Below are 72,089 nucleotides of genomic sequence, written 5' to 3' on the forward strand. Positions count from 1 at the left end.
ATCATGTTCTACTTCAGTCTACTAAATCAAATATCACCCCCTCCCTCTTATACTCTGTGTCTCTCTCTCGATCAAATCCACACCAAACAACCAAAATCATTATCATGAGCTTCTGATATGATGAGCCAACATATTATCATAATTCTCACACCCACTACTAACACACTTTTAAACACCCTCCACATGCACCCTGTTCTCAGCTCCCACCCCTCACCTACTCATCCCTACCTGGATCACTCCTTTACATAATAACAAAAGCAGAAAAACATATCACTACTTTTCCTAAAACTCCAAAGTCTACCTTCATGCTAATGTACATAATCTTCATACTGCAGCTAAAAGGAAGTATTTAACCTAACCCTGTGCCCTCTACAATATTCATTCAACTCAACAGCTACACCCATACAGCCTTAGCCTGCTCCCTCCTCAATGTCCATAACATCAAGAACAAACTAAACCACATACGTGCATTTATCACACAGCACAACATTGGCTTTTGAGCAATCACAGAATCCTGGATAAAATGACTCCCCAATCTTTCAACACTTTAAACTATTTTACAGCTATGTCCATTACACCAAACTTGTCAGGTGGGCAGGAGAAGGCTCTTTAATGCATTCCAAAAAATATCTAGACCCAATAGTAATTGCAAAAGCAAGTTCCATCTCTGACACAAACTGACATTGCATTGTCCTAAAGTTTCAACGCACACAGGAACAAAACACTATTAACTGCAATTGTCTGCATGCCTTTCCCATTATACCTGATAAAATTCAAATCACTTATAAGCCACATCCTGGCCAGCTTCCTGAAAAATAATAAGATCATCATTTTAGGAGACTTTAATCTTAGCTGCCATGTCCCTTGGTCATCAGATATTTGCAAATTCCTAGTTTATCTTGGTCTCCTAAAATCTTACAAGTTCACCGCCTGTGACCTCATAATTACTAATAATCCAAACTCCATTTCCAAAAATAATTATCCTCCATCCATCCTTTACCAATCAGTGCTCATCACATTTACAGCCGACAACAAATTAATCAAATTGGTACCAATTGTAAGACCTTTTAGACCTTAATCAAAATCTAATACTGACAAATGTAAAAACTTTCTTGCATCTCACAACCAGGGCCACATATTCTCATTAGATGACCCCAACACTGTAGCCTCAAACCTACGAGACCTCCTTCTCTCACTGCAAAATAAATTCTGTCCACATCCAAAGGCTAAATAAGCCTGCCAAACCAGATCAGCTATATAAAGAAATGAAACAGCTCTTCAGATTAAAGTTGAAATGTGGCAGAAATTGAAACAAGCATCCACAGCTCCTAATGGGTCAGCATATATAGCCCTATGGAATTCAGTCAAACAATCTTTTCAAAGGCATAAATCAAAGTTACATTCAGCAAAAGCAGGCTCAAAACCCATTCGCCTGAAATTTTATTCCGGGTGGTAAAAAACTCTGCCATTGACTTTCTCAAAAAAATTAAAAGTCTTCCCACATTGCACTTTTCCATGGCAGGGCCAGCTAACTGGAAGTGTGAACATTGGGTCTAGTAATGGTTACTGTGGATGTGAGACCCCAACATCATATACAAAGTAGGAAGAAGAGTGTTGATGCTGATGGCCCATTGGACTCCTCAATTCTCCCTCTCAGCACCAGCACCAGCATCTCCTCCCCAGCATCCCTCACTCTGCTCTACTCTATGCTCGACAATATATCCCACCAAAAGTCCTTCCAGAACAGACAACATAAATGACCAGTGCATATACCATTGCAGAGATCAGCTCGACTTCCACTCATTCTTATACACAACCCTTGCTTCACTAAAGATGGCATGTCACACATTTGGAAAAATCAAAGCACCTCCCAAAAACAATCCATACCAAGAAATATTCCGCAATTCTGTTCTATTGGTATGCTCCCTGTCCACAGCAAATGTCTAGAAAAAAATCATCTACACTTAGCTTTCTCAATACATTCAGTAATATAGCCTGCTTTTATTCAACAGCCTGACCAGTGGCATCATTCTAAACACAGATGATTTCTTCCAGATGACCTTTTTATTGCTGGTTATTTATACAGAATAAGAAAACACTAATATCTATAACAATAACAATACACCCATTATGTTGCTCTCTAAAGGAAAATATATAGGTATTTGGCTGGATTTTCTACTAAATTTTCACTCCCACATAGACAAAGTCCAGGACAAATTATAACTCCCTACTGCTCTGGCTGCATATAATCTCTTATTTTCTGTCTCACCTCGGCAGAGCAGCCATTGGTATGGGAGTCTAAATCTTCCAGCTGGAATATGACAATAACAGAAAAATGAAATAAATACGCAATGTACATTAGAACAAGTTACTGGTTGTTATAGCATGTTCGAATACCATAGTAGAGGTAGATTTGTGAGCTGGATGTATATGTGCGCATGCTGGTCATACCTCTCAACAGTCCAGATTTTTGCAGAGTATCCAAATTTGAGTGGCATTCGAAAGACATGCGTGAATGGGCGTGCCTTCGTTGAAGGCTGGGAGTTGGGCTGGCACCTCGGTACCGTAAAAATCTATTGCCAATCATTAGCAGACCGGAGTTCCGCTGTGGCGACCCCTAACCGGGAAAAGCCAGAAGAAGAAGAAGAAGAAGTTTTGGTCTATTCCTGAAAAGATTGTGGTTTTCTCACAAGTCATTGAAGATTAAAGTCACTAAATAATGACAGAAACTTGACTTTCAGACTTCATATCCTTCAGAAAAATGCATGTGAATACAAATCCTGTTATTCTTCCAACTTTGTATGTTTATAAAAGCAATAGTGAGGATCTTATCCCACCACACCATTATTGCAGGTCAGAGATCTTGCGTTAAGAGGTTGAGAGGCACGAGATGGTGGTCTAAGTTTAATTTTACTTTATCAAAATATGTACCCTCATATTCATCATTTTCCACTGCATTAGCTTCTCTGTGATTTCTTGAAATCAGAATTTTTAGGATTTTCAATGTTATGAGATCTTATATGTAAAGACATGGAAAGAATTATCATGGAGATAACAAATACAGATATAGTAAACCTGAAGACACTGTACCCAACCCAGTTTGGTTTCAACAAGGGCAGATCATGCCTACTCAACCTGATGGGCTTCTTTGAAAAGGTCACCCAAGCAATGGATGAGGGCAAAATCATTCACACTGCCTACCTTGAACTGGCCAAGGCATTTGACATAGTACCACACTCAGACATTGTTGACAAACTCAAGAGGTTAGGTACAAACCCGTATGTCACCCAGTGGATAGTCAACTGGACCAATCAAGTTAGAAATGGAGAGTCCACCTCTACAAAGAGACCATTCACAAGTGGAATCCCTCAGGGATCAGTCCTTTGACCTCTCCTTTTTGGAATTTACTTCTCAGAAGTCAAGGCCAATGTCAGTGGTCTCTGGCTGACTAAATTTGTAGATGATTGCAAATTAGGAGCTGCCATTGAATCTCACACTGACACAAATGTTCTACAGGAGGGCCTGACACAGACCAACAATTGGTGTCAGAGCCATGGACTAAAACTAAATGCCAAGAAATGCATAATAGTATCCTTTGGGAAGTTTTCCATCCCTAGTAACTATCATATTGACAACATACCCATTAGAGTTGACCCAGTAGTCAGGGACTTACGGACATACATAGATAGTAATCTAGCCTTTGATCATCATGTGTCTACAGTGGTGAGGAAGTCATTCTATGTTGCACAATTTATAAACAAAGGTATGACATCTAAGTCCATGGAAGTCATTTTTCCACTGTATCTGACATTCATCAGACCTATCACTGAGTACAATGCCCCCTTTGGTATGTACCTAACCAGGCAAATCCAACAATTGGAGCATCCGCAGAGGTTTCTCACTTAAAGAATATAGTGCATAAGTAAAATGTCCTATGCAGACCTCCTCAAGGCTGATTCCCTGTATTCTGTCTCCTACAGGCTTTTTAGGGGACATCTATGCCTGGCATACAGGGCATTGTCAGATCCCACTCCGGTGGACCTCCTACATATCCGCAAAGCAAACAGCACCAGAGTTACCCATTCTAAAGACTTAAACTTTGCCTGTGATATAAATAGGACCTACTGGAGAGATAGGTATGTATCCCAGAGACTACCATGTCCATGGAACAGGCTTCCCATCCATGTAAAGCAGAGATCCTCCCTAATGCAATTTAAGTGCAACTTGGACAATTAAATGGGAAACTGGAAATTCATCCCTGGTTTGGCACCTATGTTTCTAATGGGCACAGGTAACCTGTAAATGGCTCATCTCCCAGACCCATGCTTCACTTATCAAGGGTATCAGAACTTGTCAGAGATTTGTGATGCATGGCTAGGTTTAAAAAAGGCCCTTGTAGTTGTTAGCCCAGTAAACACCTATGAACCTATAAGAAGGAGAAACAAGCTTGGAGAAAACCTTTTCACCTATATTTTTGGTGAGTGCAATGCTTTCAAGCATTGTGAATTTATCCGTGTTAGAACTGAGCTAGTAACTGGTATCCCGTGCCTCAGTTTACAGGCTATTAGAGGTCAGAAAGAACAGTACAACACCATGGTTACTGTCCAGTTCAATAAAACAATAAAACTCACAGTTATCGATAACCAGTTTCCTCTATGGAGTGGAAAGAAGTGATGTTCTTTGGGTTAGATAGGGTTATTAATCAACAAATACTGTTAACTGCTGTCCATAGTGTGCACATGTGGTCTGTAGTGAGTTCACAGAATACATTGGTAAGAGGTATTCAGTCAGAGGCAACAGCATTGGATTGTCATGAACCATCTTACTTCTGGGGGTAACTAGGTTGGAGTTCTTACAGGCCTACTAGAGGTGTAATAGTAATTGATAGTTTATGTAGTCAGTATGTGATAAGAACATAAAATGCTGATCAGATAAGATACTGAGGAATCTCTGCTCTGTAACTGTTGGGTCAGGTGAGTCTAGAATTTTCAAAGTGCACAAATGATGGATACTGACTATAATCGTGGTTGTTTTACAGTGGTCAGTGACTATGTTTGCTCTAACTAGTAAATTCCATCAGCTACTGCAGTCCTTTTCTAAGTTCTATTGTACTTAAGTTAGAGAGATTTCAAACTTGAGAATGATATCATCTGAATACAATGGGTAACTGATGGTGGGTAAGTCAAATGGTAAATTACTAATGAAGACTCAGAATAGCAGGAAGCCTAAGTGGGATCCTTGGTAGATCCCCAGCAGAAAATGTCCTGTTACCTGAACTAGTACTACCATACAGCATTGTAAAGGTTCTTTTTATAAGGTAAGAATAAAATCATGTTAGAGGGACCTGAATTAAGCAAAATTTATTTAAGAAGTTAGTTAGGAGGGAGTGGTATGCAGGTTTAAAGCGTGATTTAGATCTAGGAGGAAGGATCTGGTAAGGTTTGTTTCCTTTACTGCCTCCTACATGTGGTTAGTTATTATATGTATTGCTGTCTGGATGTTCTAAATTTTTTCTGAATCAGAATTTCTTGTTTGAGGGTTGCTCATATTTGGATATGTAGAAAAGTTTGTTTTACGGAAATTTTTCAATGATGTTGAGCAGCATTATAAGTACGGTAATATTCCTATGCCTCTTGAAGGTTACTGGTTTTAGGGATGGATATTATGACATCATGTTTCAAACAGTCAGGGATAATTCTTGAGGTTAGTTTTAGGCTGTGTGTGTGTGTGTGTGTGTGTGTGTGTAGATATATATATATATATATATATATATATATATATATATATATATATACATATATATATATATATATATATATATATATATATATATATGGCACTGTGGCTTTGCTATTTAATTGGATGGTATAATCAGAAAACTGGAGTGATTTTGTCGGATATGTGCATGCCTATATTATATAGTGCTTCTCTCACATGTTTGATCATTATATGTCTGAGGTAGAAAGGGGCAGTTCCAATAATTAGTGCACTATGCTTTGTCTAGGGCAGGATGTGGTTAAATTTGTTTGGATTAAATATGTATCTAGTCAACTGGATGTGTTTGTATCAGGTGTAAGATGGCATTCAGATAGTCTCTTTTCAGTTTGTCGTTTGTTGACTGAGACTTTAAGGTTGTTTATTTGCATTTTGATTGATTTTTTAAATGCTTTTGGAGATACCATGCAACACATATACTTGTTTTTGTATAGATTGCTTTAGCTGCATTTCTTGTGATGTGTGCCAATTTTCTTGAGGTCTTGAATCTTGAGTTTCTTTCTACTGTTGATAGAAGTAGCTCTGCCCTGCTGCCAAGCCTTATCCATTTGTTTCAGTAGGTGTTTGATTTCATGGGACATCTAGGGACATGATGCATGACTTAACCGTATTTGTCTTAAGGTAAATCATCTGTTTTGGTAGAGTTCTACCTGTGCGTGTGTGTGTGTGTATGTGTGTGTGTGTGTGTGTGTGTGTGTGTGTGTGTGTGTGTGTTTGTGTGCACGTGTGTGTCTGTGTGTGTGCATGTGTGTGTGTGTGTGTGTGTGTGTGTGTGTGTGTGTGTGTGTGTGTGTGCACGTGTGTGTCTCTGTGTGTGTGTGTGTGTGTGTGTGTGTGTGTGTGTCTGTTTGTGTGTGTGTGTGTGTGTGTGTGTGTGTGTGTGTGTGTGTGTGTGTGTGTTTGTGAGAGCACCTACCCGATGCAATGCTTTGCCCCAATGCAGTGTATAAGGAATAATTTATAATATTTTGTCTTATTTGCTTTTTTTCTCTACTTAATTTCTCAAAGGGAACTGGTTGAATCATTTCATTTGCCTTGTTAACAGTAACAACAACAAAAAAAGGAATAAATACATGTTTGCTTACAGGCTGATGACTGAGGCAGTTAAATTTAACAAGATGTTGCTCTTCTTCAGCCAACTGGAGTACTTCAAATACGTACAAAAATAAATAAATAAATATATATATATATATATATATATATATATATATATATATATATATATATGTATACTCACACATACATGCATATATTTATAAATCGATAGATTTACATGCATTGTATACGTGTGTGTTTTACCTAAAAAATTTTTTTTTTCAAAACAAGTTTATTGTTTTAACATATAAGAGAAATATCATAACAATTTTATACAAATAATTAAAAATAGGTATTATTATAATATTCAACAAAACAACTAAAGTATTTACAAAGACATCCACTACAATCAGATCAATTAATTAAACTAAAATACTGTGCTATTGAAATTAGAATTTTTTTAACAAATTTTGTAAATTATCCCATACAATAAAATGTGATGTTTTTCTAGTTGTTCTCATTCTAATTGTGCTTATTTCCATATGACACATTATATTCATAACATTTTTAAATTCATTGAACGAAGGAGGTGTATCTGAAATCCAATTTCTAGTTATTATTTTCCTAGCCACTGCTAGGATAGACCATAACAAGGGAAGCTTAATCTTTTAACACATTGAGGTACAGGTGTGTTGAATAATATAAGAGACTTAGAAATAATGAAATTATCTGTAAAAAGAGCCTGCAAAAATTCATTAATTGACTTCCAGTATTCTTTCAACTTCATACAGTCATAAAACATATGAGCCCAGTCAGCATTAATTTCTACATTACATCTCTTACATAGATTATCTTTATTATTAATTTTATTCATCATCAAAGGTGTATAAAAGATCTATGTAAAAATTTCCATGTATAAAGTCTCCAGACAATGGAAGATGTAGTTCTATAAGCAGATTCCAATATATATTGTTTATCTTGTTGAGTTGGTGGGTCCCCATTAATAGAGGTGAAATAATTCCAGTATGAATCTACATTGTAAAAAGTTTCTTGTCTGATAATTTTATGTATATATGAAAGTTTACCTTTATCAGAAACTTTATGCTGTAAATTTATTATCAAGTAATCAATCAGTTTTGGAATAGATTCTTTAACTGTTATAGACATTAGATCTATTCTATCAATGAGATGTTGTCTAAAGATCTGAACCTCTAACCAGCAAGTTTCTCTTAGATCAAATTCTTGTTTTAAGAAATCTAGATTTTTAACTTTATTATCAGATATCAGCTGATACCAGTACTTTAGATTATTATCTATAGCTAAATGAGCTCCTTCAGAATTAGATGACATAAGCATACCCTGAGTATAAATTATAGGGAATACAATAAAATTCCATTCCCTATACTTAGGGTGCATGAATATAAAGTTACGATAACTAATAATAATATTTAATGGGTAACAGACCATATGTTTAGGTGTAATAGGCGAAGTACAAAATTCCTTTAGCAACCACAACATGGAGTTATTTATAATCATATTTTTATGTGTTAAGGAGATTTTCATGAAGTGCATACTAATTAGTTCCCAATAATCTTTCCATTTTGCGACATATGACCGATCTATTAATAAAGTAATAACTTTTATAATAGAAGAGATAATATATAAATTAAAGTCTGGAAAAGAAATACCCCCTTGAGACCAGCTATTAGTATGTTTCTTTAATGCAATCCTAGGTCTATTAGGTGCCCATAAGAAATTTAACATTAGTGTATTCAGTTTCTTGATAGTTATTTTTGTAGGTGAAAGTATTATTGATTGTATTAAGTATAAAATCTTGGGGAATATTATCATTTTAATATAAGTCTCTCCTCCATAGTAAAAAACATATTATTCCAGGTATTAAAAAGATTTTGTATATTAAGAAAACAGGTATTATAGTTATTATATATAATAGATTTAATATCTTTAGATAGTATTATACCTAAATAAGTTATCTGACCTGAGTTGGGTACATATTTAGTAAAATCACTAATGAGAGTATTTTTCGTGTATATATAGGTAGTATTTTAGTTTTTCTTCATTGAATATTAAACCAGAAATACTTTTAAAATTCATCATTTTATCAAATAAAGACTGCATAGAAGAATTAGATCCTGCTGATGTAATTAGAACATCATCTGCAAAAGTTGAATTTTTGATGTTGTATTTTCTTCTATTTCAAAACCCTCTATGTCAGTACTGTTTCTAATCAAATTAGCCCAAGGCTCCATTACTAAAGTGAATAATAGTGGAGAAAGTGGACATCCTTGCTTTGTACCTTTAAGAATGGGTATTTTTTGTGAAACATATGTTCCTACCTTAATATAAGCCAGCGTTCCTTTGTATAAATGCTCAATTAAATTTACAAATGCATCAGAGAAATTTGTGCATTTCAGTAAGGTAAACAGACAGTCCCAACTTACTGAATCAAATGCTGAACCTATATCAAGACTAATAAGTGTTAAATCTTTCTTTTTCCTATTTGCAAAATCAATTAATGTTAAAGTTCTTCTTATATTATCAAAAGTATTTCTATTTACAATGAAGCCCGTCTGATCTATGTCTATAATGCTTACCTAAAAATTTTGAATTAAACAATTAAACATATACACTTTTCTACTTTTCTGTAGTTTCTAGGACTGAAGCATAATAATATGTCATGATAAAAGAACACTGAAATGCAAAAGAATAAGTTGTCCTTATTGCTGTAAATATGTGTGGAATAAACACACATCTTTATGCAGCCAACTCTGTTAACAAACTCAGAATAAATGTGGACCAGGGTACATTCCCCACTTACCCTATGAAATTCTGTTATAATGATTGGCTCTTACTGTCTAGTATTTGACAACCATTTTATTTGATTAGCTCCATGGTGTGTGAGAGCTCATGGGTAAAACAAAGATAAGTGTAAACATGTCACTACTAGGATCCCTTTTTGTCTTACTTATATCTATGCAGTGCATATAATGCATTCATTTTAATTTTTTTGTGTAATTTATATTTGTTTCCAGCAACTCATCATTTAAGTAACTGCAGTGTAAAAACTAAATAATACGTTATTAATTTTACATTACCTTTATTATATATTGTATGTATTGTTTTCATTAATCCTTCCTTTTTATGCCATTGCAGGTGTGCAGTGTGACATTGTGTTGACCCGGGTCTATATCAGCATTTCGAAAATGTAATAGGTCGAATCATTAAATGTCGAACTGAAATGATCGACCTATTACATTTTCGAATGCCGATAATAAAAAAATACCCCCCCCAAAAAACTAAAGGCTGTAGACAAGCCCCCCCTGCACCCCCACACCCCCCACTACTTAAATATACAAACTCCGAGACCACACTACATTGAGGTAAATGGAAATCTCCCCTTACAAAGATTTCAGTTTACCCTTTCGACGTTCTGCCCTTTCGGCATTCTCGATGTGACAATATCAAATTCGATATTGTCAGCATTCGAGATGCTGATAGGGACCAGTGTTGACCCAGTCTGTTCCAAAACTCAAAAAATCTGAATCAGTCTGTGAACCTGGGCTGCATAGTGAGAGGGTTTGATGTGACCAGCTACTACATGGAATGGATGAGGCATTTACCTGGAGGGGAGAGTTGAGTGGCTGGTGCTGTACCACAAACCAGGTGCCATGTACAATAATGTTAACCTGATAGTACAGGGTTGGTTTTCAGGGTCCATGGACAGCTACCAATTCTACATACAGATCAACAACCTACAAGTGACAGATGCAGCTGTGCATTACTGTGCTAGAGATTCACAGTGACAGGAACATGTACTTAGTCCAAGCAATACCTACAGCATGTATAGGCTAGCTACCCTGAGAGCAGGCACCCAGTGATAGTAGAGTGCACATTCACCTGTCATGGTCAACACATTTCTTCACACGATGCCTATACACCAAGTATATTAGATGAAGATGTTATATCACCCCTGTTTTGTTTCTTTACCCAGTGAAGAGATCTTCAGCCCACCCCCCCATCTTATTATTCATGATGAATTCCCTTCAGGGTGTACATATCAACCTATCTTCTCTAAAATGTGGAACAGTAAATCTCATAATCTGGAACTTATAAGCAAAATTTGGAACACAAAGACAAATTCAGGTAGGAAGCTCACAGCATGGTTCTTATGTATAAGTTTATAGTTAAAGGTCTAATAAGTTAATATGATTCAATATTTTTACTATGGATATTTATTAAAAATATTCTTAACAGAGAATGTGTGAAAGACCCTTTCAATACGGAACAGCATGGAATTTATTTTTTAAGTCTCAGAATGATGAAAGTCCCTCATGAAGGTACATTTGAAAAGTATAGGGAGAGGTACAGATGAAAGGTATGGCAGGGGCACATGTTCTTAGGTGAACGCTTGCAATTTACCCATTTCAAAAATATGACAGGTGGTACCATGACAAATACCATCAGAAGGAAGGACAACATTAAAGGGTCAGACAGAGGCTCTTGTCTTGCTAACCCTATCAAAACATGTGCAATCTGTACAATCCCAGGCATTACAAGAAAAAGAAAAAGAAAAAAGTTGCTCCTGCAGGTCTAAATATTTCAATATGTTCATGGTGTTGATGAATAGACAACAAAATATGATATTCTTTAAAAAAAAAGTCAGTGTATTAATACAGCAATAATCTATGGATTTACTCACAACTAGGTATATTTGATGATAAGCAGAAACCCAAAGGCTCAATCACTAAGGAAAAGAGCAAATTCCATCGTAACGCACTGAATTTATGACATGGATTACTGCTATAACACAAAGCATCTTTTATTAACTCTATTTTATCAACTCCCAAGTAAAAATAATTGTGTAACAATGTGACATCATGAATGCTCTTGAGTTATGCTTGCATACTTTTTTGGTTCTAGTATTTACTTCACTGCATTTTAAAAATAAGGAAACAAAAAGAAAACATGTAACAACCATTTTATAACAACACTTTGTTTCATATTGTGAATTCCAGAATTTAGGTATGAGATTTTTTAATAGAAGAAGAGGGTCAGTGTAATGTTGTGATGTGTGCTTAGAGGAATAGACGTCAGGACTAGATAGTTTACTTGACCCCTCTACAGATCAACGGTCAGGACTCAAGTGAAGCAGTGTGATTGCTTCTGATGCCAGCAAATAGGTATGAATAATAATGTATCCAAGAATCTGTCATTTTATTTTACGTAAGTGGAGCTATCTGATGTACAGTTTGCCTGTGGCTGTAGGAACCCACACATCCATGCCTCCTACCTTGTGTAGAATCTGGAAGTTGTGTAACTGCACTTTACGGATCAGATACATCTGTAAAAAAAAAAAAAAAAGAAAAAGAAAAAACAAGATTATAATAGGAACCAACACACAGTTTCAAAGTCTTGTGTCTTTAACAGTAACTGTTCTGTAATGCATGACAGTGAGAAGTACTAGTAATATAAAAACAAAATGAATATTTTTACTTTATTTTACATAAATGCTAATATCACCTTTCAAACTGTTGGAACTCTCATGTTTTTGTTTCGTAGTTCATCATTTTTACGTTGATTAATATAAATGATGGAACACTTACAATACATCTGGTGAAGGCTGTAAAAACATACGTTGGAAATAAACTTGTAAGAATGAGCTCAGAGAAGAGAGATCCAGCATTTTCTTTGACAAGTTATTTTCAGAATACAATATCTGGAGGCTTTATTAGTCCTCCCACATAAGTCAACTCGTAAAACAGACTTCTGAAAATCATTCAGGGTCTTGATTCTTATAACCAAGAGGAATGTCTCACTTTATTTTGCACAGTGCAGGTATCACTTGATTGCTGTGTGTCACATCTTGTTGCTACATACTTCATGTAGCATCTGAAGGCTGCATCAGCTCGGCAATGCAAACTGCACTTGTAAAAGTGACAACAGGGAAGCAGCACACATTATTATTGTCTTCATTTTCTGACAAAGTGGCATTGTGTGACACCCCCATAGTATGAAATACTTGCCAAATATAATAAAAATGAATATTTCATTTTACTTGACAAGCTTGATATATCATTTGGTGCAATCTTTGCACACAGATTTAAGAGGTCACATATTGTTGCTTTGCCCTTCACTTTTATAACTGACACAAAATGTTATCCTGCACTGAAGGAGACAATCAAAGAGAAGTAACATACAGCATCCTGGTCTTGATTCTTTCGCAACTGCTGCTCTGAGACATCAGACTTTGAAAAATAATAACCAAATAAAGGCAAGAGAAATATTACCATTTCATTTACGATATTATTTGGTGCACTGTTTACACAGAGGTGTAGGAGCTCAAAAATTCTTGCTTTACAGTTCATACATCTGATGACTATTGATTATATAATACAAACGGGTTGTAAAAAATAATCATTGTGAAGTAACACTGGGCAAAATGGTCTTTTTTGACTAGAGGTATTCCATGATATCCAGTAACAAGAAGTAATAGGCAGACAAAAGGAAAATAATATTTCACTTTATTTTACAGAGGAATCATCTGTTGCACTGATGTAACATGCATGCAGCAGGTCATATGTTCTAGCAATATATGACCTGCTGCATGCATGTTAGAACAGTGCAACAGATGATACCTCTGTGTAATCCTAGAATATATGACCTGCTGCATGCATGTATATATTCTAGCATTACACAGAGGAATCATCTGTTGCACTGTTCTAACATGCATGCAGCAGGTCATATATTCTAGCATTACACAGAGGTATCATCTGTTGCACTGTTCTAACCTGCATGCAGCAGGTCATATATTCTAGCATTACAAAGAGGTATCATCTGTTGCACTGTTCAAACCTGCATGCAGCAGGTCATATATTCTAGCATTACACAGAGGTATCATCTGTTGCACTGTTCTAACCTGCATGCAGCAGGTCATATATTCTAGCATTACACAGAGGTATCATCTGTTGCACTGTTCTAACCTGCATGCAGCAGGTCATATATTCTAGCATTACACAGAGGTATCATCGGTTACACTGTTCTAACCTGCATGGAGCAGGTCATATATTCTAGCATTAAACAGAGGTATCATTGGTTGCACTGTTCTAACCTGCATGCAGCAGGTCATATATTCTAGCATTGCACAGAGGTATCATCGGTTGCACTGTTCTAACGTGCATGCAGCAGGTCATATATTCTAGCATTGCACAGAGGTATCATCTGTTGCACTGTTCAAACATGCATGCAGCAGGTCATATATTCTAGCATTACACAGAGGTATCATCTGTTGCACTGTTCTAACATGCATGCAGCAGGTCATATATTCTAGCATTACACAGAGGTATCATCTGTTGCACTGTTCTAACATGCATGCAGCAGGTCATACATTCTAGCATTACACAGAGGTATCATCTGTTGCACTGTTCTAACATGCATGCAGCAGGTCATATATTCTAGCATTGCACAGAGGTATCATCTGTTGCACTGTTCAAACATGCATGCAGCAGGTGATATATTCTAGCATTGCACAGAGGTATCATCTGTTGCACTGTTCTAACATGCATGCAGCAGGTGATATATTCTAGCATTGCACAGAGTTATCATCTGTTGCACTGTTCTAACATGCATGCAGCAGGTGATATATTCTAGCATTGCACAGAGGTATCATCTGTTGCACTGTTCTTACATGCATGCAGCAGGTGATATATTCTAGCATTGCACAGAGGTATCATCTGTTGCACTGTTCTTACATGCATGCAGCAGGTCATATATTTTAGCATTGCACAGAGGTATAATCTATTGCACTGTTCTAACATGCATGCAGCAGGTCATATATTCTAGCATTGCACAGAGGTATCATCTGTTGCACTGTTCTAACATGCATGCAGCAGGTCATATATTCTAGCATTGCACAGCGGTATCATCTGTTGCACTGTTCTATCATGCATGCAGCAGGTCATATATTCTAGCATTGCACAGAGGTATCATCTGTTGCACTGTTCTAACATGCATGCAGCAGGTCATATATTCTAGCATTGCACAGAGGTATCATCTGTTGCACTGTTCTAACATGCATGCAGCAGGTCATATATTCTATTATTGCACATAGGTATCATCTGTTGCACTGTTCAAACATGCATGCAGCAGGTCATATATTTTAGCATTGCACAGAGGTATCATCTGTTGCACTGTTCTAACATGCATGCAGCAGGTCATATATTCCAGCATTGCACAGAGGTATCATCTGTTGCACTGTTCTAACATGCATGCAGCAGGTCATATATTCTAGCATTGCACAGAGGTATCATCTGTTGCACTGTTCTAACATGCATGCAGCAGGTCATATATTCTAGCATTACACAGAGGTATCATCTGTTGCACTGTTCTAACATGCATACAGCAGGTCATATATTCTAGCATTACACAGAGGTATCATCTGTTGCACTGTTCTAACATGCATGCAGCAGGTTATATATTCTAGCATTGCACAGAGGTATCATCTGTTGCACTGTTCTAACATGCATGCAGCAGGTCATATATTCTAGCATTGCACAGAGGTATCATCTGTTGCACTGCTGTAACATGCATGCAGCAGGTCATATATTCTAGCATTACACAGAGGAATTATCTGTTGCACTGTTGTAACATGCATGCAGCAGGTGATATATTCTAGCATTGCACAGAGGTATCATCTGTTGCACTGTTGTAACATGCATGCAGCAGGTGATATATTCTAGCATTGCACAGAGGTATCATCTGTTGCACTGTTGTAACATGCATGCAGCAGGTCATATGTTCTAGCATTGCACAGAGGTATCATCTGTTGCACTGTTCTAAAATGCATGCAGCAGGTCATATTTTCTAGCATTGCACAGAAGTATCATCTTTTGCACTGTTCTAACATGCATGCAGCAGGTCATATATTCTAGCATTGCACAGAGGTATCATCTGTTGCACTGTTCTAATATGCATGCAGCAGGTCATATATTCTAGCATTGCACAGTGGTATCATCTGTTGCACTGTTCTAACATGCATGCAGCAGGTCATATATTCTAGCATTACACAAAGGCATCATCTATTGCACTGTTCTAACATGCATGCAGCAGGTCATATATTCTAGCATTACACAGAGGTATCATCTGTTGCACTGTTCTAACATGCATGCAGCAGTTCATATATTCTAGCATTACACAGAGGTATCATCTGTTGCACTGTTCTAACATGCATGCAGCAGTTCATATATTCTAGCATTACACATAGGTATCATCTGTTGCACTGTTCTAACATGAATGCAGCAGTTCATATATTTTAGCATTACACAGAGGTATCATCTGTTGCACTGTTCTAACATGCATGCAGCAGGTCATATATTCTAGCATTACACAGAGGTATAATCTGTTGCACTGTTCTAACATGCATGCAGCAGGTCATATATTCTAGCATTACACAGAGGCATAATCTGTTGCACTGTTCTAACATGCATGCAGCAGGTCATATATTCTAGCATTACACAGAGGTATCATCTGTTGCACTGTTCTGACATGCATGCAACAGGACATATATTCTAGCCTTACACAGAGGTATCATCTGTTGCACTGTTCTAACATGCATGCAGCAGGTCATATATTCTAGCATTGCACAGAGGTATCATCTGTTGCACTGTTCTAACATGCATGCAGCAGGTCATATATTCTAGCATTGCACAGAGGTATCATCTGTTGCACTGTTCTAACATGCATGCAGCAGGTCATGTATTCTAGCATTGCACAGAGGTATTATTTGTTGCACTGTTCTAACATGCATGCAGCAGGTCATATATTCTAGCATTGCACAGAGGTATCATCTGTTGCACTGTTCTAACATGCATGCAGCAGGTCATATATTCTAGCATTGCACAGAGGTATCATCTGTTGCACTGTTCTAACATGCATGCAGCAGGTCATATATTCTAGCATTGCACAGAGGTATCATCTGTTGTACTGTTCTAACATGCATGCAGCAGGTCATATATTCTAGCATTGCACAGAGGTATCATCTGTTGCACTGTTCTAACATGCATGCAGCAGGTCATATATTCTAGCATTACACAGAGGTATCATCTGTTGCACTGTTCTAATATGCATGCAGCAGGTCATATATTCTAGCATTACACAGAGGTATCATCTGTTGCACTGTTCTAACATGCATGCAGCAGGTCATATATTCTAGCATTACACAGATGTATCATCTCTTGCACTGTTCTAACATGCATGCAGCAGGTCATATATTCTAGCATTACACAGAGGTATCATCTGTTGCACTGTTCTAACATGCATGCAGCAGGTCATATATTCTAGCATTACAGTGAGGTATCATCTGTTGCACTGTTCTAACATGCATGCAGCAGGTCATATATTCTAGCATTACACAGAGGTATCATCTGTTGCACTGTTCTAACATGCATGCAGCAGGTCATATATTGCTAGCATTACACAGAGGTATTATCTGTTGCACTGTTCTAACATGCATGAAGCAGGTCATATATTCTAGCATTACACAGAGGTATCATCTGTTGCACTGTTCTAACATGCATGCAGCAGGACATATATTCTAGCATTACACAGAGGTATCATCTGTTGCACTGTTCTAACATGCATGCAGCAGGTCATATATTCTAACATTACACTTCATGCTTTTAAGTCTGGAATATTATTATTTCCATGCAAATGCACTTGTAGAAAATAGGTCATAGGAACCAAAATACAATACTGGTTATTTGATAAGAGCAGTTTTGTGACAGCCATCGGTAAGAAGTAATAGACACATGCAGGCAAGAAGAACATTTTAATTTTCCATAATTGCAACTCCACTATGCATGCTGTGTGTCAGGTTTCTGTCCATCTTCTTCCAGTCACTGCCATCCTATAACTCAACTACCACCAAATGCAGCACCGTCAGTGCTCTGTCAGCCAACAATCAGTGCTGACAAATGATTGTTGTTATTCTAACAAAAAGACAAGAACATTGCATAAGAAAGGGCTTAGGTGACAAGCTAAAAGCCAGAAAATACAGCTCAAAAGCATTCAGTTAATGTAAAGTCTTAAGATATAAAAGTATGTCAAGAATATAAAACACAAAACACGCAAGTACTCCTTAGATATAGAATTTCAATATACAAATCTCTCATTCTCTATATATATATATATATATATATGTATGTGTGTGTGTGTGTGTGTGTGTGTGTGTGTGTGTGTATATAAATATATATATATATATATATATATATATATATATATATATATATATATACTGTATACATATATATACTACACATACAGACATCTAGGCATGTATGTCTGTAGAAAAACACTATGAAAGCAAAACAACTGGTTGTATAAATTTTATTATAGCAAGGGTTTAAATATGGTTTCTTGTGTCTGACAACAGTTTCTTTGCTGGAAAGCATTTTAACTTGAGTTACAAAGATGGAAAATTTGATTCAAATAAATTACTTTCAGAGGTAAAAATTCTACTTAGCCTTGGTAATACCAGTAAACCCTCCCCCCTGCCAGTGTGACGTCTCAAGTCATACTGTCCTACCATGGTCTTTATTAGTAATACAAGAAAATCTATCAGGAAACATAACAAACTTGAAACTCTAGCACAGTTGAATCAATATCCAACATTGTGATTACAGCCATAGCATTCATCTGAGGTCTTTCTCACAGATTGCACCAATTATAAGGGTCTATATCCTGATTCCTCTGGACATGGCTTAGCAATTTTCTGCACAGATCTATTAACAGAAAATCAATGTCCACAAATCAAGCAACTGTTACTATGTGTATATGAATTACTGACTGTTGTAATATTCCTCCTAATAGAATCTTTGCCTGTTATTGAAGCTCAAGTATAAATGTAGAATAAGATTTTTTTTTAAAATATGTCTAAATTATATTGTAACATGTCCTCTATTTTGCTTCAGAACTGCATTTCTCTAATATTAACAGGGACAATTTTATCTGGAGGATCATTTTCTGAGGGAGAAATTATTAATTTTATTTCCTCATATGACTATATGTGACTCACTTGCTTTCCTATATGTGATAATAACAAATGTTTTATATCTGGTCATAACACACTTGATATGGTATTTTCTAACTGTCCTGAATTAATTATTAATACTCAAGCTCCTGACACTCTGGGAAATTCTGATCATAGGACCACTGAATTTATAACGCATAATTTGAGAGCATTTCTGTTAGTATTTTCTGTGTATGATTACAATAACACAAATTATGCAAATTTAAGCACAGTATTACCTCCATAGATCTAAAGGAGGTACATTCGTTTAGAGGTTTTGAAGGTTCATATAGAATAAATATATATATAATGAGACATCACAAACCAAATCAAGAACAAAAAGGACTATAAAAGCATTATACAATAATTACAGTCTGTGTATTTACACTATTATTTTATATTATTTGCATAACACTAGTTCTGTAGCTTATCTGTATGACACCATTTTTACTGCCTTGAAAGCCTTCCTTTTAGAGGTGCAGATAATAATTACTTTTGTCCTATCAGTCATCTATATCACCTCCACCTTAACCTCCACTCTACTTCCTCTCTTCCACACTGCAACCCCCTCCTAATCATCATATTTTTTGTTTTTTTATTTCGGCCTTTGGTAAAGCGATCCCAATGAGTCATCCCTTATATTGTTAACAACTGGGACTGAAAAAACACCCGCTGAAAGCTCGACCTAAAAAAAACACAGTCATAACGTATTTTAATATGTTTGTTGCCTTCTCTGATACCTGTTAACCTGGCTTAGTGTCTTACTGTGAGTGCACACTACTGGAGCCCACCCCCTTCATACCACTTAACGCTATCGGTTCTTCTCTCAGCCGCTTCCCCGCCCTGTTCTCCCCTTGGTAATTCCCCCACTCCTACACTCTCCCCTCACACCTAGCATATAATAAGTCTCCACTCTCCCCTCATACCTAGCATATAATAAGTCTCCACTCTCCCCTCACACCTAGCATATAATAAGTCTCCACTCTCCCCTCATACCTAGCATATAATAAGTCTCCACTCTCCCCTCACACCTAGCATATAATAAGTCTCCACTCTCCCCTCACACCTAGCATATAATAAGTCTCCACTCTCCCCTCATACCTAGCATATAATAAGTCTCCACTCTCCCCTCACACCTAGCATATAATAAGTCTCCACTCACCCTCACACCTAGCATATAATAAGTCTCCACTCTCCCCTCATACCTAGCATATAATAAGTCTCCACTCTCCCCTCACACCTAGCATATAATAAGTCTCCACTCTTCCCTCACACCTAGCATATAATAAGTCTCCACTCTCCCCTCATACCTAGCATATAATAAGTCTCCACTCTTCCCTCACACCTAGCATATAATAAGTCTCCACTCTCCCCTCATACCTAGCATATAATAAGTCTCCACTCCCCTCACACCTAGCATATAATAAGTCTCCACTCTCCCCTCATACCTAGCATATAATAAGTCTCCACTCTCCCCTCACACCTAGCATATAATAAGTCTCCACTCTCCCCTCACACCTAGCATATAATAAGTCTCCACTCTCCCCTCATACCTAGCATATAATAAGTCTCCACTCTCCCCTCACACCTAGCATATAATAAGTCTCCACTCTCCGCTCACACCTAGCATATAATAAGTCTCCACCTCCCTCATACCTAGCATATAATAAGTCTCCACTCTCCCCTCACACCTAGCATATAATAAGTCTCCACTCTTCCCTCACACCTAGCATATAATAAGTCTCCACTCTCCCCTCATACCTAGCATATAATAAGTCTCCACTCTTCCCTCACACCTAGCATATAATAAGTCTCCACTCTCCCCTCATACCTAGCATATAATAAGTCTCCACTCTCCTCACACCTAGCATATAATAAGTCTCCACTCTCCCTCACACCTAGCATATAATAAGTCTCCACTCTCCCTCATACCTAGCATATAATAAGTCTCCACTCTCCCTCATACCTAGCATATAATAAGTCTCCACTCTCCCTCACACCTAGCATATAATAAGTCTCCACTCTCCCCTCATACCTAGCATATAATAAGTCTCCACTCTTCCCTCACACCTAGCATATAATAAGTCTCCACTCTCCCCTCATACCTAGCATATAATAAGTCTCCACTCTCCCCTCACACCTAGCATATAATAAGTCTCCACTCTTCCCTCACACCTAGCATATAATAAGTCTCCACTCTCCCTCACACCTAGCATATAATAAGTCTCCACTCTCCCCTCATACCCAGCATATAATAAGTCTCCACTCTCCCTCACACCTAGCATATAATAAGTCTCCACTCTCCCTCACACCTAGCATATAATAAGTCTCCACTCTCCCTCACACCTAGCATATAATAAGTCTCCACTCTTCCCTCACACCTAGCATATAATAAGTCTCCACTCTCCCCTCATACCTAGCATATAATAAGTCTCCACTCTCCCCTCACACCTAGCATATAATAAGTCTCCACTCTCCCCTCATACCTAGCATATAATAAGTCTCCACTCTCCCCTCATACCTAGCATATAATAAGTCTCCACTCTTTTACTCTCCCCTCACTATTAGCATAGAGACACATAGGTAGAATCTCCCAATAGCATAGACATACGATAACCTATGTTAAGCGTTATTGCTAAGCCTGTAATATTAGCTCCATACCTGCACATATTAAACTGACTGATTACTTTTCTCGCAGAACTATTGACCATGGCTTAATTAATCCATGATATCACTAGATCAGGTTAAGAAAGCAAAGAAAACCTCAATTCTAGACTGGATCCTTACAAACCATCCACATCTATCACACTACTCTGGTTCCCTACCTGACACATTTAGTAGTCACCTTCCTACATTTGTACTTAGACAACAAATAAAACCCACAAAAACTATCTCTGTCACAACAAATTCACTACACAAAAAATTTCAGACCCCAAGATCTGCACTAACTCACTGTAACTGGACACCTCTTTCACACCACCCCCTTGATAATGCCGTAGAGTTCTTTAACACCCACTATCCCGAATATACTTGGTCACCTTCCCCCTACTAGAATAGTCAGAACAAAATCCAACTGTGCCCCCTGGCTCACCAAAAACACCTGAGCTCTCCTAAAAATAGAGACAAGGCATGGGAAACACGACTTTACAGCAAGATAGATACAAACAGACAAAAGTTCTTAGAGGTGATGAACAAGGCCAAAAAACAAATATGAATAGTAAAGAAAAAAACACTACTCAGATATACAAACAAAGCACAAATATAACCCACAAAAGTTCTGGGCAGCAATTAATAAAATGTTACGACCAGAGAAAACCAGTACTCCACCCCCAAATATCGATACCACCACAGACATTGCCGCCACTCAATTTAACCAATACTTCACCAAGTCCATTCTACAGCTCACAAATACAGGTTCTCCTACAGCTCATCCTGACCCCACTAAGTTACTAACAGGTCAGAATGGTTACTCCTTATAAACAGTACCAACCAAAACAATTTAGAAATACTTGTCCAAACTTAAACCCACTAGCTTAGTAGCCAATAAACTCCCCGTAGAATACCTCAAAATCGCAGCCAAAGCCATCTCATACCCCGTCTCCTTACTAATAAACTGGCCAGTCTCAGAACAACCCATCCAAACCTTCGGGAAAATCTCACACATAATACCTCTCCATAAAGGTGGCAACTCAACTGGACTATCCAATTACCAGCCTATCACTATACTATTCCCACTGTCAAAAATTATAGAGTAATGCATTCATTCCCAAATCCTTAATGATCTCCTTACTAATAATCTCCTGGCCAACAGAAAACACAGTTTGCGACCCAATCATAGCACCACCACAACCCTTATCGGTTTTTCTAACACTGTAAATCAATTCAGAAACCATGGTAACCTGGTCTCATCCGGTTTTCTTGATCTCTCCAAAGCATTCAATATCATTTCCCATCCAAAGCTCCTAACTGCTCTGTCTAAACTCAGTCTAAGTAACTCTACTTTGCTTCAATAACTATCTGACTGACAACAAGCTGTAAAATGGAAAAACTCCATATTTCCACTCCTGCCAGTAACTTTAGGTGTCCCTCAAGGTTCCATCCTTGGGCCTCTTCTCTTCACAATATTTACCAATGACCTCCACAAAGACACACTCCATGCTGATATGATCCACTATGCTGATGACTCCACTCTAATGTGCTCTGTCCCCTCTCTCCAACTACTGCAGAAAATTACCCAAGAATCCTTTTCTGCAATAGAAACATGGTTAGCCAACTCACAACTAATACTCAACCCCCAAAAAACCCACAACTAATGCTATTTCATCCCCTAAAGTCACTGACCCCATTCCCCCATTTAAAATAATCTCATCTGACTATATTACCATCTCTCCAGTTTCTCAAACCAAGCTATTAGGCATTATTATAGATAACATGAAATTTGACAAACATATAGCACAAACCATAACTAAAGTCCATAAAAAGCTCAGCACCATCTACAGATGTAAAAACTACTTCACCAATAACAGTAGAGCCACCATTGCAAAAACCCACCTAATCTCCACACTACTCTATGTCTCTCCCATACTGATTAACCTAAACAAAGGAGATATAAACAAACTAACTAACTGTTACAACAAACTAACCACCACCTGTTACAACAAACTAACCGACTGTTACAACAAACTAACCACCTGTTACAACAAACCAACCACCTGTTACAACAAACAAACCGACTGTTACAACAAACTAACCACCTGTTACAACAAAATAGCCAAGTTTGCTACTGACTCTGCTTTTAGGTCCCTCCACTGTTTAGCCCTAAGACAATTGGCTGGAACTACCAAACTTACTCACTTATAATCAGCCTGCATTAGCCCACCAGATACTGTACTACCCCAACAAAACTCCAGCCCTGCAAGGCCTACTAAACCACTACACTAATAACTGTCCCTTAAGGTCCACCAACAAAACATGAGTAGAAATATCCAAAAGCAAAAATAGTTCAGGTGACTCCCTCTACTCCAATGTCATCACAAAGTATAGAACACCCTTCCTTCAGAAATCTGGATCCCAGATAATAAACACAACTTTAAATTCCACCTCCACTCCTACCTAACTAGCTCAAAGAAGTGTACTTGCTCAGATCCAGGTTAACCCCGCTATTAACCGGTATCATACTGTACCCTAGGAACCCCATAAAAACACCTTAATATTCATACCCCTACCCTCTTACAGAAGGCTACAGATTCCAAATTCACCATTTGTCAAGTGCTCCATTTATCTAAGGCATACCCAAATAAATATGGGTCGATGCCCCTCCTAATTACCGTAATCCCCTAAAAACTACAGACTTTTCTCTTAAAGATTTGTAGTGTATTTTTCTTAGAAATAATTGTATCTGTATGATTTTTTTGCCCATCTTAGACTGTATGTTTCTCTATTCTACTGTCACTCATTTGTATAATTTTTTTTGCAAATTTATGTTACTAGTTAAGTATTGTTTCTATTGCTTATATTGTACTGTTCTGGAGCTTCCCGGTAAACACATGTAAAATAAATAAATAAATCACTGAAAAAGTGGTTTAAGTTATTCTAGGCACAAAAAGACACAAGTATAGGATTTGAATAATGCACAGAACAGTTGTAAATAAAAACAAATATCTTTTTCTTCAAAGACCTTGGAAAAAGAACTATTGACCTTCCAAATAAATTATGAAGAACACTTAGCTTCTATAAAAGCCAAAAAGAAAAGTTTTTAGAACTGTGTCAGCAATCACAGTAAGAAGTACTTTTGGGTGGTGCTCTAGGTATTAATAACTCTGTTTTATCTTTTAAGGGAATCAACAAATAAGGCTTTTAGGGAAAAAACTAAAGAATCACTTACTCTCTCTTAATGACTACCTCTGCTTCAGTGACACAGTTGGAGGAATCCAAATCTCTAATAAATATCACACTCAGCACAGTATACTGTATAGCTCTAATCGACAGAAATGTAAAAATACTCTGTAAATAGTTGCATACCGATTTGCATACTGTATTTTCCACCTACTAAACAAGTTTACCTATCCTCTCTCCACTTCTCCTCTCCTTCAGAATCTTTCTGTTCCTCCTCCTTTGTTTGTATACAACAACCTTTCTCCTTTACATCTCACTCCATTTGACCTTCTCCCAATTTGACCGTGTTAGGTTTGGTCCGTTTCCGTTACCGTTTCCGTTACCGTTTCCGTTACCGTTTCCGTTACCGTTACCGTTACCGTTTCCGTTTCCGTTACCGTTTCCGTTACCGTTTCCGTTACTGTTTCCGTTACTGTTTCCGTTACTGTTACTGTTACTGTTATTGCTATTATTATTATTATTATTGTTACTGTTGCTTTTATTGTTATTGTTATTGTTATTGTTGTTGTTATTGTCCAGAAATATCAAGAGCAACTGTGAAAAACACCAACACAGTAGGAAAAACAGTTTATTTACTGCTTTCATCCTCCAAATGGCTGGACTTCCTCAGAATACAAACCAGACACTGAACAAGCATATAAATACCTGCCCAATTAAAGTCAATAGCACCAAGTAATGAATTAATTGAATAATTCATGCTTAATAACTTAAAGTGAAATGCCTAATGCTTATAAAACAAATACAAAAATGAAAACATACACAATATATGACCTATACATGTCAAATATTTATTGTAAACCATAAAAAAAAATATGTATAAATATATATATATATATATATATATATATATATATATAATAAATTAAATATATAAATCTCCTAAGTACATATAAAAACAGACATAAGCAGTACACATAAAATACAAATGTATAAAAAAGTGTGTTTACAATTTTTAAATGGCAAACAGATTTAAGCTTGAGGAGACTAGCAATGGAAATGACATCATTAAGACCTGGAGAACGTGCAGCATTACACCTAAGCTGGCATCTAAGCTCCAGGAATTCAAGAAAAATATCACGGGGACCACCTCTAGGGTCAACATCAACATTATCTAAAAGAGAAAATTTAAATGAATGCAAAGGGAAACCCTTTATATGTCTATAAAGGGCATTTCGCTCATCCTTTTTACTAATGTCATAATAATGCTGATAAATCCTGTACCTAAACGGTCTGATGGTTTTGCCAATGTAAAATCAAGTACACTGTTGGCACAAAGCAACATAAACAATGCCCTTACTATCACAATTAAATCTCTTCTTGTGCTTGATTTTACCATAACCATGTACAAAGCATTCAGTACCCTCAAGAATAAATTTACACTGAGAACAGTGTCCACATTTATTTACTCTACCTGTATATGAATTGGACATGATTCTTTCAATCATAGTTTTAAAACAGGTATCTTTTTGATAAACCACCAATGGTCTTTCACCAAGTTTGTTGAAAATATTCCCATCACATCTGAAAATCTCCCAAAATCTATTAATGATGCAGTTGATTTCTCTGTATTGTAAAATAAAAGGCAAAATCAAGGCCTTACCGTGAGACAGCTGTACCTGCCCTTCCATACCCCCTGCCAGGACTAGCTGTACCTGCCCTTCCATATCCCCAGCCAGTACTAGCTGTACCTGCCCTTCCATATCCCCAGCCAGTACTAGCTGTACCTGCCCTTCCATATCCCCAGCCAGTACTAGCTGTACCTGCCCTTCCATATCCCCAGCCAGTACTAGCTGTACCTGCCCTTCCATATCCCCAGCCAGTACTAGCTGTACCTGCCCTTCCATATCCCCAGCCAGTACTAGCTGTACCTGCCCTTCCATATCCCATGCCAGTACTAGCTGTACCTGCCCTTCCATACCCCCTGCCAGTACTAGCTGTACCTGCCCTTCCATATCCCCAGCCAGTACTAGCTGTACCTGCCCTTCCATACCCCCTGCCAGTACTAGCTGTACCTGCCCTTCCATATCTCCTGCCAGTACTAGCTGTACCTGCCCTTCCATATCCCCAGCCAGTACTAGCTGTACCTGCCCTTCCATATCCCATGCCAGTACTAGCTGTACCTGCCCTTCCATATCCCCAGCCAGTACTAGCTGTACCTGCCCTTCCATATCCCCAGCCAGTACTAGCTGTACCTGCCCTTCCATATCCCCAGCCAGTACTAGCTGTACCTGCCCTTCCATATCCCATGCCAGTACTAGCTGTACCTGCCCTTCCATATCCCCAGCCAGTACTAGCTGTACCTGCCCTTCCATACCCCCAGCCAGTACTAGCTGTACCTGCCCTTCCATACCCCCAGCTAGTACTAGCTGTACCTGCCCTTCCAACCCCCCCAGCCAGTACTAGCTGTACCTGCCCTTTCATATCCCCAGCCAGTACTAGCTGTACCTGCCCTTCCATACCCCCAGCCAGTACTAGCTGTACCTGCCCTTCCATATCCCCAGCCAGTACTAGCTGTACCTGCCCTTCCATATCCCCAGCCAGTACTAGCTGTACCTGCCCTTCCATATCCCATGCCAGTACTAGCTGTACCTGCTGTGCCGTCCATATCCCCTGCCAGTACTAGCTGTACCTGCCCTTCCATATCCCCAGCCAGTACTAGCTGTACCTGCCCTTCCATATCCCATGCCAGTACTAGCTGTACCTGCCCTTCCATATCCCCAGCCAGTACTAGCTGTACCTGCCCTTCCATATCCCCAGCCAGTACTAGCTGTACCTGCCCTTCCATATCCCCAGCCAGTACTAGCTGTACCTGCCCTTCCATATCCCCAGCCAGTACTAGCTGTACCTGCCCTTCCATATCCCCAGCCAGTACTAGCTGTACCTGCCCTTCCATATCCCCAGCCAGTACTAGCTGTACCTGCCCTTCCATATCCCCAGCCAGTACTAGCTGTACCTGCCCTTCCATATCTCCTGCCAGTACTAGCTGTACCTGCCCTTCCATATCCCATGCCAGTACTAGCTGTACCTGCCCTTCCATATCCCATGCCAGTACTAGCTGTACCTGCCCTTCCATATCTCCTGCCAGTACTAGCTGTACCTGCCCTTCCATATCCCATGCCAGTACTAGCTGTACCTGCCCTTCCATATCTCCTGCCAGTACTAGCTGTACCTGCCCTTCCATATCTCCTGCCAGTACTAGCTGTACCTGCCCTTTCATATCCCATGCCAGTACTAGCTGTACCTGCCCTTCCATATCCCCAGCCAGTACTAGCTGTACCTGCCCTTCCATATCTCCTGCCAGTACTAGCTGTACCTGCCCTTCCATATCCCCAGCCAGTACTAGCTGTACCTGCCCTTCCATATCCCCAGCCAGTACTAGCTGTACCTGCCCTTCCATATCCCCAGCCAGTACTAGCTGTACCTGCCCTTCCATATCCCCAGCCAGTACTAGCTGTACCTGCCCTTCCATATCCCATGCCAGTACTAGCTGTACCTGCCCTTCCATATCCCATGCCAGTACTAGCTGTACCTGCCCTTCCATATCCCCTGCCAGTACTAGCTGTACCTGCCCTTCCATATCCCCAGCCAGTACTAGCTGTACCTGCCCTTCCATATCTCCCGCCAGTACTAGCTGTACCTGCCCTTCCATATCCCCAGCCAGTACTAGCTGTACCTGCCCTTCCATATCCCCAGCCAGTACTAGCTGTACCTGCCCTTCCATATCCCCAGCCAGTACTAGCTGTACCTGCCCTTCCATATCCCCAGCCAGTACTAGCTGTACCTGCCCTTCCATATCCCATGCCAGTAATAGCTGTACCTGCCCTTCCATATCCCCAGCCAGTACTAGCTGTACCTGCCCTTCCATACCCCCAGCCAGTACTAGCTGTACCTGCCCTTCCATACCCCCAGCCAGTACTAGCTGTACCTGCCCTTCCATACCCCGAGCCAGTACTAGCTGTACCTGCCCTTCCATATCCCCAGCCAGTACTAGCTGTACCTGCCCTTCCATACCCCCTGCCAGTACTAGCTGTACCTGCCCTTCCATATCCCCAGCCAGTACTAGCTGTACCTGCCCTTCCATATCCCCAGCCAGTACTAGCTGTACCTGCCCTTCCATATCCCCAGCCAGTACTAGCTGTACCTGCCCTTCCATATCCCCAGCCAGTACTAGCTGTACCTGCCCTTCCATATCCCATGCCAGTACTAGCTGTACCTGCCCTTCCATATCCCCAGCCAGTACTAGCTGTACCTGCCCTTCCATACCCCCAGCCAGTACTAGCTGTACCTGCCCTTCCATACCCCCAGCCAGTACTAGCTGTACCTGCCCTTTCATACCCCGAGCCAGTATTAGCTGTACCTGCCCTTCCATATCCCCAGCCAGTACTAGCTGTACCTGCCCTTCCATACCCCCTGCCAGTACTAGCTGTACCTGCCCTTCCATACCCCCAGCCAGTACTAGCTGTACCTGCCCTTCCATATCCCCAGCCAGTACTAGCTGTACCTGCCCTTCCATACCCCCTGCCAGTACTAGCTGTACCTGCCCTTCCATATCCCCAGCCAGTACTAGCTGTACCTGCCCTTCCATATCCCCAGCCAGTACTAGCTGTACATGCCCTTCCATATCCCCAGCCAGTACTAGCTGTACCTGCCCTTCCATATCCCCAGCTAGTACTAGCTGTACCTGCCCTTCCATATCCCCAGCCAGTACTAGCTGTACCTGCCCTTCCATATCGCCAGCCAGTACTAGCTGTACCTGCCCTTCCATATCTCCTGCCAGTACTAGCTGTACCTGCCCTTCCATATCCCCAGCCAGTACTAGCTGTACCTGCCCTTCCATACCCCGAGCCAGTACTAGCTGTACCTGCCCTTCCATATCCCCAGCCAGTACTAGCTGTACCTGCCCTTCCATACCCCCTGCCAGTACTAGCTGTACCTGCCCTTCCATACCCCCAGCCAGTACTAGCTGTACCTGCCCTTCCATATCCCCAGCCAGTACTAGCTGTACCTGCCCTTCCATACCCCCTGCCAGTACTAGCTGTACCTGCCCTTCCATATCCCCAGCCAGTACTAGCTGTACCTGCCCTTCCATATCCCCAGCCAGTACTAGCTGTACATGCCCTTCCATATCCCCAGCCAGTACTAGCTGTACCTGCCCTTCCATATCCCCAGCTAGTACTAGCTGTACCTGCCCTTCCATATCCCCAGCCAGTACTAGCTGTACCTGCCCTTCCATATCCCCAGCCAGTACTAGCTGTACCTGCCCTTCCATATCTCCTGCCAGTACTAGCTGTACCTGCCCTTCCATATCCCATGCCAGTACTAGCTGTACCTGCCCTTCCATATCCCATGCCAGTACTAGCTGTACCTGCCCTTCCATATCCCATGCCAGTACTAGCTGTACCTGCCCTTCTATATCTCCCGCCAGTACTAGCTGTACCTGCCCTTCCATATCTCCTGCCAGTACTAGCTGTACCTGCCCTTCCATATCCCATGCCAGTACTAGCTGTAACTGCCCTTCCATATCTCCTGCCAGTACTAGCTGTACCTGCCCTTCCATATCTCCTGCCAGTACTAGCTGTACCTGCCCTTTCATATCCCATGCCAGTACTAGCTGTACCTGCCCTTCCATATCCCCAGCCAGTACTAGCTGTACCTGCCCTTCCATATCTCCTGCCAGTACTAGCTGTACCTGCCCTTCCATATCCCATGCCAGTACAAGCTGTACCTGCCCTTCCATATCCCCAGCCAGTACTAGCTGTACCTGCCCTTCCATATCCCATGCCAGTACTAGCTGTACCTGCCCTTCCATATCCCATGCCAGTACTAGCTGTACCTGCCCTTCCATATCCCCAGCCAGTACTAGCTGTACCTGCCCTTCCATATCCCCAGCCAGTACTAGCTGTACCTGCCCTTCCATATCCCATGCCAGTACTAGCTGTACCTGCCCTTCCATATCCCCTGCCAGTACTAGCTGTACCTGCCCTTCCATATCTCCTGCCAGTACTAGCTGTACCTGCCCTTCCATATCCCATGCCAGTACTAGCTGTACCTGCCCTTCCATATCCCCAGCCAGTACTAGCTGTACCTGCCCTTCCATATCCCATGCCAGTACTAGCTGTACCTGCCCTTCCATATCCCATGCCAGTACTAGCTGTACCTGCCCTTCCATATCCCCAGCCAGTACTAGCTGTACCTGCCCTTCCATATCCCCAGCCAGTACTAGCTGTACCTGCCCTTCCATATCCCATGCCAGTACTAGCTGTACCTGCCCTTCCATATCCCATGCCAGTACTAGCTGTATCTGCCCTTCCATATCCCCAGCCAGTACTAGCTGTACCTGCCCTTCCATATCCCAAGCCAGTACTAGCTGTACCTGCCCTTCCATATCTCCTGCCAGTACTAGTTGTACCTGCCCTTCCATATCCCATGCCAGTACTAGCTGTACCTGCCCTTCCATATCCCATGCCAGTACTAGCTGTACCTGCCCTTCCATACCCCATGCCAGTACTAGCTGTACCTGCCCTTCCATATCCCATGCCAGTACTAGCTGTACCTGCCCTTCCATATCTCCCGCCAGTACTAGCTGTACCTGCCCTTCCATATCTCCTGCCAGTACTAGCTGTACCTGCCCTTCCATATCCCATGCCAGTACTAGCTGTAACTGCCCTTCCATATCTCCTGCCAGTACTAGCTGTACCTGCCCTTCCATATCTCCTGCCAGTACTAGCTGTACCTGCCCTTTCATATCCCATGCCAGTACTAGCTGTACCTGCCCTTCCATATCCCCAGCCAGTACTAGCTGTACCTGCCCTTCCATATCTCCTGCCAGTACTAGCTGTACCTGCCCTTCCATATCCCATGCCAGTACTAGCTGTACCTGCCCTTCCATATCCCCAGCCAGTACTAGCTGTACCTGCCCTTCCATATCCCATGCCAGTACTAGCTGTACCTGCCCTTCCATATCCCATGCCAGTACTAGCTGTACCTGCCCTTCCATATCCCCAGCCAGTACTAGCTGTACCTGCCCTTCCATATCCCCAGCCAGTACTAGCTGTACCTGCCCTTCCATATCCCATGCCAGTACTAGCTGTACCTGCCCTTCCATATCCCCTGCCAGTACTAGCTGTACCTGCCCTTCCATATCTCCTGCCAGTACTAGCTGTACCTGCCCTTCCATATCCCATGCCAGTACTAGCTGTACCTGCCCTTCCATATCCCCAGCCAGTACTAGCTGTACCTGCCCTTCCATATCCCATGCCAGTACTAGCTGTACCTGCCCTTCCATATCCCATGCCAGTACTAGCTGTACCTGCCCTTCCATATCCCCAGCCAGTACTAGCTGTTCCTGCCCTTCCATATCCCCAGCCAGTACTAGCTGTACCTGCCCTTCCATATCCCATGCCAGTACTAGCTGTACCTGCGCTTCCATATCCCATGCCAGTACTAGCTGTATCTGCCCTTCCATATCCCCAGCCAGTACTAGCTGTACCTGCCCTTCCATATCCCCAGCCAGTACTAGCTGTACCTGCCCTTCCATATCCCATGCCAGTACTAGCTGTACCTGCCCTTCCATATCCCCAGCCAGTACTAGCTGTACCTGCCCTTCCATATCCCATGCCAGTAGTAGCTGTACCTGCCCTTCCATATCCCATGCCAGTACTAGCTGTACCTGCCCTTCCATATCCCCAGCCAGTACTAGCTGTACCTGCCCTTCCATATCCCCAGCCAGTACTAGCTGTACCTGCCCTTCCATATCCCATGCCAGTACTAGCTGTACCTGCCCTTCCATATCCCCTGCCAGTACTAGCTGTACCTGCCCTTCCATATCTCCTGCCAGTACTAGCTGTACCTGCCCTTCCATATCCCATGCCAGTACTAGATGTACCTGCCCTTCCATATCCCCAGCCAGTACTAGCTGTACCTGCCCTTCCATATCCCATGCCAGTACTAGCTGTACCTGCCCTTCCATATCCCATGCCAGTACTAGCTGTACCTGCCCTTCCATATCCCCAGCCAGTACTAGCTGTTCCTGCCCTTCCATATCCCCAGCCAGTACTAGCTGTACCTGCCCTTCCATATCCCATGCCAGTACTAGCTGTACCTGCGCTTCCATATCCCATGCCAGTACTAGCTGTATCTGCCCTTCCATATCCCCAGCCAGTACTAGCTGTACCTGCCCTTCCATATCCCCAGCCAGTACTAGCTGTACCTGCCCTTCCATATCCCATGCCAGTACTAGCTGTACCTGCCCTTCCATATCCCCAGCCAGTACTAGCTGTACCTGCCCTTCCATATCCCCTGCCAGTACTAGCTGTACCTGCCCTTCCATATCTCCTGCCAGTACTAGCTGTATCTGCCCTTCCATATCCCCTGCCAGTAGTAGCAGTACCTGCTTTTACATATCCCTTATCAGTACTAGCTGTACCTGCCCTTCCATATCCACTGCCAGTACTAACTGTACCATCCCTTCCATATCCCCTGCCAGTACTCGCTATACCTGCCCTTTCATATCCCCTGCCAGTACTAGTTGTAACTGCCTTTACATATCCCCTGCCAGTGCTAGCTGTACCTGCTCTTCCATACCCCCTGCCAATACTAGCTGTACCTGCCCTTCCATATCCCCTGCCAGTAGTCACTGTACCTGCCCTTCCATATCATACCAGTAATAGCTGTACCTGCCCTCCAATATCCTCTGCCAGCACTAGCTGTACCTGCCCTTCCATATCCCCTGACAGTACTAGCTGTACCTGTCTTTCCATATACTCTACCAGTGCTAGCTGTACCTGCCCTTCCATTTCCCCTACCAGTACTAGCTGTACCTGTCCCTCCATATCCCCTGTCAGTACTAGCTGTACCTGCCCTTCCATATCCCCTGACAGTACTAGCTCTATCTGCCCTTCCATATCCCCTGCCAGTACTAGCTGTACCTGCCTTTACATATCCCCTGCCAGTTCTAGCTGCACCTGCCCTTCCATATCCCCTCCCAGTACTAGCTGTACCCGCCCTTCCATATCCCCTGCCAGTACTAGCTATACCTGCCTTTACATATCCCCTGCCAGTACCAACTGTACCTGTCTTTCCATATCTCCTGACAGTACTAGCTATACCTGCCCTTCCATATGCACTACCAATACTAGCTGTACCTGCCCTTCCATACCCCCCTGCCAGTATTAGCTGTACCTGCCCTTCCATATCCCTCTGCCAGTACTAGCTATACCTGCCCTTCCATATCCCCTGCCAGTATTAGCTGTACCTGCCTTTACATATCCCCTGCCAGTACAAACTGTATCTGCCCTTACATATCCCCTGCCAGTACTAGTTATACCTGGCATGCCATGGACATGCCTTAAACAGAGTGCACTAAGTCGTTTACTGGTGGTTGGCATATGTTGTATTATGTGTCTGTCTCCAGCTGTGCTTATACCAATGGTTTGTAACATGTAACTATGGCTGTGGCCTAGTGGTAAGGTCCACATGTTGCCCTGCATGCCACTGTCCTGTAGGCCAGGTCTGACACCTCCTTGCATGTTCCTTGGGCACACAATATGGCACCAGAAGCATTACAGTCTAGAATCCTTGGCCCCTGTATTCACTCATTGCACCACTTGCACATGTTGTTATGGCACACACTAGGGGGATGCTTAGGCAAATTATCATCCTGGACCTTGTGGTGAACTACTTGCAATAGTATTCTTTGGTCTTGCTGATATATCATATTTATTGGTACTGCATATCTAACAATGGTATACAGTATTACATTCCCCCTGTGGTGTCACTCCCCTTTGAATGCCCTTTGTTATATTTCACTGTTCTTTTTGTTATTATTTCTCTCCATTTATATTTCTATTTTATGCAGAGTCAGACACAACTGTGGGTATGGTGTGGCAGCAGTCAGCTCACTGCTGACCTGTTCTGCCATCTCCTTCTGGGTCTCTAGTTGTCTCCAGGCCTGACTGCCCCTTTGTATGGTGATGTAGATTATCCACTGATTAGTGACCTGGATGGTTCAGTGGTGGCTTCTGGTAATCTGCCATTGGTAGAGGGTGCAGGTAGTCTACATGGGGGACACCATCAGTGGGGCAAAGCATGTTACTTGGCAGGGGATGAAAGATGTAATGACAGTGATGGTGGATATACGACAATGCTTGAGAACATCCATCTGTAACTGGCAGAGTCACACCACTGCCTCGTCCTACCCATTGGTCTACCAGTAGCTGGTCCCAGTAAGGAAGGCAGTCATGGACATCATTGACATCAGGCTGAATGCAGCATTGAGCAGGGTGAAAGTCACCTGTCATCCCACCATATCACCAGGCATGGTGTCCCCATTCCTTGTGTTTCAGTTACCTCCCTAGTTTGCATTCTAATCTTTCTCATCATTGATTGCCCTCCATCTGAATGTCCATGTCTCTCTTTTGTGTCCCACTTATTTGTGTCAGCATCTTAACTGTTTGTGTTTTCTGTTTGTCTGCTCTTGCTGCCATCCATCACCCAGAAAAAGATACCCTGGCGTCCCCATCCCAATCTCAGTCTTCTCTTCCTCTTGTCATCTTATTTGTTCCTGTGCTTGCTCTTCCTTCTTTTTAACTTTTCTATAAACCCATTTCCTCCCATTTATAGCAATAAACTTTTAGGGCCTTTGCTGTGAAGTCCTTATTAGGGCACTCACCTGTACTCATAGCTGCGTGTTGTTGTATGTTTGCACACACAACATTGCAGGCATGCTATATGCATTCTACTGGGATAATTAGGTCACGTGACTGTCATTGTGTAAGGACAGTATTTATACAACTTGTGTGTTTTTTGTCAGCACCATCTAATTAGTTTCTCTCTGTCATGCAACATGGTTCTTATTACATTGCCAACCATTGCATACCTCTCAACCTTTTATAGGTTCATAGGTTCATAGGATATTAGACTATTGACCCAAGGGTCTTTACAAGCCTAGCTGTTAGATCCCAATATAATACTAGATGAGAGACATCGTCTTTGCCCAAGGTTTTTCTAACAAGGACTACCCATGTCCAGGAGAGAAGCCGGGGCAATCCCTGGCAGAAATTTACGTTTTTCCATCCAGTCATCCAGGTTGCGCTAAACAGGGTCATTGAGCTGCTCATCTTGATATAGCCTAGAAGCCTATTCCAGAGAACTGGTAACCTCCGAGAGATGTATCTGTCTCTCCAGCAGGTCCTGTTTATGTACACAGAACAGGATACGCCAACTTCTCAAGGATGGTTTGCACCGAAATGTACAAAAAATTGTTTATTTTAAACCAAGATTAAAACGTATTACACAACCAATACTGTGAAACACTACACAGTGTTTTTCGTTCCAAAAATGCTAGAACTTCATCAGACAACAACCAGCATTGTTACAGGCTTATTTAAAGAGGCAGGTGAATAATAAATTAATTGCCATCAATTAAGTCAGTAATTAGAAGCAGAAATTAAAACTTCTTAGTTACAGTCTAGCTTAAATATTCTATTGTTCAATTTCTAAGCGGTTGAATATGTGTTTATACTTTCTAAAAGCAGCAGTTGTTTGTAACCTAATCATCCATAAAAACTAAAATGCTAAAAATACTAAAAAGACAGTGACTATATTAACTAACCACTTCCTTGTAAATTTTAATTGTGTCAAGTTAATAACCATGTAAATACTTCTATCTAATATTCCTAATGGTATTACAAGTTGTCCTCGTCACAAAAACAATAAAATATTACTACCACAATATTAATTTAGAACCCTAACCAGTTTAAAATGTGTGTGTATGTACATGTATATTTTAGACCATATAGCTAGTTTATCCTAAAGCATGCGGGTTACAAATATTTTATAAATGCATTTGGGTTCCCAATGCCATTTTACTATTATTCTTAATGATTACCTCAAAAGGTTCTTTAATTTTAAAATGCAAGCAATTGTACAAGCTTCATTAATTCCTGGCTCCCTACATGCTGCTAGCCTTAATTGCCATGCTAGTTCTTTTTTCTCTAATTCCAATTTTAGATAAAGTTCATTGACAAATTTATTTGCTTCGCTGTGTTTAGCAATACCATCAATGGCCATGAATGTGAAGGAATGCCCAATGTTAGTATCACAATGTCTAGCCAATGCATTCACATCTTTTTTCTTTTTTGCTATTGCATAGACATGTTCATAGATTCTGTCCTTCAAACGTCTGTCCGTTTTTCCTACATAAAATGACGGACATTGTTTGCATTGAGCTAGGTAAACCACTCCCTTAGACATGCATGAAAAGCATCCCCTCACATCATACCTCACTGACCTAATGGTGAATGAATTTGATGTATCTAGTACTTTGCAGTACTTGCAAGCACCACATTTCTTTGTCCCTCTATTTGCTTTCTCTTTCATATTGTGTGATTTTGTTTCAAGTAGTTGCTTCAAATTTGTGCCCCTTCTGTATGTTATTACTGGGTCAAAGTTTAGAATACTGGAGATATTTTTGTCTATTGATAAATAACTCCAGTACTTCCTCACTATCCTACCTATAGTTTGCGCTTCTGGGCAATATGTAAAGGTAAATGCTATTCTAAAGGCGTTTTGATTGTTAGTTTCAATAGTTGTACTAACCGGTTGCTGACTAATATTTAAGTTAGTCTGCGCACTTACATTTACAATTTCTATATCAATGTTTAGTCCACTATCCAGGTTGTCATTCTGTGAAGTCAGTAGTGGGTTATAAATACCTTTATTCCTTTTCTCCTTAACTTCCTGAAAGATGTTGTTTAAGAATGTCTCAGGGTACTCTCTCCTTAGAAACATGTAATATAATAGATTACATTCATCTTCAAAATCTTTTTGTAAAGTTGTCATTCTTGCCACCCTCACCAGTTGGCCTTTAACCACTGCCTTTTTCTGGTGAAGGGGATGCATACTAGTGAAATGCAAAAAATTGTTTGAATAAGTTGCTTTCCTAAAGATTTTGGATATGTATGATGACCTGTGCTTCTTTAAATCAACGTCTAAAAAATTAATCCTGCTTGCCTGGAAGTTAAAGGTAAAGGCTAAAAATAATGTAGTTGTATTTAAAAACTCCACAAAATGTTCAGCTTCATTTTTGTTCCCTTTAAATAAAATAAAGATGTCGTCAAGAAACCTTCTGAACAAATGTATTTGTTTAAACCATTCACTCTTAAAAATAAAGTTGGTCTCCCAGTGGGCCAAGACCAAATTTGCAAAGCTTGACCCCACAGGTGACCCCATGGCCACTCCAATTTTTTGTACAAACAATCTATCTTCAAAGGTCACAAAGTTGTTTTTTAAGATGACATCCAATAGTTGTTCTATCAATAAAGCTTCATTAGTGTTTGCCCCCTTTGACCTAATGTAGTCCACTACCCATTCGATACCCAGTTCATGGGGTATACAAGAGTAAAGATTTACAATGTCTACTGTTAAAAAGTTTATGCTCTCGTCAAATTCTACCATTTGAAGTTGTTGGAGTAAGGCCCACGAATCTTTCAGAATTTGGTCTTCTAGATTAACATATTTCTTCAAAAGGTTGTCCACTAACTTGGCACAAGAATATGTTATGGACTGCCTTACATCTACTAAGGCCCTAAACGGAGGGTTAGTCATGCTCTTGTGCAGCTTTGGGATTCCAAAAATCTTTGGGATTCTTGGTGCTAGCATTGACAAATAAGTGTGTTGCTCCAAGGTAATAAGGCCATCAGTAAATAAATCACTGATAAACATCCTAATTCTGCTATATGCTTGGTTCAATTCGTTTCTACTGATAGGAGCGTAGGTGTCACTCTCTAATAGTTTTAACATAGTATTAGAATAATCTTCCTTGTAGAACACCACTAGCCCCCCCCCCTCCCTTGTCAGGTTTCATAAATCTGAGTGACAAGTTTCTTAACAACTCTAATAGAGATTTCTCTTCCAAGGACAGGTTAGGTAAATTTTTGTTAGTATGTTTTAACATGTCCCTAAATTCATTTTCACATAAAAATTCAAACATGTTTAGGGTACTATTCTGTGGTGGATTGAAAGTACTAGTTATTCTTAAACTATTTTCAATTGAAGAATTCTTCCCAAGCAATATGTTTAAATTTAGTTTACGTAAAAATAGTTTAAAATCAATTAATAATTCTACGATGTTACACTTTTTGGAGGGGACAAAAGTCAGTCCTTTAGCAAACAAGTCAATCAAAACTTGATCAATTTTACAGTCAGTAAAGTTATAAACAGAAAAGTCGTCACCACTGTTTTTCAAAACTTCATGTAGTTTAACTTCATTCAATTGTAGTTGTTGCTGTTGCTCCGAGTATTGTATCGGCGACTCACCCCCTGTCCCCGTTTCGATGTCCAGTTGCCCCCCCTCCCCCGTTGAAAGTTTTTTTGTGGTGCTTGATTATAACTCCCATTGTTGTCTGCAAAGTACATTTGGTTTGTTGCTTCAAAGTTGAACATTTTTTTGTACATTTCGGTGCAAACCATCCTTGAGAAGTTGGCGTATCCTGTTCTGTGTTAGTGGTTTGGACTCTTTCTTTGTTTAACCGAGGTCCTGTTTATGTCACAGGCTAGATTGAGGTCCTGGGAACAAGTGACTCTAGTCACACTTGACTTATGGATGTCAAGTATTTCCATTAGATTTGGGTCAGGGATAGGCCTGTAAAGCAGGCATAAGTTGCCTCTAAGTAGTCTATACACTACTGAGTGCAGTGACAATGACTTCAGTCTGTCTGCATAAGACGTGTCCTGGAAACCCTGAATTTTCTTAGTTATAAATCTCTGAGGTCTCTCAAGTTGCTGCAGGTGTCTGGTATGGTACACACCAAAGGGGGCATTATATTCAAAAACAGGTCTGATAAAGGACAAGTACAGGGGAGTTATAACCTTTTTTGCTCTTGAGGTGAGGCCTTTGCTAATCAGGTGAGCAACGTAGAATGCCTTCCTCACCACAGTAGACACATGGTGGTCAAAGTTGAGATCACAGTCAACTTGTGTTCCTGGGTATCTCACTACTGAATTGGTACTTTGGGTGTTAATATTTATTTTATAATCAGCAGGGACACTGGGACATTGTTTTTACTGAAAGGAATGATGGCACATTTTTAAGCATTTAGTTTAAGACCATGGCTTTGGCACCAATCATTGGTCTATGTAAGCCCCTTTTGAAGTACACTGACTTCGCTAGGAGATACAATGATAGTACCAAATTTGCAGTTATCCACAAACTTGGTTAGCCACAGCCCCTCCGTTTTGACCTGGAGTTCTGAGAAGCATATGGCAAACGAAATGGGTGCAGTACTGTCCATTGTGGGACCCTGACAGATCTGTTGGTAGAGGTAGCTCAAGAAACCTGGATAAAGCCTGAAATAAAGAGGGAACAAAGGCAAAAAAATAGGAATAGATTTTAAATGTCCTACTTTTAAAAATTACAAAGTAAGTTATATAACAGGATTTGTGCTAACATCAATTTTCTGAAGGATATAAGTCTGAAAGTCAAATGTATGTCATTATTTAGTGACTGGCAAGAAATCACACATTTTATTATTAAGGGACCAAAAATAAAGCAAATATGTAGACATTTTTTTAAAAAAATGATATATTTTGGATGTAAAATGCTTCCTCTAACACCATTTACATAGACTACAGCAACTTTGAAATATTAGGCTGTAGAAGTATATTACATCAAAAGTATATAAAAAATATAATACTAAAATATATAAATCAGTAAAACACAACAATTGTACAAAGAGCCCATTCTCTAAATGCAATAATGCCCCCCAGGGTGTCCTTCCAGTGGTGTAGAGGCCCTCTGCCTGCAGCATCGGACCTCAGAACACCCCTGGGTGGGCATTAATTACACATTAACACACAGCCTGTCGGGCATCATTCCTTGCTTATATATGTTTTTTGTGTCCATCTGACAACACCTACAGCATCTTTTTAAGTAATTGCAGTTTAACCACCTGCATGCAAAATATGTAAGCTACAACTTCACTATGTTTTAAATCTGTTATAAAGAAATGTTTGCAACTCTTGCTACTGTCCTTAAAGCAAATTTCCACATTATCGAAACATGTAAACTGGCTTAGTTAAAATAAACAAAAACAGTGCTTGTGATATAGGTTGAGAAGGGTTGTACCCACTCTCCAGGTGTTTTTGTTAGGCTACTCCAATTTTGACTCATGGCCTGACTCCAGGAATGGTGGGGAAATGGCATAAACCTTGTCCTTCGCCACAGCCGCTGACCACTGCTGCATTACATGCCCCTTCAGCCCTGACGAGGCACATAAGACAATTTATATTGTACACCTGCGGTGTTGGTGCTGCGGTAGCGTTGTTGCCTCACAGTTAGACGTTGCCCGTTCGATTCTCAGTTAGAGCGTCTTCTGTGTGGCGACATGCGTGAATGGGCGTTCCTTCATTGAAGGTTGTGCATTAGGCCCGGCAAGCCAGCACGTAAAACTCTACTGCCATTCATTAGCAGACTGGAGTTCCACTGTGGTGACCCCTAACCGGGAAAAGCCGAAAGACACAAACAAACAAAAGACCCAACAAGTTGTCGGCAGAGCAGCATCATATTGTTTTTATAGTACCCCCCCCCCAGTGATTTGCATTGACAATTACTAGATTGCCATGCAAATGAAGAAATTGAAAACGGTTAAAATGGCAGTCTCTGGGTTGGTTTACATAGGAGGCTTAGGGCATTTCCTCGGGACATTTTTATTTCTGAAAATCTGTAGTCTTGGACTGAGAACGATGAAGGCTGTAGCTTTGAGTGTTTACATTTTAGTGTCTTTCTATTCACAACATGAGTATTTTATTACCTAAAGACAGTAATGCTAGAGAATCACAGACTAATTTATAGATCATATTGTTTTTAATTTTTTTTTTTTTTTTTTACTTTCCAGTGGTTCGATCCCAGGTGGGTCTAACAGAGACTGACGGGGATGTAAAGAAGTCCGGTGAGACCCTCAGGCTGAGATGAAAAGGTTCTGGGTTCGACTTCAGTACTTCCCACATACACTGGTTTCAGTGGCAGCCCAGGAGGGGGCTCAAGTGGTTCGCAGGAATTAGATATGATGCTAGCGACACTTGGCACTCTTCATCAGTGAAAGGGCGGTTCACTGTCACCAGGGATAATTCACAGGACCTCATGTTTCTGGACATGAGAACCCTGAAAACGGAATACATGGCTCTCTATTACTGTTGTTAAGAACCACAGTGAATCAGAATCACAAGGGGGTGAAACAAAAAACCTGAAGACCTCAATGGTGGGTGGGTGTTTGCGAGGGTGGGTAAAGTGCTTTTGTCACTCACACGTTACACTGCAACTAATCCATACCTATCAGCTCATATTTTTAGTCTGTCCCTCATGACATTTGTGATTTTGCCGTGAATCATTGAGAATTGAAATCCTTGGGCTTTGTCCATTTTTTCCATTAAGATGTTGAGAGGTGTGTTAATTGCATAAATGTTGTTGTTCTTCTTCTATCTTTTCCCGGTTAGGGGTTGCCACAGTGGAACTCTGGTCCACTAATGATTGGCAGTAGATTTTTACGGTGCCAAGGTGCCAGCCCGATACTCATCCTTCAATGAAGGAATGCCCATTCACACGTCTTTCAAATGACACTCGACTGCGGGGAGGACATGCAGACTCCACACAGAAGGCACTCCAGCCAAGAATCGAACCAGAGAACCTCTTGCTGTGAGGCGACAACGCTACTGCTGCACCACCACGGCTTACATGTTAATTGCATAAATATTTCACTTTATTTGTTTTCCTCGAAATGTTTGAGAAACATCAATAATGAGCTTATTAATGAAACTCCTTCCTTGTTGCCCCTAAGTCTTGAGACCTGACCATACTAAAGCCCCACATACTTATTACAGGTTTTCCTATTGATTACTGAAGCCATACAGACTTATTACAGGTTTTCCTACTAATTACTGAAGCCCTTCATACTTATTACAGGTTTCCTACTAATTATTGAAGCCCCACATACTTATTACAGGTTGCATACTAATTATTGAAGCCCCACATACTTATTACAGGTTTTCCTACTAAATACTGAAGCCATGCAGACTTATTACAGGTTTTCCTACTAATTACTGAAGCCCTTCATACTTATTACAGGTTTCCTACTAATTATTGAAGCCCCACATACTTATTACAGGTTTCATACTAATTATTGAAGCCCCACATACTTATTACAGGTTTACCTATTAATTACTGAAGCCCTTCATACTTATTACAGGTTTTCCTACAAATTACTGAAGCCCCACATACTTATTACATGTTTTCCTACTAATTACTGCAGCCCTTCATACTTATTACAGGTGTCCTACTAATTACTGAAGCCCCACATACTTATTACAGGTTTTCCTACTAGTTACAGAAACTCTTCCTACATATTACAGGTTTCCTATTAATTAAGCAAGGTGGTTGTATGCCTCTATTACACACACCTTTTGTGGGGAGAAGTTCTGATTTGCTTTCATAAGTGCGGATTGTTCTTATATAGGTGAAACTGCAGTCTGGGCATTGTTTATTTATTCAAAAAGAAGTTATGTTCTTACCATAAAGTTTCCATCTGTGTTGTCCATTTCATTCTACCTCACTGATGTGTCAGGATCCAGTCCTCAGGTCTGACTCAGCTGCATTTTCAAGACTTTGGATTCCAATCTCATGCCTCTCACTCATACCATAATGCACCACACTAACCCTATCTTCTCACATTGAGTTTGCTACCTTCTGCTTACTGACTATAGAGACCTGACAGCTAAAGAAAGGGAAAAAAATTAAACTGGGATTAAGATTAAGAATCAAAGCATGAACATGAAGACCATAATATCATTTAAGCTCCTTCTAGAAATGATCAGGCCAGGGGATGGTTGGGAGGAAAGGAGAGGAAGAATGAAATAGACAACACAGATGGAACATTATGCTAAGTACATAACTTCTTTTTCTGATGTTGTCCTTTTCATTTTTCCACACTGTTGGATCAAATTCCCCAGCTACTCAACTTTTGGGAGGCCATTTTAGAAGGATATGTCAGATACTGTCGTACTAGAAAGAGTTGTACTTCTGGGGACAATATCTAAACTGTAGTGCATCACAGTGTATGAGTGTTTGACTAAGTGGTTGTAGAAAGGAAAATATCATCAATGGGATCTGTGTGAGAAGGGCATATGAGGGAAATACAAATCATTTTGGGAATAAAACCGTGAAATCAAACCAGTAATCTGTCTGGTTCAAATACAAATTTTTTGAAAGTGCTTAACCTAAGCGGTCAAGAGCAAAAAAACCATAAAACATCTGGTGAGAGTTTTCTTAGTGTGTGGTGCTGAGAAATAGAAGATACTTGTATAAGAAGACCAGGAAAGTGTAAGATGTTTTCACCTTTTTTTTTAATTGCAGTAATTAACTGGCCATTGTATAGTTAGATTAATGGTAGGCCAGAGTCTATTTTAGGTATAAAGGAAGAATTATTCCAGAGGAACATCATAAGTCACTGATAATTGTATGGGCCAATTACCATTGGACTCTGTAGCCATCTTAGGCACAAATGAAGAACTGGTTTGCAGAGACACCTTGTGGAGAGTAATTTAAGGTGAATTGGAAGAAAAAGGCCTAAAGCTGTAGGATTTGTTTTGCTGATGTAAGGACTATCTAAAGGACAGTTTTCCAGGCATGTACTGCAATACTCCTCAGAGGGAAAACATTCTGAAAGGCTTGTTGTGTAAGTAGGACAGCTCTTATCTCTTGGACGTTGGTATGCAACCTGGTCTCCAGGGAAGACCATGCACTCTGAACTCTCTTACCCTTGAAATACCCTACCACAGTCCAGTTGAGAAGCTTCTGTGGTCCCAGAGGCTATGCAGATGGTAAAGGAAACATCCTGCCTAGGAACAGGTTGTCCAACTGGATCCATCAGCAAGGAAGAGGTTTGCAAATTGGAGTTGGTTTTATAGAAACAGATAGAGGCTGGTAAAGAACAAACCACTGAACAGCCAAAGTTCATTGGAGGATTTGCATAAAAAATCTTGCTAGAGGGTCCTGTATTATGGCAGCTGACATAGAACCATGAGTTTGTAGGATTAATCTTGCTGAGGTGGACAGAAGTGACAGTGAGTCCCAAACTTGATATCATAATGATGTGATGCACTGAAAAAAACAAGATGCAAATTGGTTTGTGGTATTCAAAAGAGAGCCTATGAATTTCAAATTCCGTGCAGAAAATAGATTCAATTTTCCAGATTTATAGTAATGCCTAGTGATCTGGAGATTTGAAAACAAGTAATCCCTGGCTTGTAACAGTTAATACTTGGTAGGGGAGTAAGGAGCAAGTCATTCTAATACAGAAAAACACCTGGAAACCTTGAGCCTTATGTGAGTAGCCCCCTACTACCATGCATTTGGAAAAACAGCTGGGCGGCTGTGCTGAGTTTTAAGGTCAGAGCTCTGAATCGTAGTGACTGGTTCTCAGCCACAAGTGCAGATGTCTTCTGGAGCACTTGTTTAATTTGATGTTGGTTGTAGATGTCCTGAAGATGTATAGAGCACATCTAATCATCCTTGCACAGAAGTGGCAGGATGGATGGAACCGTGATCATCCTGAACTTGACTTCTCTACATATAAACCGAGATTGCTTTGAACCAAAATGGATCTCAAGTCCCCTGTTTTCTTTGGCAGTAAAAGGGAGCAGGAATAAGTTCTGAATCCTCTAAGTTTGGTTGGGGCATCTTGGATTACTTTTTTCTGGCTGGGGAAGGGGGGATGTAATATCCTCGTGTTGTGTCCATCTGCCTAGTCAAATCTCAGTCCATTGGATCTGAAGGCACAGTATCCGATGAATTAACAATGGAACTGTGGAGAAGCACCATAGGGAGCAAGCCTGTCAGATCTGAGAGGGACTTTGGATCTGGAGGAGGCCTTGGCAGCTTTGGATCTGCGAGTTGGATCCAAAAACCTTTATTTCATAGATCCGCATTAGTTTGTGCACTCTCTGTCCTTAGTTGAGGAGGGTTGAGCCCCAAAGGAAATTAACTACAAGCCCTTCTGCTCTCCATGGGCTGGAATGCCACAGTATCATCCACAAAACAAAGGCACTCATGACTTTAGTCCAAGACACTCTGTACTGGAGATGGATCACATTGGCAAGAAAACAAAAGAAGGCTTTAGGGAGAGACAAAAAATCTGCAGACATATCCATCCAAGGAGGTAGTGCAAAAGTTTCTGATAATTTCGATTGTCAATGTATTTTATTATTTTATTTATTTATTTGTTTGTTTTTATGACTTGAAAGAAAAGTAGTCAAAAGGCTGTGAAGTACATGAGCAGAGGTGCCTTGAACTCCTTGTACAGCAGCAAACAAATCAACCTCCAGTGCAAAGAAAACATCTGTACCTTACAAGGAAAAACAAAACGAAAACATCTGTACCTTACAAGGAAAAACAAAACGAAAACATCTGTGCCTTACAAGGAAAAACAAAACGAAAACATCTGTGCCTTACAAGGAAAAACAAAACGAAAACATCTGTGCCTTACAAGGAAAAACAAAACGAAAACATCTGTACCTTACAAGGAAAAACAAAACGAAAACATCTGTGCCTTACAAGGAAAAACAAAACTGCTGTTAGTTGGATCTGAAGACTTAGGATCTGGTGAGCTGGCAATGAACATCTGATGGCAGATGAATAGGAAAAGCTATACACAGATCAAACCTGTGAGATTTGAGTAGGGTTTTGGATCTAGAGGAGGTTCTAGGCAATTTGGATCTGAGAAATTGGCTCCAAAAACCTTTTTAAATTACTCCATTCCATTTCTTTTAGGGGCGGGTTGAGCCCCTAATGGGATCAATGTCTTGTCAATGAAAAATAGATTCAACAAGCCAGCCAACATCCATAAATAATCCTAGAAAGTCAATAGAACATTCAGGTTTGCTTCAGCATGAAATATTCCTGTAGGGCATGAAGTTCTAATTCAAATGTCTGTCATTATATTCTTACCTCAGTTTTTAATGAAGCAAAAAATCTGGACATCCTGTAAAAATCTGCACCATTGAGAGGCATGACATGAATGTGAAATCTCTGATGGATGATGACACCAAAGGAAAAACAAAGTCCAACAGGATTTACTGGTCCTCCACAGACAGTAAACACCACAAAAGAAGCAAAGTCCTATAATGCTGTTAACAGCAGGCAGGGACCCAGATCAGAAAGTTGCATAGAACAATCAAACATCTCTAAGCACAGAAATAAACAGACTCTGAGTCAGAGAATGTAAAAAAAATGCTGTTCTAAACTTAAAACAGACGTCGAAAATTAGGGAGGAGACAGGCATGGTCCATGACTCAACCTGCAAGCTCTTAAAAAGAGAAAACATATGTTAGTGTAGAACAGGTAACTCTGTGAAGGGCAAGAGAAGGAAACCAAGGTTTGCTGACTGAAAAGCGATCATCAGAGACATCAGTTCGATGGACCAACAATACTACGGATTCTACTTAACCACAGAAAGTCAACATAGCAAACCAGAAGCAGCTACTGAGGGAAGATAGAAGAACAGGATAACAAAGGAAAAATTAAAGTTTAGCTCAATTTAGATAAAGTTCTTCCAACCCAAGACATGGAATCCTCTGTCTGGCCAGGACATCAGCAAATGAGATTTGAAGAGATAGGGTTAGCGTGGTGCATTATGGGATGAAGGAGGAGCTTGAGATTGGAATCCAAAGTCTCAAGAATGTAGCTGGGCCAGATCCAAGGATTGGATCTGGACCCATCAGTGAGGAAGAATGAAAAGGAGGATCCGATCTTTTGTTATTAGAGGGTAGATAGCTGCTGATCCAACACACCAGGAAGACCAGTATGCAAGTTATGACAGTTATACCATGTTTAGCTACAGTACAAACTAAAGGGCATCGCCACAGTTTGCCCAAGAATTCTGAACAAAACCAAAAATAATGAGTGGATGAAGGCCCACAGTCAGAGGCAATCTTTAAATATTAGTTTAATTCACTTGCAAAGTTAATAGAACAACACATTTTGAATCAACACACATTTTCAGAACAATAATAAGTAAGAAAGTCTAAGGTCAGATGTTACTGATGGACTTTAACTGTCAGTAATTTAAAAGGACACCAGAAGCAGGACAAAACGTACAAAAGTGAGCAAAAATATGACGCAAAATCAGGAACAGGTCAGAGCTATGAACATCACTACAGCCATGTGACAAAAAACGAACGGCATGAGTACAGATGGTGCAAAATATCTGCAGTATGTACAACTGGAAAGTAACAAAAAGGATACATTTGTAGGAGAGATTTCTAGTTGGAAGGTAAAATAAAAAAATATGTGCATGGTCAGCAAATGCGTTAGAAGAGAAACTTTTGTAAGGAAGTGTGACAACCAAATTTCTTGCTGTAAGATGTTTATGTGCAAACCTCTTCACTGCTGCAAGGGGATCGCTCACTCTTTCTCACTCCTCATTGTCTGACACACACAAACACACACACATACAAAGTTTCAGAATTACCTCTCAAACTCTTCCCACAAGAAATCTGGACAGAGCCACAAATAATGGAGGAATTAAAGGAGAAAAAATAGGGACGGATTTTAAATATATAAGCTTACAAAGTTAGTAGAATAACAGGGTTCCCCTAACCATGCATTTTATACACACGCACACACACACACACACACACACACACACACACACACACACACACACACACACACACACACACACACACACACACACACACAGGAGTTGCAAGAGTCTGAGAGATCATTCTGAAACTGTGTGCGTGTGCTGCGTATGTGTGCGTGTGTGTGTGTGTATGTGTGCAGCAGAAAAGCTAAAGTAGAGTGCAGAAGTCAGACGTCATCCTTTGTGGGTGGAGTTTGACTTCTGTACTTCTGCTTCACTTTTCTGTTTCAATCTGAGCTCTCACACCGTCCCATAAGAAGTCTCACTTCAAAAATTGTCCATTTTTCTGGGCCTTTGTCCTCATATTATTTTTGGTTTATCAAGAATTGTTGCACAGAGAAGCTGATAACTGCAGTTACCATATATAAAACATTCTACTTAAATTTGACACAGTCATTTGGGATTTTGACTATGTATGTTGAGAACAGACTCTCCTTTGAACAACAAGTCTCTGTGATGGTTAAAAATCCTTCTACCTCACACAATTTATCCTTTGATGTATCTCATGAATGTCTAAAGAAGTTGCAGTCCTTATTTTATTCATCCATTATTAGGCTCATCATTTAATATAATTCACCCTTCAGCATATACCTGATGAAGTATCTTAACCAGCCTGAGAAACCTCAGTGTTTCTTCAGTAAAATGACCCGATGTCTTGGTATCCTTAGTTATTCTGTTAGACAAAAAGTCCTGTCCATCTACTGAGTGTCATACAGTCTTCTGAGGAGTGATCTCTGTTTAGCCTTCCATGCTATGAATTACCCAGTGATCTCTGAACTCCTTGGTAATGTTAGCACCCATTCTAGAGGCCTAATTCTTTACTATCACAACAATAACACCAAATGTCATGATGGAGACATAATGCAATTTTACCCCATTTCAGAAATAGGTTGCCCTTACCTAATATCAAGCAAAGTACTTCCACAGCAAGTTTTAAAAATAAATCTGGATAACTGGCTAGGTGATCACAAATTTTTACTTGAGAATATGTGGAGAAAGTCTGCTTAACTGGGGACACTGCCAGCCTGCCACCAGTATCGGGTGATGTGGCCGAGACATGCTGGAAAGACAAACTGATGCTATTTCATTTAAAAATTATCTTGGTTCTTGGGTTGACACTGAAGTATTTATTACAAATACTATGGGTTTTTATTCCTAGATGCTTATTGTTATTTTCAATATACTGCTGGGTTCTAGGACGTGACTGACTGCAGAAACATTTACCTGAGAATACATTGCCTCTTCATATAACGAATCCTGGGGCACAGATCCTTTTGGAGAATGGATGATCTGTACATCACTACTCTGATAGCAGAACAATTGTCTGCTGCTTCACAGCCAAATATTAAGCTACCATGAAGCTCAGACAGTTAAAAAAGTGAATGCCATTTTCACATTTACTGAACAGCAGTCCTACAAGTTAACTAAAAAGTAAATAAACTAACAAATACAGCATGCATGTGTGATATATGTGTTACATATACATATATCTATATTGTGAGAGAGAAAATGACAGAGAGAGATCACTGACTGCAACAGGCAGGCCATTAGGATGGTTCTTTTTTAAATAAGAGTTGTGAAATTATGCATTTATTGACTGAACTGAATCCCTGGTGTTTTACCCTGAAAAAACAAGCAGCAAAATTAGGACAGCAAAGTATATGTGTGTGTGAGGGGGGACTTGCTATGCCACATATTCCTTTTTTGAGGGGGTTGCTATGCCTTGCATTCTTTTTTATTAGTTAATTATGAAGGGAGTAAAATATTATTTCATTCAATTAGTCAAAAATGTGTTCACTTAATAAAAGTAATGTTAAGTGGAGTGTATGCATATGTTTGTGTGTGTGTGTGTGTGTTTAGATGTTTTTGAATGTGTGTGTGTGCTTCTGTCAGTATGTCTGTGTGATTCTGAATGTGTGTGTGTGTGTGTGTGTGTGTGTGTGTGTGTGTGTGTGTGTGTGTGTGTGTGTCCGCGTGCATGCGTGTGTGTGTGTGTGTGTGTGTGTGTGTGTGTGTGTGTGTGTATACGTATTAAGTACTTACAAAACTTATGTTTTAGATGTAAAATACTTTGTCCAACAACAATTATGTAAACTACATCAAGTTATTTGGAGGCACTATTTTACAGCAAAAATATAAGAAAAGTATATAGTAATTACGTAAAATGCAAAACAATTTAACAGCCTGTTCTTTAATTGCAATAATGTCCTCCAGGCTATGTGTTATTGTGTGGTGTCAGGTATCAGAACACCACATGGTGTGCATTATTTCCACAATAACACACATTCTGCCAGCCATTATTTCTTGCTTAATCAATGATAATCAGGACATAACTCTTCAGTGGGAGCATGCAAATAGTTCTTACACTGACAGTAAAGGCCAAGGGGCTATACTTCATTGTATACACAGTGAGAATTATAGTTGGATGGAAACTTAGAATAATATAATTTAGTGTATTTTTTTTAATTTGGGGGAAGAACTGAAGACAGGAAGGAAGATATATTTTACTTTATCATAGTATTGTAGTAGAATACTATGCTGATGTCCCAAGGGGCCATTTTAAATGTAGCCAAGCCCCCAAAATGAAATTTGTTAGGTAATGGTTCCCAAATGTTTTATACTTAGGTAGTCAAAGATTCACTCTAGACATGTGTGGCAGACCAGGGGATTGAATTTTCAGTTCTCCATCCACTGTTCCAACTTCTGAAATGCAGGGCAGAACTCTGCTTAAAATGGGTGGGCAGCCTGTTAGCCTTTGAAGCACATACTTGTCTCTCCAGCATGTCTTATCTCTGTTGCTGGAGAGGATTAGGTCCCTAAATTAGGTGCCTCTGATGCTATTTTTTATGGATGTGTAACAGGTCCATCAGTGCTGGATCTGAGGAAGTTTGTAGGACAGTAATATCAGCAGCCTGTAGGAGACTAAATATAGGGACAGTGATTTGAGGTGGTCTGCATATGACTTGTTTTTATTCCATGTATTCTTTTTGTGAGAAACCTCTGTGGATGCTCCAATTGTTACATATGCCTGGTGACGTACATACCAAATGAGGTGTTATACTCAATAATAGGTATTATATGAGCAGAGAACAATGGGGCAATGCCTTGTTTAGACCAAGATGCCATACCTTTACTTATAAGGAGTGATTTCCTCATCACAATAGAGACATGTTGGTTAAATGCCAAATCTCTGCCCACATGCATTCCCAAGTCCCTTACACTCTCAGGGATGTATTATCAATGTAGTAGTTTGCAGGGGTGTCTATCTTACCAGAAGATACTATGATGTACTTCTTGGCAATATGTTTTAGACCATGACCCTGACAGCAGTTATTTATCTGTGTCATGTCCTCTTGGAGGATATTAGTATCTTAGGGGCATTCATGATTTTTCCCAGTTTGCAATAATTTGCAGACTTGTTCAGCCAGAGGCCCTTGATGTTTGCCTTGACTTCTGAAAAGTAGATGCTAAACAGTAATTCTCCTGGCACTCAGCCTTGGGGGACATTAGTAGTAACCGGCCTTTTTTGTGGAGGTAGACTCACCTGTTCAAACATCTTGACCCCTGTCAGTGAGCTATCTGGGTATCCAGTAGGTGACACATGGGTTTATACCTCATTTAGTGAGTTTGTTAACAATGCCTGAGTGGACAATTGTATTAAAGGCCTTGGCCAAGATAGGGTGGCAGTATGTACCAATTTACCCTCACCCATCACTTTGCTGACCTTCTCAAAGTCCACCAGGTTGAACAGGCAAGGCCTGCCCTTGACAAATCCAAATTGACTAGGGCCTAGTGTTTGTAGGTTACCTGTGTCATCATTTATGATATAAATTTTTATCCTCTCTTATAGCTTGTGTAATAGGCTAATCAGGTTAATGGGTTGGTAATTCCCTAGGTCTATGCCTGGGCCTCCCTTGTGCAGTGATATAACTGTTGTAATCCACCACTCATTTGGCACAAAGCCTGTTTGGAGGATGTATTTGAATAGAATTTCTAACAGGCTCATTAGTTTGTGTTTTATTGTGTTGAAGACGCATCCTGGGATATTAACAGGACTCATCAATGCAGTGCCCTTGACTTTGGAAAGCACCTTGAAGACCTGTGATCATTGTGGAATGATGTATGTCAGAATTTCCTGAGGAAAATCCGGAGGTGAGAGGTGGAGGGGTAAACTTTTTGCAAAAATTTCTTGTCTGGGGGATTATCCATATCTTCTGGTTCAGTACAGGTGATATAACTAATTTGGTACATTACCATATTTTGTCTTCAAATTTCTGGACATAGCTTAAGAAAGCCTTCTGATTGCTTGTGACCCTGTATTTTTAGCTCAAAATTGGCTTTTGTGAACTTTATTAACTCTCAGACTTGCTTATTTAGACTGATGATTGAGCTTTCAAGTTGCTGGATAGTGAGTGACCCTCCTAGTTTTTGCCATGAGTTGCTTCTTTTTCTTACAGCCTTTTAAGGCTAGAATTCCACCAGGGCAGCTTTTTTTGGCACTCGTCCTGCCCCACACTTAGGGCAAGAATCCAAACATAAAGTACAGGAAATGAAAGAAAATGGCCATGGCAAAAGTCTAGGACACTGATAAAAGTGATCCAAGAACAAGGCACAGTAAATAATGCACCATTAGTGATAAGGAAGCCAATTTCATTTAACTTCTCTGATTTTTTTTCATCTCTAAATATAAATGTGTCTGAGAATGATCTATGTATCAGTTTTATTTTTTATTTGTTTATTTATTTAAAGAGAATGCTGACCTATCATAGTTGTATTCATTTGTATTGGTATGTCCATAAGTTCACTTCTTCCAGGCTAAAGCTTGGCATAACCTTGTTAGTTTAGGCCCCACCTCCCCTTCATTTGCTAAAGGTGAAATTCCCAGAGCCTTAATAGTATGGAAAAATATGAAAAAGAAAATGTCGATCAGTGTTGTTGATGGGAAATCATTGGTGATGCGACTTAAGTTTGCGACAGCAATGATTCACTTTCGTTGGAAGATTTCTTCCTTCTTTGTTTTGGTGCATTCATGGAGAGGGCACTTGTAAGCTCAGGGGGGAATTCATGGAGAGGGCACTTGTAAGCTCAGATGGGAATTCATGGATAGGGCACTTGTAAGCTCAGGTGGGAATTCATGGAGAGGGCACTTGTAAGCTCAGATGGGAATTCATGGAGAGGGCACTTGTAAGCTCAGGTGGGAATTCATGGAGAGGGCACTTGTAAGCTCAGGTGGGAATTCATGGAGGGGACACTTGTAAGCTCAGGTGGGAATTCATGGAGAGGGCACTTATAAGCTCAAATGGGAATTCATGGAGAGGGCACCTGTAAGCTCAGCTCAGCAGCTTTCAACTAGTCAGTGACAAATCACAACAGAATCAAGGACAACTCCAGAAATAATCAGGGACACATTTGTCTCTAATAGATACAGCCAATCTGTAAATGCTTCATCTCCCAAGCCTCTGTTTACACTTATCAAGGATATCAGAACTTGTCAGAGATTTGGGATGCATAGCTAGGATTAAAAAGGCCCTTGTGGTCTTTAGCTTAGTAGATACCCATGAACCTCTGAACAATCAGAGACACCTTTAGAACATTAGCATTGTTAACATGAGACAGCAACAGAATAAGAGAATGTGAATTAATATATATTTTCTGGAGTAAAAGAAGTAACTCTAATTACTGTCATTTTTTATGAAGTGCAATTCACCACCTTTTCTCTAACTATCAATAGTTTTAGGATGGGCAGACTTAAAATCTGTGTGAAAATCAAGGACATTTGAGGGATATAGGTGTGTGGGGGGCCTCAAACCCATGGACACATCCACAAACACAGACACGCACACACTCATTCATACACATGCTCACACATAAATGAGTTTAGCAAATTGGCATTATGTAAGCTATCAAATTAACCTGAGAAGGAACAAAATGTTTCCAAACTCAGAGTCATGAATCACTCCACCCTCATTCATAAATTAAAGACATGTGAGACAAGTAACATAGGTGTATTCCTTTCAATGTATATTTTTTGTATCTCAATCTGCTTATTAAAAGTTTTTAGTAAGAAATTTCCAATGTATTTATACAATATATATATTTATGATATATGGTGCAAAATAAAGGGTAATTGTACTGGTTATAGGGGATGGGGGAAGGGTGCACAGTGAGATCCTGATATACCAATTAGACTTTTTTATCTGCACCTCTTTACTGTACACATGTATATACACACGTGTGTGTGTGTGTGTGTGTGGGGGGGGGGGGGGCAGTGCCCATAACTGAAGGTTATACAAGCTCGAATTTATTACTTGCCTCTGCTTTTTTTAACAGAGCAGAGATTTAAGCAAATATTAAATAGTAAGATTTTTTATTTAAACACTCCTGAAGGATACATACGACCAAGACATGTATTCCTTTTATATCCGTATTATTACATTTCACATCTGCACTTCTAAATAATGATTACGGATTTTATTTACAATCATTATTTTTCTTTGCCTTGTTTTCCTGTAAGTGTAATATTTGGCAGTGTTATCAGTATATCTGGTGAGGAGAAGAAAGAAGGGGCTATAAATGAATGATTGTCTAAACTAATAACTTTATTTCTTGCAGATGTCCATTCCCAGATCATACAGCAGTCTGGTAGAGGTGCTAAAAGACCCCGAGAATCTCTCAGACTGACCCCTAAAGCTTCAAAGTTTACATTTGGTAGTTATGCTATGAACTGGGTGAGTCAGACCCCCAGGAAGGGGCTGGAGTGGGTCGCATATATTGATACTGATTCCACTCATGTTTACTACTCTGACTGAGTAAAAGGCAGGTTCACTATTTCTAGGGATGACTCCAGCAACACCCTGTACCCACAGATGAACAAGCTACAGACCAATGACATGGCCACCTACTGCTGTGTCAAATGGATACAGTGAAACAGCACATTCAGACATTTGTAGATTAGTTAAGGGCATGGACAGCCATACAGCCAATGGTGTACATTCCTTTTTGGGCAAGTCTCCTTCTTTGTCATCAACCCTCTCTTTCCAATTTTAACATGCGGTTGGGGTCGGTCATGTACCTAGCATATTTGTCACCTGGTGCTGAAATTTTTTTAACACCCCCCCAAGCAGTATGGGTGGCAGTTGAAGGGGGCCTAGTATTTGCCAGCTTCAGAGGACATGATTAACAGACTATGCTGGTTAGCCAGGGATGGCATGCACCTGTCCCCTTAGTCTCTTTTTTCCACAATGGCAGTCAGAGCAATAGACAAAGGTAAAATGGTACATGCCACCTACTTTCACCTGGCCTTTTGACACAATCCCTCACTCATGTGTAGTAGAAATGGTTAAGGAATAAACCCCTTTGTGACACCCCTGCACTGGCCAAGTAATCAAAAAACCTCAATCTAGAGCACTAGCACCAGCGAGGGATGTACACATTGGGAGGATGACAAGTACACACTAAGTAAAGTACAATTTCCCTTAACAGCACACAGAGATCACAGTCTGTCTGGGGCTGGCTTCTCCCTCTCTGTCCAGATCCCCAATAAGACTCCCCACTGGCACAGCTGTAGGATTAAGATCTCAGCTGAGTGGCCAAGCTAAGACCTCCACCACCCTCTCTGTCCAACCAGTGCTTCGTGTCCTTGCCCAAGTAGCTGACACACACACACACACTTTGAGATTTGATTGCTATACAAACACACACACACACAAACACACACACACACACACACACACACACACACACACACACACACACACACACACACACACTCGTGGGGATGGCTGGCACAGGGTTACTAGCTATGTCACCTTCTGCCCAGACTATAAGGTAGTTGTCACTGCCACCAGCCCTTTATCAGCTACTCTAAGGCCCCTACCAAAGGGTGGCCAATGTTACTTTGTAATGTTACTATTATCCAAATGGAAAGTGTGACCAAGGCCAAGGTTATTTAGGAGTGGCCTATACAGTGTCACCAAATACATATGAAAGTATTCTAAGAGCTTAAATATCTCTAAACAAACCAGCCACAATTACAATGTTTAAATATATTGAATAATAATAATAATAATAATAAAAGAACAAGACAATATTCAATAACTCAGCACAGTGACTACAGAGTTCATAATCACAGGAAATGTTTTAAATCAACATTGCAGGACAGTCTCAAATAAACACAGAAAACATCTAAACTAATCTTTACTATATTCCTATCTATACCTAAGACGGATTACTGTACCCTGGTTACTTACTATTAGCAAGGCAAGTGCTGATGAGAGGATGTTTCCAGGTCCAAAGACAAATACAAAATGCACAGTCTCTGAGAGAGTTCCCAAATTGGTCAGCTGGATGACATCACTCTTTGTCACCTGTCTTCAGTTCCCACCCAGGCTAACAGAAACCAACAACTCTGTGTCAAAAATACTTATCTCTCAGATGTGCAGCTGCTAGGAAGCCACAGAGCAATAAAACACTTAACATTTCAAACCTAGCAATTATTTTTGTTTCAAGACAATAGGAAAACCTCTAACTCTAGACATTCTGTCTGCTCTGAGCCGGAACAGAAATAACAGAATCGTAAAACAATTTCCACTTATTTTCTTGTGATTTTACAAGTTAACTCTGTATGTTCCAACTTTTACCTTTTTACATCATGCAGGTAACCAGTCAACTACTTCTGTCCTAGATGAAGCAGTTCCCAAGGTGACATATTTTACTGCAGAGTTGTATGTGCTACAAGCTGGATAAAATGTCTGAACCAGGTGTGTGAGGTTCACTAAACTATGTCTTCCCACAGAAGTACAGTGCAAACAATATGGCATTGTGCATGTAGCAACGCATGTGGCTGTAGATGTAACACTGCATGTGGCTGTGCATATAGCAATGCATGTGGCTGTGGATGCAACAGTGCATGTGGTTGTGGATATAACAGGGCATGTGGCTGTGGATATAACAGTGCTTGTGGCTGTGCATGTAATGATGCAAGTGGCTATGAATGTAACATTGCATGTGGTTATGCATATGGCTGTGGATGGAATAATGCATGTGGCTGTCAATGTAGCAATGCATGTGACTGTAGCATAATAGTGCATGCAGCTGTGCATGTAACAGTGCATGTGCCTATGGATGTAACAGTGCATGTAGCTGTGCATGTAACAGTGCATGTGGCTGTGAATGTTACAGTGCATGTGGCTGTGCATGTAACAGTATATGTGGATTTGCATGTAACAGTACACTTTACTATTGATATAACAGTACTTTTGGCTGTGGATGTAACAGTGCATGTGGCTGTCAATGTAGCAATGCATGTGGCTGTGGTGTAATAGTGTATGTAGTTGTGCATGTAACAATGCATGTGCCTATGGATGTAACCATGCATGTGGCTGAGGATGCATGTGGCTGCGAATGTAACAGTGCATGTGGCCATGTATGTAACAGTATATGTGGACTTTTATGTAACAGTACACTTGGCTATGGATATAACAGTACTTGTGGCTGTGGATGTAACAATGCATGTGGCTGTGCATATAGCAATGCATGTGGCTGCGGATGTAACAGTGCATGTGGTTGTGGATATAACAGGGCATGTGGCTGTGGCTATAACAGTGCTTGTGGCTGTGCATGTAATGGTGCACATGGCTATGAATGTAACAGTGCATGTGGCTACATGTAACAATGCACATGCCTGTGGATGTAAAGTGCACGTGGCTGTGCATGTAACAATGCATGCAGCTGTGAATGTAACAGTGCACGTGGCTGTGGATGCAACAGTGTTTGTAGCTGTGCATGTAACAATGCATGCGAATGAGCATGTAACAGAGCAAAATGTCCACATTAGTCTAAACATGCAAATCAGGGAGCTAGTCAAGTCTCTGAAAGTAGACTTTGAGGTGAAAATAGCCTCCAAAGTTAAGGATAACCATAAGGCATTTTTCAGTTATGTCCACAATATTAAGGGCAACAATGTGCAGAACTAGTTGTAGATGGCATCAGCTATACTCAGCTGGAAGACATACAAAATCAGCTGGCTGACAAAATTCAGCTCATTTCACCTCCCAACCCTACCCCCAGTTCTCCCCCAAGAAATGCACTCCAGCCCTCCACCGCCACTTTTCACCAAAGAACAGATTGACACTGTACTGTCTAAAGCTAAAAACAATCTAGTTGGCACACTATTCAATACTCTTAATGATTACTATACCATCTTAAGTCCAGTAACAGTCTATACTAGAGCTTTTCCAGAACCCAAAGAATCTCAATTCTGTAAAAGTAGCCGACTCCAAATCCAGCTCCAGACAAGTGACAAGTGGAGTACCTCAGGGTTCAGTCCTGGGGCCGCTCTTGTTTGGCATCTACTTCTCTGAAGTACAGGTCAACACTAAGGGACTCTGGCTAACAAAGTTTGCAGATGACTGCAAACTGGGAGCCATTATTGAATCCCCAAATGATGTGGATACTGTACAAAAGGGCCTTACAGAAACAGATGCTTGGTGCCAGAGCCATGGGCTCAAGCTCAATGCCAAGAAATGTATTGTTATCCCCTTTGGAAAAAACATGTATCCATGAATTACCATATAGGTGGCAGTACACTAAACACAGAAAGTGTGATAAGAGACTTAGGGACACAGGTGGACAGTGGTCTCACCTTCGATAACCACATCGCCACAACAGTCAGGAAATCCTTCTATGTGGCACACCTCATCACGAAGGGCTTTTCATCCAGAAAAAGGAGGTCATTGTCCCACTGTACTCATCCCTCATTAGACCCATTATAGAATACAACGCCCCATTTGGTATGTACCTCTCAAGACATCTGCAACAACTGGAAAGGCCTCAAAAATACCTCACTAAAAGAATCACAGGCCTAAAGCAGATGCCCCACGCTGACCGCTTTAAAAACTCCAGCTATACTCTGTTGCATATCGTCTACTCAGAGGCGATCTCTGCTTAACATACAAGGCCATGTCAAACCCAGAGCTGTTGGACATGCTACACTTAAAGAAATCCCAATCCCTCAGAGCTACACGCTCCAGGGATCTAAACCTTGTCATCACAATAAACAAAACATGTTGGAGGGATAGGTTCCTGACCCAGAGACTCCCCAGACTCTGGAATAGATTGCCCATACATGTCAAGCAGAGTGCCTCTTTGGACCTCTTCAAGAGGAACCTTGACAATTGGATGGGAGAAAGGAAATTCACCCCAGGGATCACGTCAGTCACCCTGCTAGACAGGGGTCCAGGAAAGTAAATAATGTGGGAAGAAATAGCCAGGGAATTGTTATGGCTAGGCTTGTATAGGCCCTAGGGCTGATAGCCTAGTACCAACCTATGAACCTATGAACCTATGAACATCTTTATTAAATGAATCCCTTATGACATAACAATCATAATTTTATATAAATGAAAAACAAATATTGATATATATTTTAGTTGCAAACATATATCATTTGTAATCTATCCAGTCATTGTCAAACATTATGTAGCTCATTCAAATCCTACCTTCTTTAAAATCTCATTCCACCTCCAGAATGTTATTCTGCAAGCATTGTTTGCTCCTTCCCTTTTCTAAAGATCCCATTTCCAGTTGTTTTATCTCTGCTACTGTATTCACTACTTCTATAGACTTTGGTTTCCATTTTCTAGTAATCACTTTTTTGGCAGTCACCATAATAAAACCCAGCAAAGTCTTACGACGTCTAGGCAATTCCAATTCTGTATCACAGCTCAAAAAAAATTTCCTTAGTTATACCAATTTGCTTACCCAATGTTTCTGATGGAGTAGTCTGCAGGGAATTTTTAAAAGTTGCCAACTCATTACAGTCTCAAATAATATGTTCCCAATTACCTCTTTCTTCCCTATCAAACCTTCAACATTTGCTGTCTACCTGAAGAAAAATTATTTGGAGTTTACGTGGGGCATAAATATGTCTATGTAAACACTTCTAAGCAAAGATCCTAAAGTTTTTATATTTTTGTTGCATATTTGAGAGATATACATAGGGAATTGTTTATACAACCTCTCTTCTCAATCCTTTCTAACCTCCAATGACTGATTCTTATAATTATCATGCAATATTTTATATGCTCTACTAATTATCCCTCTTTTAACAGCAGCTTCTGATCTAGATTCTACTAAAAACTCTACCAGTGATGTTTTTTTTCCCCTTAGGATCCCTCTATTTCTTTCTCTCTGTCTATACTTAGATATCAAGTCTTGACAGGGAAGGCAATCTCTAGCCTGCAGTCCAAATGCATTTTTTGCCTCTTCTCATTCTATTACCTTTTCCTCTCTAATTATTTGCTCCCGATACCTTGGTTCCTTTGCCAGTTTTCTCCAGTAAATTCCAGCCCCATCTTGCCTATTTTCTGTATCCCTAATTGCAGTCATCCCTATTGGCAGAATCTCTTTTCTCCATTACCATATTGGTTTAGTTCTTGGAATACTTTCTTCTACTTTATGAATATAATATTCTGTATGGTTAGTGTTATTCTCCTTAAGTACTGTACCTGCATTCAAAATCCTGGTTTCTCTTTGTTTCTTGAGATTCTCCCCTCTTTCATCATCATCCCTTTCCACTTTGAAAAATAGTTTTCCAAGCTATAACTGTAAATCTCTGAAATACCTCTTCAAGTCAAGTAATCCCAAACTACCTTGTGCTGTTGTTTATGCAGATGTAAAACAAACATAGAAAAAGTCAGACAGGATGTATAAAGTTCCTCGGTTATTTAAGTTTTAAACGCTCTTTCTAAACTTGAACCAGCAGCTATGACTTTAGTTAATCTGTCTGCTGCTAACCACTTATTTAACTCCAGTCCTACTATTTCCGGTAAGGATGGAAAGATTATTAATAGGCATGGGAGAAAGTGTATGCTTCCGCAACTTTGATTTTCAGAATTTTGAATTGTCAGGCTCATATATTAAGGTTTGTGCTGACTAACTGTGAAACCATGAGGGTAGCAGTTTCTTTTTGTGAGGAAAAATCTGCTTTAAATAATTTAATTTCATCTATTGCTCAAGTCACTACTCACTGTATTCAGTGTGTGTATGACTCTGTTGTTAACCTTTTCAAGGACTATTGTCACTGGTACTGTTTTCAGGAAGTTTGCTTGGCTGTGCTCTCAGTATCTCTCAGATGATGCTAAAAGTTAGATTTTAAATTCCCATTTAGATAGCGATTTAGTTTTTGGCTTCTCTGGTACAGATATGATCAAAAAGTGTGATGAAAGGGGAAGCTGAAAAAGGGAATCTCCAAGATTTTTTTTATTCTTCCTTTTCCAAGTGTCTCAAGGGATTCTTTAACTCCTCGTCCAATTTTGGTAAGAAACAACAAAAAAAAAAAAAAAAAAAGAAACAGGCTCAACAAAATGCAGGTAAACAGACGTTTGAGAAGAAATGGCAAGGGGGTTCCAAAAAGAATTCTGGAAACTGCAAAAACCAAAGACAATTCAGTAAATCAGAATGACTATTTAAGAGACTTTATTCCACCTCACCCCCACCTGCCACTTTCATCTTCCAGTAAGTCTGATTCTCCACTTTTCTATTTGGCAACAGATTGTTTCAGACAAATGGGATCTGAACATCATTTTCAAGGTTACTGATGGAAATGGGAGGAAATTCCTCCTTTTCAGGGGGTAATTCCTCATCATCCAGATCAGACTCTTTTATTTCCACATGTTCTTCATAACATGCTGTCCCAGTGAGTAATAAAACCAGTTCCTCCTTCCCAGGTGGGAAATGACTTTTATTCAAGAATATTTTTAGTGCCAAAGAAAGAAAATGCTTGGAGACCAGTTCTGGAGCCTCCCTTCCTAAACCTGTTTGTGATGGAGCCCCAATTTAAAACAGTGTCACTTTCTAACCTGTGACATCTTCTTTATCATTCAAGTTTCCTGGTAGTACTACATTTAACAAAGCTTATTATCACATCCCTACTCATCCAGATTTCAGGCTTTTCTTAAGGTTTTGTGTGCCTGGATCACATTACCAGTTCTATGCCTTACCCTTTGGACTATCCACTGCACCAAAAGTGTTCACCAAGTGTCTAGCTCCAGTTATAGCTCATTACAGGCTACAGTGTATCCACGTTTCTATATTTAGATGACTTGCTTATCTTTGCAGATTCTTTTCAAAGCATCAGGAATCACTCTCTTGGGTGAGAGATCTCTCACACAATCTGAAATTCCAAGAGAAATATAAAAGTCTTTCCTGACTCCTTCTCACAAGATTGTGTTTCTTGCACATTAACTATACACTACAGTTCAAAGAGCTTTTCTTCCACAGGAAAAAATACATCTGGATTTAGATCTATTTCAAGGGTTGCTCACTCACCCTTCAGCCACTGAAATGGAATGTTTCAGAATTTTGGGTCTCGTGGCTTCTATGGGCCTCAAGATACCACTGGCAAAAGAAAACTCCACATGAGAAATGTACAGAGGTATCAAAAGTCTCTTTGGTCCCAGCATCAGCACCTTTTGTCTTTTTAAATCCCAGTCCTTGTCAGAATGGAAATAACTTGGTGACATCAACAGATATCCCTAAATCTAGGTCTTTCCTTCTCCTTCCCTGGTTCAAAGCAGCCAGTCACCACAGATGCCTCAGACTTTGCTTCAAGAGCAATTTTAGAAGGGATAAAAGTGCAAGGTGTGTGGAACACTGAGGACAGGCACAAGCACAGATGTATCATAGGTTCATAGGTTCATAGGTGGGTACTAGGCTACCTGCCCGAAGGCATTTATAAGCCTAGCCAGAATGTGTTGGCTTTCACCATCCCCTTAGATTAGTTCCCTGTGCCTCTGTCCAGCAGAGCCACTGAAATGATCCCCGAGGTAAACTTTCTGTTTCCCATCCACTCGTCAAGGTTTCTTTTGGAATGTTAGCAAGGAGCTCTGCCTAATGTAGATTGGAATCTTGTTCCAAAGCATGGGAAGCCTCTGGGACAGGAATCTATCCCTCCAGCACATCCTATTTATTGTTGTGGTAAGGTTTAGATCCCTAGAGCGTGTGGCTCGAGGGGATAAGGTTTTCTTTAGGTGGAGTATTTCCATCAATTCCGGGTTGGACATGGCCTTGTATGGCAGGCAGAGATCACCTCTGAGTAGGTGGTATGCAACCAAGTACAACTGGAGTTTCTTCAGCTGAGCTGCATAGGGCATCTCTTTGACGCCATTGATCCTCTTGGTGAGGTACTTCTGTGGTCTTTCCAGCTGTTGCAGGTGTCTTGTAAGGTACATCCCAAATGGGGCATTGTAATCTAAGATGGGTCTGATGAGTGATGAGTAGAGGGGCACAATGACCTCTTCTGATCTGGATGCAAACCCTTTTGTGATTGGGTGGGCCACGTAGATTTTCTAACCACTTTCGCAATGTGATTATCAAAGGTGAGATTACTATCTACTTGGGTCCCCAGATCCCTTATTACATCTTCCGTATTTAGGGGACTGCCACCTATGTGGTAGTTTGTGGGTACTTTGTTTTTTTCCAAAGGGGATGACTATGCACTTTTTGGCATTTAGCTTGAGGCCATGATTTTGACACCAGGTATCCGTCTCAGTGAGACCCTTTTGGAGGATGTCTGTGTCAGCTGGAGAGTCAATTATAGCCCCTAGTTTACAGTCGTCTGTGAACTTGGTCAGCCATAGTCCTCCTGTGCTTGCCTGTGCCTCTGAGAAGTATATGCCAAACAGGAGGGGTCCTAGGACTGAGCCCTGGGGAACACCACTTGTAACTGGTTTAGAGACAGACCTAGTTTCCGCAACTGTCATCATGCAGGTTCTGTCCGTGAGCCAGTTGACAACCCATCTTGTGACGTAGGGGTTTATGTTCAGGTTGGTGAGCTTGTCTATAATACCAAAATGGGGAATGGTGTCGAAGGCCTTAGCGAGGTCTAGGTAGGCTGTGTGTACCACCTTTCCCTCGTCTATAGCCTTGGTAACTGTCTCAAAGAAGTCCACCAGGTCTGCCCTTAACAAAGCCAAACTGTGTAGGGTCCAGTGTTTGGAGGTTTGCAATGTCTCTGTTAATGAGTTCCATGATGATGCGCTCCATAGCCTTGCAGACCAAGCTAGTCAGGCTGATAGGGCGATAGTTCCCTGAGTCTGTTGTGGCTCCGCCTTTGTGGAGTGGGAAAACCGTTGCTGTGTGCCAATCTATGGGTATGTAGCCTTTGGAGAGGCTGAGGTTGAACAGTGTGTTTAGGTGATGGGTTTGTTCATCTTTGAGCTTGTGTAGGATGCAGCCTGGGACACTGTCTGGTATCAAAGTACTCAACTCTCTGAATCATCTTTGGTCTCTAGGACCTCTTCAACTTTTTACAGCCAATACCACAGTTATGTGGTACATCAACAAGAAATGGGGAATGAGATTGTACCTCCTTGCAGGCTAGACATGCTAGCTTGGGATATAGATTCATTGCACAATCTCACTCTACAGGCATCCTGCATTCCATCAGAGAAAAACTGTATGGCAGACAAGCTGAGCAGGACAAGGACAGACTTTCACAAATGAAAATTAGATTGGAGGTCTTCATAGATTTGATTCATCCAAGTGAGTTCCTTGAGTAGACCTTTTTGTCTCCTCTCTGAACAATCAGCTGGTAAGATTGTGTTCCAGGACTCTATGCAGGAAGGACTAGAAGACAGATGCGTTTTCTTTTCCTTTATGCTTTTCCAACCTTTCCACTAATATCCTGTGTACTTCTAAAGATTCAGAAGGAATCCTTCAAGATCATTGTGGTTTACTCCCTTCTGTCCCAAGCAATTCTGGTTCTCCTGTCTTTTGGAAATGGTGATGGACAATTACCACAAGCTGCCACATAGACTGGATCTACTCACAAAAAAAGGGGCTTTTGATGCACTCCATCACCAATCAACTTCAAATGACTGCCTGGATGATAAGGTCTTTAATTATTTTTAGACATCTATTTACTGAGGATGTGCAGTAGGTACTAATAGAAGCAAGAACATGTTAATAGAAAGGTATATATTGGCAAATGGGAAAGGTTTTCTTGAGTAGCACCAGTTCAATGTTCATTTATCAGCCATTTTAGCATGTCTGCCCATGGATCCTTCTGTTTAAATGCAGTATCATACCAAATGTTTTTAAAATGCATTTTGCATATGTTAGAGAAGCTAACACTTGCTCCATTTAAACCAGTTAACCTGACTGACTTGAGGTTCTTAACATGGAAAACAGTTTTATTGATTTCTTTGATCTCTGCAAGAAGAATATCTGAGTTGCAAGCTCCTATGGTGAGTCAACCCTATTTCATTTTCCACAGAGATGGTTTATTTGAGAACTGATCCTTCTGTTATGTCTAAAGTGGTATCTGAGTTTTCTTTAAACCAAACTATCCATCTCCCTGTTTTCTTTCTTGAACCAGAAATGAGACTGATACTCCATGCCTTGGATGTCCACAGACAACTCAGGTACTATCACAACAGAACTAAATCTTTCAGATCTTTGGATCAATCCTTCATTTCTTGTAAAAGTAAGAAAAGGAACAACCTGTGCCAAAACAAACTATTTCAATTTGGTAATCTAAGGCTATTACCTTTCATTATATTCACTCATTGCAACAAAACTATTCCAGACAGGGTCAAGTTCTACTCTACAATGATCTTGGCTTCTTCTATGGCTTTTTGGAAGTATTCTAGAAGCTGCTACTTGGTCATCTGTACTTACTTCTACAAAGCACTATAAGCTTGATTTCTTCTCCAGGTCCAGATCAAGGTTTGCTAGGGCCATTCTCAAGGGGTTTCTGGACTCTTCTCTTCCCCCCTCCCAAATGTAGTTAAATATGGTACTAAGACTACTGAGCAGTGATCAGTAGGATGGACACAGTACAGTTGTGTAAGTAAATTTACCATAACAGTAGATATTTGAATGACCACTGCTGCAGTAGCTACTCCTTTCTGCCATCAGCCTTGTTTTATGGTATGTTGTTTTTGCCAGGGTGTTATTTATTTTTGTTGTTACTAGCAATGTCCTTTCATGACATTGCCCTTTCAGGGCTCAGCCTCCTTGTATCTGTTACTAGGAAAGCTCTGAAGGGCTTGGCACCCAAACTTGTCTTTTACTGAGCTCTGTTCAAGCTGCCTGACAGACTGGGTGCATGAAATGTGACCTGAAGGTTTGGAAGATGGCCAGATTGTTATATCATTGGCAGGATGTGACCCATATAGCTAAGGCTACAGCAGCAGTAATTATTCAAACACCTGCTGTTATGGTAAGTTTACTTACACACCTGTACTTTTATCATCCCAACACTGCTGTTATGGTAAGTTTACTTACACACCTGTACTTTTATCATTCTAACACCTGCTGTTATGGTAAGTTTACTTACACACCTGTACTTTTTATCATTCCAGCACCTGCTGCTGTGGTAAGTTTACTCACACACTTGTACTTTTTATCATTCCAACACCTGCTGATGTGGTAAGTTTATTGCACACCTGTACTTTTATCATTCCAACACTGCTGTTATGGTAAGTTTACTTACACACCTGTACTTTTATCATTCCAACACTGCTGTTATAGTAAGTTTACTTACACACCTGTACTTTTTATCATCCCAACACCTGCTGATGTGGTAAGTTTACTTACACACCTGTACTTTTTATCATCCCAACACCTGCTGCTGTGGTAAGTTTACTTACACACCTGTACTTTTATCATTCTAACACCTGCTGTTATTGTAAGTTTACTTACACACCTGGACTTTTTATCATTCCAACACCTTCTGCTGTGGTAAGTTTACTTACATACCTGTACTTTTTATCATTTCAACACCTGCCTGTTATGGTAAGTTTACTTACACACCTGTACTTTTATCATTCCAACACCTGCTGTTGTGGTAAGTTTACTTACAAACCTGTACTTTTTATCATTTCAACACCTGCTGCTGTGGTAAGTTTACTTACACACCTGTACTTTTTATCATCCCAACACTGCTGTTATGGTAAGTTTACTTACACACCTGTACTTTTTATCATTCCAACACCTGCTGTTATGGTAAGTTTACTTACACACCTGTACTTTTTATCATCCCAACACTGCTGTTATGGTAAGTTTACTTACACACCTGTACTTTTTATCATTCCAACACCTGCTGCTGTGGTAAGTTTACTCACACACCTGTACTTTTTATCATCCCAACACTGCTGTTATGGTAAGTTTACTTACACACCTGTACTTTTTATCATTCCAACACCTGCTGCTGTGGTAAGTTTACTTACACACCTGTACTTTTTATCATCCCAACACCTTCTGCTGTGGTAAGTTTACTTACACACCTGTACTTTTATCATTCCAACACCTGCTGTTATGGTAAGTTTACTTACACACCTGTACTTTTTATCATTCCAACACCTGCTGTTATGGTAAGTTTATTTACAAACCTGTACATTTATCATTTCAACATCTCCTGTTATGGTAAGTTTACTTACACACCTGTACTTTTTATCATTCCAACACCTGCTGTTGTGGTAAGTTTACTTACATGCCTGTACTTTTTATCATTCCAACACCTGCTGTTGTGGTAGGTTTACTTACACACCTGTACTTTTATCATTTCAACACCTGCTGTTGTGGTAAGTTTACTTACACACCTGTACTTTTATCATCCCAACACCTGCTGTTGTGGTAGGTTTACTTACACACCTGTACTTTTTGTCATTCTAACACCTGCCTGTTATGGTAAGTTTACTTACACATCTGTACTTTTTATCATTCCAACACCTTCTGTTGTGGTACGTTTACTTACATACCTGTACTTTTTATCATCCCAACACCTGCTGTTATGGTAAGTTTACTTACACACCTTCACTTTTTATCATCCCAACACCTGCTGATGTGGTAAGTTTACTTACACACCTGTACTTTTATCATTCCAACACTGCTGTTATGGTAAGTTTACTTACACACCTGTACTTTTATCATTCTAACACCTGCTGTTGTGGTAAGTTTACTTACATACCTGTACTTTTTATCATCCCAACACCTGCTGCTGTGGTAAGTTTACTTACACACCTGTACTTTTATCATTCCAACACTGCTGTTATAGTAAGTTTACTTACACACCTGTACTTTTATCATTCCAACACCTGCTGTTATGGTAAGTTTACTTACACACCTGTACTTTTTATCATTCCAACACCTGCTGTTATGGTAAGTTTACTTACACACCTGTACTTTTTATCATCCCAACACCTGCTGCTGTGGTAAGTTTACTTACACACCTGTACTTTTATCATTCCAACACTGCTGTTATGGTAAGTTTACTTACACACCTGTACTTTTATCATTCTAACACCTGCTGTTGTGGTAAGTTTACTTACACACCTGTACTTTTATCATTCCAACACCTGCTGTTATGGTAAGTTTACTTACACACCTGTACTTTTATCATTCCAACACTGCTGTTATAGTAAGTTTACTTACACACCTTTATTTTTGTATATTCTTTAACACTCTTCTTTCTTGTAGTTTATCTGTTCCAGGCACTTTGTCTGAAATACTTAATCTTATCCAGAGATTTTCATTATTGTACTGATATTGCTGACTTGATTTACTTTTCTTCTATTGCTAGTTTCAAATATTTCCCAATTTTCTTTCTATAAACTGGACTGTCTGTCTCCTTTTTGTCTCCTTTTTAAAGCATCGGGATCACTTTTCTTCCTCTTCATTTTTGCCTGTTCACCCTGTTGCAATCTTTTTTTGATAGTTAATTAACATAAATTCTTCATTTTTATCCCCTTTAATCTTTCCCATTCTTTATATTATCCCTAGGAGGCTCTTGAGACACATTTGAAGACAACGGGTTGCTCCTAGTTTAGTACTAGGCTATCCCAAATTTCCTAACCAGTTTAACATAGTAATAATTACTAGACTGATTACACTAGATGTTTATAAGGGTCTCAAGTGAGGTATATATTATTTAGTAGCGGCCTCTTTCCATGAGAATAGCAAGCAACCCTTGGGTAAATGTCCTATTTAACATCCATAGTGCCAAGTTTCTCTTGGATTTGGAGAGGGATAAGCTTTAAGTGGATGAAGAGTCTGTTCTGGAGCAGAGGTATCCTGTGTGAGCTATACCTGCCCCTCCAGACTGAAACTGCAGAGGAGGTTTAGATTCCCAGATCAAGTATTGTTGTTCTTCCATTCTCCTTCATCGAGACCCTGTACCTTGGGGTGTTCTAACTATTGTCCAATATGCTTTGCTGATTTAAACTTTAAGATTACCAAGGGGATACTGCATGCTTTTTCTAAGACATTTATACTTTTATTCATCACTGCATTATGGTATGATGTTTCCAGGAAATGATCAAAAAAGATATACTCAGTAGAGTACAAATAGATTGCCTTGCTGCACCCTTGTTTTGGGTCTATGTTCTTGCATTCTATTTCAGTTGCAATATCCTTTCTTGTATTAGTTTTCCAACTTTATGCACTATGTCAGCCATGGAATGTCTTGTCCTCATATCTACATAGTACAGCATTGGTATTGTCTACTTTTCACTCCATAGAGATACACACTCAACTACTTCTGTCCTAGAGGAAGCAATTCCCAAGGTGACATATTTTACTACAGAGTTCTATATTCTACAAGTTGGATAAAATGGTTGCACCCTAGAGTATGAAGTTCACTAAACTATGTCTTTCCACAGAAGTACAGTGTAAACAATATGGCATTGTGCATGTAACAGTGCTTGTTGCTGTGTATGGAACAGTGCTTGTGGCTGTGCAGGTAACTCTGCATGCTGCTGTCCATGTAACAATGCATATTGCTGTGCATGTAACAGTACTTGTAGCTGTTTGTAGCTGTGTTGGTAACAGTGCATGCTGCTGTGCATGTAGCATGGCTAGCAGGACATGTAGCTGTGCATGTAACAGTGCTTGTACCTGTGGATGTAACAGTGTCTGTGCATGCAATTGGGTATGTGACTTTTCATGTAAGAGTGCTTGTTGCCATGGATGTAACAGTGCATGTTACTGTCCATGAAACAATGCATATTGTTGTGCATGTAACAATACTTGTGGCTGTGTAGGTAACAGTGCATGCTGCTGTGCATGCAGCAGGGCTAGCAGGGCATGTGGCTATGCATGTAACAGTGCTTGTAGCTGTGGATGTAACAGTGCCTGTGCCTGTGCATGCAACTGGGCATGTGTCTTTGCATGCAACAGTAGATGTGGCTGTGCATGTAACAGTGCATGTGGCTGTGCATATAACAGTGTTTGTGGCTTTGGATGTAGCAGTGCACTTGGTTGTGTATGTGGCTGTGGCTGTAACAGTGCATGTGGCTGTGCATGTAACAGTATGAGTGACTGTGGATGTAACAGTGCATGTGGCTGTGCATGTAACAGACTGTGAGAGGCAGTAAGCAAATGACTCCACTCTTCCCTCACTACATTTCCACTGTGTCTTCTGCTCTACATCATTTACTCATTATATGACTCAGAGACGTTCTTTATAGATGAGCCTCATCAGGTAAGCATGGAATGCAATGCTGCAACAAAAAAGGGAAAAAAACTGCCTGTTATGGATTATGGAGAAACAAACAAACATAGCTAAGGTTGTTTCTGAAGGTTCATGTTGATCTGTGATACTGGAGATAATACTACAAACTAATGACAATAAGTGTGCCTGAGCAGCCTTAATGATCATGTAACCTTTGGGAGAATGATTCAGGTATTTAATGATTAGATACAGAAAACGAGCACAATACTGGCACATAGGACTCTGTGGATGACCACTCTGCCAAAATCTGCCAGAGTGGCAGGAATGGCCATTGAGACTGCAATCCACTGAGGAGGAAGCAAGACCAAGCAAATGTTTCATTACTGATCTGATTTGGTTGCATGCATTTGTATTCAGCTGTTGTACATACCTCTCAACATCTTATTTGGTGAAAGCCAAAAATTATGAGAGGAGGTGGGCAAAGGCCTAAAAATAAAAACAGATTTTAAATATTGCTCTTATAAACATAAAAAACTGCTAGAATAACAGGTTTTGAAGTAGCACGGATTTTCTGAAGGATTTGAAGACTGAAACTCAAATGTCGGACATTATTTAGTGACTTCACTTTTCAATGATTTACCAGAAAATGCCAAATTTTATGAGGAACAGACCAAATGTATGAGGTGTAAATCTGGACATTCTGCTAAGATCTGGACAGTTTAGAGGTATGCTGCTGTTGATGAACTGTTGATGGGTATCCCAAGCCATGGCTGTTGCAGGAGATGCGTACTCTCTGTACATGTCTTTGTATTATACCAATTATCTTGCTGGCATAGTACATGTCTACTTGCTAATCAGATGGCTGTGTGATGTAGTTATCTCTGAAGATGCAGCACGTCTCACATGCTGTATACGTCTACACTGTGCACAGAGCTCAGGTAACACATGCTGGTGTGCTGGGATTATTTGCTTCCATGTGCTGCATATGTATACATTCTGAACAGAGCACAGGTAATACATGACAGTGTGCTGAGATTATTTGTCTTTCATGTGCTGTATATGTATACACTGTGCACAGTGCTCAGGTAACACATACAATATGCTGGGATTATTTTTCTCCCATGCGCTGTATCTGTATACACTGTGCATAGGGCTCAAG

This window comes from Protopterus annectens, chromosome 11.part0 (genome assembly GCF_019279795.1).
Source record: "Protopterus annectens isolate FY-2018-M chromosome 11.part0, PAN1.0, whole genome shotgun sequence".
In the NCBI taxonomy this organism is placed as follows: Eukaryota; Metazoa; Chordata; order Ceratodontiformes; family Protopteridae; genus Protopterus; species Protopterus annectens.